General features: G+C 38.6%; 4 protein-coding genes across 4 annotated transcripts; all 4 read left to right on the forward strand.

The window, feature by feature from the left end:
• Window positions 1–8,656: 8,656 nt before the first annotated feature.
• On the forward strand, window positions 8,657–17,181 carry LOC108673799 (tubulin beta-1 chain). Its single transcript, XM_018161670.2, has 4 exons — window positions 8,657–8,797; window positions 14,220–14,342; window positions 15,120–15,228; window positions 15,916–17,181. Exons 1-4 carry the CDS (start codon window positions 8,741–8,743, stop codon window positions 16,980–16,982), a joined length of 1,356 nt encoding a protein of 451 aa, XP_018017159.1. The 5' UTR covers window positions 8,657–8,740; the 3' UTR covers window positions 16,983–17,181.
• A 1,276-nt stretch (window positions 17,182–18,457) lies between these two features.
• On the forward strand, window positions 18,458–51,584 carry LOC108673781 (synaptic functional regulator FMR1). The gene is made up of 13 exons (XM_018161651.2): window positions 18,458–18,583; window positions 27,129–27,200; window positions 28,184–28,330; window positions 29,741–29,922; window positions 30,719–30,821; window positions 31,474–31,619; window positions 32,136–32,277; window positions 32,722–32,911; window positions 34,062–34,171; window positions 34,757–34,884; window positions 36,320–36,513; window positions 46,899–47,078; window positions 47,551–51,584. The coding sequence occupies exons 1-13, from the start codon at window positions 18,533–18,535 to the stop codon at window positions 47,877–47,879; spliced, it is 1,974 nt and encodes a 657-aa protein (XP_018017140.1). The 5' UTR covers window positions 18,458–18,532; the 3' UTR covers window positions 47,880–51,584.
• Window positions 51,585–52,904: 1,320 nt separating this feature from the next.
• Window positions 52,905–56,445, forward strand: LOC108673804 (death-associated protein 1). The gene is made up of 3 exons (XM_018161674.2): window positions 52,905–53,119; window positions 55,078–55,192; window positions 56,174–56,445. Exons 1-3 carry the CDS (start codon window positions 53,068–53,070, stop codon window positions 56,334–56,336), a joined length of 330 nt encoding a protein of 109 aa, XP_018017163.1. The 5' UTR covers window positions 52,905–53,067; the 3' UTR covers window positions 56,337–56,445.
• Window positions 56,446–66,244: 9,799 nt separating this feature from the next.
• On the forward strand, window positions 66,245–70,424 carry LOC108673807 (flocculation protein FLO11-like). Its single transcript, XM_018161679.1, has 2 exons — window positions 66,245–66,386; window positions 66,575–70,424. Exon 2 carries the CDS (start codon window positions 66,813–66,815, stop codon window positions 70,005–70,007), a length of 3,195 nt encoding a protein of 1,064 aa, XP_018017168.1. The 5' UTR covers window positions 66,245–66,386; window positions 66,575–66,812; the 3' UTR covers window positions 70,008–70,424.
• The last annotated feature ends 1,665 nt before the right edge of the window (window positions 70,425–72,089 follow it).

Consider the following 72,089-nt stretch of genomic DNA (forward strand, 5'->3'; position numbering starts at 1 on the left):
CCTTGCATCACCAAGGAATTAGACTTTCAGTTAACGGAATACTGTAGTTAAATAGTGGTTATTTTTAAGGCTACGAATTCAGTTATTCATAATTAATTTGCCGACCTCAAACCACAGTTTGAAGCAATTTCATTAGAGAAAGAAACTAGATTTTTTTGCGTTGGAAAATCTTGGTGTGACGAGGAATTACCAAATCACTCTGCTAGGCGTTTGTTAAGGATAATTCCTCCCAGGGTGGGGGTTGAATGAAATCTGTACCATTGAATAATTGTTCATGATTGCTAAGATTAATTATGAACGGTTGAATACTATTAATAGGGTATCCTTCACGTGTGTTAGTTGGTTGAATTAATTCGGTATCAAATGCATATAGGTGAAATTGAAAACTAACGCCGAAGTGAAGAGTCTAGGACGTTAATGATGTCGATTGTTTCCATAGAATGATTTCGAGTTTACATTCTGGTCCTTACCAACGGTGATTATTTTGGCGCGATCTATTTACCTTGTAGTTATATGCACAAGATTAGACATGTTGAGCTGGCGTACGATTGTTGCAACCTATTGTATGGGCTTAAAAACCGCAGTCTCAGTAGCTGATCAATGTTTGCTCAATTATTTGTATGGGCTAATTAGTCAAACTTGTGTTAAGTTGTGTCTTTATTTTTCTGCAATTTGTGGTATGAAACTCATCGGCATAATCCAAGCTTTAGCGATTTTATATATTTTTTCGTATAGCCACTAAGCTACTTGCGTTCACGTTCCACACTATGCAACGTTTGCTCAAACATGTGATGGTCCAGCTTCAGCTCTGGGCTCACTTTAAATCATAATAACATCGCTGTTTGTGGATATTATCGTTAAAAGCAGCTGCACGGGAGTGCATGCTGCGTGTTAAGATCGAATGTCACTTTAAATAAATTTGTGATATAAATGCGCCAGCAAATCTGACATGAACTGAACTATTTTTGGGTAGCAGTTGCAAGGCTTGAAGACAGCAAGGCTGCGGATTAAAATAAACTGTTCCACTGTTGAGTCGTGGGTTGGTTCTCTAGTTAGGTTACCGCTAAACGCATAAGTTCGTTACGTAAATTCTGTGTATCAGACGCAAGGTTCAGGCGGCAGAAAGCAGAAGACTGTGCTGCTGATTTACGTACAATTTAGGCGCGGCAAAATACAGTGGTTCTCAGCACCGCACCAGTTAAGTGCGGCAGAATACAGTGCTATATGTACGCACTAGTTTACGCGCCAGAATTTGGCACTGCATACTGAGTTCGGAGTGTATGAAGTAATTGCTCAACTCCACGCCTCTTATTATTTTCATCTCTTGTACCTCATTAGACAGGCCTTGCTTTTAAGACTCTATTTATTTGTAGACGCGAGTCCACTTGCTTTCTTTGATCTATATTTTGTCTTATTTTTACTAATTTATGGTTTTCATTTTCTCAAATGGAAAGCTTACTCAAATCTTATTATTTATTATTTTCCTTTGAATTGTTCTTTGGAAGTATGTTCTCAAAACGACATCCCAGTGTAGCACCTGAGCCATGCATCTAATTTCTGGTGGGTGGGTATAATGTAAACATGTACTATATTATACATAATATAAATAATGAGTAACTAACTACATCATCCGTGAACGTTGCCGCAATCATCCAGATATTACAGTTAGTACCGCGTCGACAAGACACGCCAAGTTTCATATCTAAAAGCCACGGAAGTAGGACATTAAAAGTTATGATGATTTAAGACTTGATCAGGTTTACATGGAAAACATTTCTGATTTTTTAACCAGGAAAGCTAAACAAATCAGCTTGTTCGTAGATCATTAAATGATCAACTCATATTTTGTTTTCGCTAAAATCGCATGCATTTCTCCCTCTTAGGTAACGCTTTGCCATTATACGAGGCGTATTTGACGTAAGTACGTCTCGTCTTAAAATGTATGCAGCCGCTGTTAAACGCAAGTGGATCGTGTAGCTACAACTGTTTGAGAGCCACTGACGACCTTTCGGGACCATTTGAGTTAGTTTACCTCTGTTTACGTGATTTTACAATACCTCCACCTATTGAGAATCCCGCCGACTACGAAGTGCGTGCGTTTCTCTGCCCAAGCCAAGGCTTCACATCAGTTGATATCAATTGTCAAATCAATGAAGTGTGAGGTGAAAACATTATGTGTGAAGATCGTATTCATGATGAGGAACGAAGTGAGAGACCTTCAGCCATTACCAAGGATCTGATTGAAAAAGTGTGCTGTAAAGTGAAAGAGAACAGTGATTCGCAATTTCGTCCTTAGCTGAGAAGTTTCCTGCTGCCTGAAAAAGTGTTCTTTACGAAATTACCTAATCAGGCGGCAAGCTCCTTTGACGATAGCATACAAAAGCCGGTCCCAAGATACGATAAATGCCTCGATGTTGATGGGAATTACGTAGATAGGCTAAGTTATGCCTTTCAAGTGAATAAAGTATTTTTGGAAAAACTTATTTGTTGCTTTTATGGCAAAGCGGTCCTTACTGTAATTAAAACATGCCTCGTATTATTCCAAAACTGAGTGCGGATTTAATTAAGATTACGAATTACACACGTGCACATCATAGTTATTCGTTATGTTCTGTTTCTAAATTCAAATTTTAATTTTTCTTGCAAGAAAAGAATCAATGGCGTTCAAATGCAAGCAATTCTGCGGTGGTTAGTCGGCATTAGTAATGTCTCAGCCGTTTTGCTTCGGGAGAAGGAGAACAGCGTATACGCAAAAGCGAGAACTTGCATTCGATTATACCTCCGTGGTAATCACGAGACTGTGTTGAGTGACTCACGTAGCATGAGTCATGTGGCATGAGTGAAGTTTGTGCGATGAGTAATGCATGAATGATGAGGAAAACATCTGCGATCGATGATATATGTGTACCATGTAATGATTGAGTCGCATCACAAGCAGTAATCAATATAGAACTGTGTAGAAATTTACGGCTGGTGATTGTCTTTCCCAAAGTAAAGTATCGTGTATCGACTACAGCGTATTTTGTATTGAATAGCTTGTGCCCAAAAACGCCAACTGAATAAAAGACACTGTTAATATTGTGCGTGGGCGTCACCATGTCCTGAATATATTGTGTTGCAACAACATGGAGACTAGTTTACGTCGCGTGCTCTGTATGCTTAGTAATGCTTACTATGGGACTAGCCACCTGGCATTTGTAGGCTTAAGTACAATAGAACCGTAGTCTAGCCTAGTCTAGCCTAGCCTTCAGTCTATATGAAAGTACAACTCCATACGAATTGGCCGACTGTGCTTTGGTTATAAGATATGACGACTGTATACGACTATGAGCCTTGTGTAAAATTTATGGTATTAGCATAGACTTTACCGTTTCTGTGTAGCGATGTTAGTGAGATCCCACGTTTCAGATGCATAAGAGCAACTGAAAACGTTTAAATAGGAAACGTTTCAACAGCAGGAAACGTTTCATGAACCAAGAAACTTTGCGGCATAAACCAGAAAACGTTTCGTAGTGGAGTGAAGCATGCCACCTGTTCACTTGGGTTAATTATGAAGCATGAAACCCTATGTCTGATGGCGATTTCTATCGTTATATATGTTATATATGAATATAATTAACGATGGCTACTGTAACCGTAAACAGCAGGTTAATAGGCATGCAGTAATAACTCATGCATTTGTTTGAACGCAGCGCATTTGCGCTCAAAGAACAAATGACTATCGCGTTCCCTTCGCTTACACGACAGTCGCAGCCAGTCGCAGCATACCGGGCATGTTTATTTTCTAATTTTAGTACATAAAAACTCTACAAATATTTACATTGCTTACTCATTCTGATATCAGAATATTCAAAAATTCCATCAAAACTTGATTGTTAACCGACCGTTTAGTGAGCATGCGAGTTTTTTTTAAAGCGTCTATCGAAAACTCCCTAAGGTCAAATTAGATTTATATTGCTGATGAAAACTGATAGAATAGACTTAAAGCTTTTGGATGATAGTCAAATCTTAATAGTAATATTAATAAATTATTAAAGTATTGTGTGAAGCACATAATCTATATTGCTCATTGAGTATGCAATTTATTCGTATTAACTGAGCTAACTGTATTATATTAACCATATGATTAATGTCACACTGCATTAACTCGTCGTTCAAGCACCTCACAAGAAGAAGACTAGGTTTGCTGTACTCAATTAACATGCATTTATTCTTACGTAATTGCCATCTTGAGATAACATAACATTATTTAATTTAGCAAAGACTTTATCACATATCTAAAATATTTTTCAATAACTTGTGGAGAAAAGAACGTGATTTCTGGCCTATAATTATATCAATTATTGTATGATTCAAACTTCAGGCGAGGATTTGTATAGCGTATATACGGCTTCATTTTACATATTGTGAAGTCACCTGCAAGAATCCCAATAATAGTTAATAAATAAATTCCCTATAAAACATTATACTCCTCATAATATTTTACCTAATACTAAATACTTGGTTTCATGTAGTAAGCAGTCTGAAGATAATTGATGATTATTTTCATTTCGATCCATGAATTGTCATGCAAACAAGTTATAATCTGGTTTGTATTTCAGGCTCAATAAATATCCGCATTATTTATATATGAATGGAACAATACATATTTATGTGACAATTTTCATATCAATTAAACTGCAAACTTGCTGCAAAGCTTTATTTTTAATCATTGCCGTTTGTTGTTAAAGTTTCTATTTCTCATAAACGTTATTCCTACATTTTTAGCTATGTTGAATTAACTTTATTAATGATGATTTGTCAATTCTGCACGTGTGTTTTTTCCCGGTAAGAAAAATTATTCAAAAGGCAGTCGTTGATATATAATGAGGCTCAATACGACGCCGTTCTAATGAACAAGAATATGCTAAACAGCGGCGTTCTCATGCCCATATAACTTTAACTTCAGCACGAATTACTGTGGCTCATTGTGAATATTATACCTAGATAATGTACTGTTTTAGTATTAACTTCGTTCAATAAAGTTGTTTAAATATTGGTTTAGCGCTTTATTTTCCTTGACACACCCCGAGTTGCATTCGGAAAATACGTAGTTACGGTAGTTGAAAACAGAAACGATGTTTCTAGAGGTTTTGAATATAAAGGGTTTCTGTTTGAAGTAATTTAGAAGATTTCATGTTGTAACTTCAATTTAGTGCATAATTTCCATCTATATTATTTTCAGTTTCAAAATCTACACTTTGTACCATACCGGCAAAACAATGGATCGCTTCAATTATCCAACCCAGATGACTCCACTTGTAAATTTTTTCTATATTAAAAATTGTTAATAATTTACGCAAACTCTACGGAATTTTGCGTCACATGTTGTAGGTATATAACTCAATTTCTCATGCCGTGTACACATTCACGCGACAAATAAACTTTATACATGGTTTATAAAATCATTGAAGTTCATGTTATCCCAGAAGGAGGGTAGTGTGAAGGACTCTCCATGTAACTAGCTAGTGTGAATAACTATCACTCCAAAACTATTCGTCTCTCACCGAATCTGACAGATAAATTATGTTATAAGTGCTGAATACTCCTTCCTCTGAGGTGGATGGCAAGTATCTTGTGTATCTTAAGAAACAATTAAAGAACAGAAATTAGAAGTCGCTATATCGGCAGCAGACTGCGCCTGGCACTTACACGAAAAGCAATGACAGAGAGAAGTAAGGTGACCTAACACCGCACCACATGAGGTCATTAATTCTGAAAATATGGAAATCAATCATAAAAAAGTCACCCGGATGGGAGAAAAAAAGGTGCGTGTGGGCCTCTTAGGATCGTGCAAAATACCCAGTCAAATAAATTACTTAATTTGCCTGCAAATAATGACCATTCTCCGTTGTTGGATCGGGACAGTACTATCAAAACTCGTTGAAGTACACGTAGCGGCCTATGTATACATCGCATCCAAAGCACACGTACAGGCTCAAGTACACGAACCGGCCTAAGTACACGTTGCAGCCTAGTAGGTGCACGTAGCGGCCTAACTACACGTAGCGGCTTATGTACGCATAGCGTCCTACATGTACGTAGCGGCCTATGTACACGTAGCGGCTTAGGTACGCATAGCGTCCCACACGTACGTAGCGGCCTAAGTGCACTTTCCGGCCTTTGGACATGTAGCAGCCTAACTACACGTAGCGGCTTAAGGACGCATAGCGTCCTACATGTACGTCATAGCAGCCAGTTTCCCGTTTTTGATTCTTCGGTTTAGATTGAAAAGGCGTCAGCAATTGGCTGACGAAGTTGGCCCAGTGATTACAGTTCAGAGTACCAAGACTGGAGCAGAGAGGCGCGGGTTCGATCCCAGCTCTGTGCGCCTGTTTCTGGTCAGAATCGGCGAGGGAGGCCGCGGGCGGTTAAGCAAAGCAAATTTGAAGCAGTGAGTTGCGCGTTCGAGACCGCATCAAGCTGTGAATATTCTGCGATGTTAAGAATCGGCGACAGGCCGACGGTCTAATAAACACTGAAACCGCTATTATTATAATACATCGCAACTGAATATAATAGTGCGGCCCCTTGACTCGAGTCCTGGTGTTATCTTCCTCCTATGGCGAAGTCAGGCGAGGGTGAAATAAAAAATAGATAAATGGAATGAAATTTTTGAATAAAGATTACGTACAGAAACGATTGTCGAACACACCTATATATATATAAGCTAGGTGTGTGAATGGGGGACGTGAGACCTCATTGATGCTCATTTGGAACCCGTATGCTAATTGGGGTTCATCTGGAACCTGTGTGCTCATTATTGCTCATTTTCAAGCAGTGTGCTCATTTCATTGACGTTCATTTGGAACCCGTATATAGTTGTTCATCTGGAACTTGTGTGCCCATTGGTGCTCATTTTCAAGCAGTGTGCTCATTTTTAACATGCCGAGTTATTGAGAGATGCAAACAAAGCCATGGAAGATACGCTGGTGTGGAGTGTGGATATAAGACTCGCACGATATTGGCAATATTAAGGTTTCAACTATCTAATCCATTCACAAATTAATAAATCTATTCGTTACAATATAATAGATTAGAATAGAAATGTCGGCACTGAAGAAATAGGCCCATGGCCTGTTGCCGATTCTTGAATTTTTCGTGACTTGATTCACAAGGGATCCAGCCTTTGGAACCCGATTTTTCCATAACTGACGATTGATTGAGATAGCTGCTGGACTTATTGCCTGGTCCGTAATTTGCTAGGCATTTTTAGACCGAACAAATTTGCTAGGCAATTTAAGACTCCTGCATAGCTTCGTCTAGCCTGTTCATGAAGGCGTTTATACTCGGAGCGTCAACGATGCTAACAGGGAGGCTGTTCCACATGTCGGTGACTCGAAGCGAGAAGAAATGTTGTCGCATGGATGTGTTACAACGCAGTTTTTTAGTTTATAGCCGTGCCCCTGGTGTTGGTTCTTGTTTCAAATTCTATTAATCCTTCTGGGACCTTGTATAAGCCATGAGTATACTTGTATGCTTCAATGAGTTCCCCACGCAGTCGTCGATAACTGAGGCTTGGAAGCTTCATAATCTTGAATCTTTCCTCATAGGACTTGCCTTTCAAGCCCGGAATTATCCTTGTTGCACGTCTTTGAATACTCTTTATTAAATTTTTGTCCTTTTCAAGTTTCGGTGACCACACGACGTTTCCAAACTCCTAGGTTCGGGCGCACGACAGCAACGAACAACTGCTTCATCGCTTCTGCATCTAGGAACTCGAAAGAGCGTCTGAGCAGCGCAAGTTGTTTATTGGATTTATTAACTTGACCTTCAATATGTTTCGTAAATTTCAACTTATTGTCGATATTAACTCCTAAATCTTTTTTTCATTGTCGACTTCGACATCGTCACTCTGTCGTTGCAACCGTGTATTAAAACTTATAATATAAAGACTTTAAGTCAGAAGATAATGCCCGCAAGATATTAAAGCAGATTCAACATTTCAAATTTTTTACTTTATGTTCTAGGAGTATTTATGTACCTGTAATCACGAGAGTTATGTCACTTACTTCTATTCTGAGACATTGACTAACTCGGATCAAATTTTTATCCTTTGTCAAACGAAGACACGCCCAATGGACAGGGAGAAGGAGCTATTATATGAGACCGTGACATGACCGAAAATTGCGGTTGATAGCACCCTCCGAGAACTGGCGTAGAATATTCTTATATCGCAATTTTAAAATAAAAAACACGGAGACGAGATCGACCTGAGATGTGATCGCAATATTGTTGGAGAGGTTAGTGAGAAGAATCGCTTACAGCTGAATCGATTAGGAGATAATTTCCTGAAAATTAAATTGTTGTTCTTGACTTGCTTGGAATGAATGAAGTACGCTGTTTAATTTAGAGAAATAGAAATCAGTTGGAAGTACAAAAGTTAACCTGTATAACCATTGGGAATTGCATTCAGTGATTCGCACTAGTATCGAGTGAAAAGGTGTTTGTAAGAAGGGATTATTGTTTTTATACTAAAATGGAAAAAAAAAACTTATCAATAAACATGAGTATTGGTATCTATATCAAAGTTCAATGAAAAAATTTGCTGAAGTTTAGGGTATAAAAGTACTGTTGGGGTAGGTTTAGGCGCGTTGCAGATATTTCGAGATTGATCGCATCTTCACCGACGACCGCACCAGTAACCGTCAGATCTCTCTTTCAAGGCGTGGCAGTTGAGCAAGCACGACAATATTTCAAGATGAGAGAAATTGTTCACCTCCAGACCGGCCAGTGCGGCAACCAGATTGGAACAAAGGTAATTTTTAGCAATAATTTGTGAAAAATCTATCTAATTTCTGCTATTTGGCTGTTTTGAGTGTCGATTACTGCCGTCTAAAGCTCCTTGTCTGAACCGCGCCTCCATTGGCGTCTAGGATATGAGAGCGGGATTTTGGCGCGTTTTTTTGGCATGCGGTTTCCTAGTTCATCGTTATAATAATGACTGCTTTGGTATTGATAAAACAACTTTAGTTTGTAGCTTTGAAGATAATTTATTTATTTCGAATCATAATTCGCAATTTCTGTCGAGTCTAATGCGGGTTGCATGATCCTCGAGTTGATCGATAAAATGAGGCAGCGCCCGTCACTGCTGTGACTCATTTCCCGCCATTAGAAAAATCTACTTAGCTATTTTAATTATCTGAAAACTTGTCGCTTAATTATTTGCACTAGTCATTCTGGTTCCAGTAAATTTTCTGGTAGCTAATTGATTTTTTTGCAAAAATGTTAGATTTTTACAACTTTAGGTAGGTACCTAGGCTACATGAAACCAGGCATGGAATATATCTACTTGGCAAGCCATAGTGACAAACCAGAGATTTTTTAGAATCAGTTCATTTTTAATTTCCTCATTTACCTAAGGTATAAACCAATTTCTTATGTATGATAATGCTGGTATCCAGGATACTTTACTGGTCTACCTTTATGACTCAAAAATGAACTTGAGGGAGAGTCTAAAAAAACTCTCTGCTTTGCCACTATGTGGCAAGCCGCGACTGAATTTTTCGAGCCGTGGTTTTATTGATTTGCCAGCCATGATTATATTTCTTCAAGCTGTGATTCCATTTCACTGAGCCGTGAATTCCATATCTTGGCCATGAAAAGCCATTTACGAGGCGCAAATTTATTTACAAAGTCCATGCATGATGCACGTGTTACCCAAAATCTCTAATTTTACCCTAAAACAGTCAAATGGCAACAATAAAATTTGTCTTTACTGTAAAGTGTAAGTTGAGCACGTGTTAATGTTAATGCAGTCTGACCGCTTTGACATTACCGCAACTATGCCTGATCTTCATTCTTCAACAAAACGTTTAGTTGATTTGTTTACATTACGATGTTCATGTTTTTTCTGCAGGATATTTTGCCGGGAATGGTAAAGCAATGCGGATTGCGAAAGCTGAAAATTTTATGAAGTGATATGTTTGTAAAGTGCAAACCGCGATTTTTCAATCAAACAAAAATTTATGACATTCGAGCGGCGAGATTTCATACCTACTGAAATTATATGATATTAGAGCCGTGATATTTCAGACAGAAATGGGACTTTTCCAGCCCTGCATGAAACCACTCCATACTACCTAAATGATGGATTAGCTAGCTACTATCTACTTCCTGACCCATTGTGAAGTTATTCTCATTTCTGATAGCCATTAGCCATAGTGGTAAACTGGAGACTTTTTAGAATTGGATCATTATTAATAGGTGGCTATCTTCATTTACTCGCTAGGCTACTAGTAGCTAGCTAGCTGGTCTAATTTAAAATTTTTTTATGATATTGCTGATTTGCTAGTACTAGGTAGTTTACTTATAGGACTCAAAAAATGAACTTGAGAAGAGGCAAAAAAAGTAAAGGATTTCAGCTACATGAATTTTTCTGTCTTGATGATTGAGCAATTAAACTTTTGCTGTCAGGTGAACTGGTTGAAGTTTTTCGTAAATGTTGGTTCTTACTTCTCAGCCATGACTCATGAGATTTTAGTAAAATTTGGGGTATTATTGCAGATTAACTACATGCAAAAAAAAGGGTGTTTTTTTTTTAATTATATGTTTTTTGGGGTGTAGATTACGAATCTGAAATCCATTTTTGGTGGTCGGCATCGGAAAACAGATTTTTTTCGCGACTTACTAACATGGGGGTTACGTAACTTACGTTACCCACTCACCTTTATTTACTAACATGGGGGTTACGTAACTTACGTTACCCACTCACCTTTATTTACTAACATGGGGGTTACGTAACTTCTGTTACCCACTCACCTTTATATAAAGGGTCGGATTGTTCATCGAAATTTTACAAAAAGCTCTTAGGTTGGGTTAAGTCAGCCAAGTTCCTTTTTTTAGATAGCATTTTGATCTAAAAGGAACCTGGGCGAACGCGAACCAACCCAACCTGCGAGTTGGCGTTAGGTTGTGATCTCTCGATGTGGCAATGTATCTCCAGATTTATGGACAAAGACGAAAATGTTACCCGTTGCAGTGCAACGGGTAACATTTTCGTCTTCTTTACCCGTTGCAGTGCAACGGGTAAGTATCCGATTTTTCGCCGATTTCGCAGATTTTAGGCATTTTTAGCGCGATTTTTGGGTCGGAAAAAAATCGGTTTTCCGATGCCGACCGCCAAAAATGGATTTCAGATTCGTAATCTACACCCCAAAAAACATATAATTAAAAAAAAAAACACCCTGTTTTTTGGATGTAGTTAATCTGCAATAATACCAAATTTGGGATTTGTCAATCTTGCATACCTAGCCTAACCGTCATGAAATGGATAAAATTAGCCATGAGGCTGAGTAATGGACTGTATTTTTGTCTCATTGATACCTGATACCAGTCTGATTAGTGGATACCTAGACATTGTGAAAAATTTGCTTGGGATTGGAAAAGCCACTCCTGAATGCAATGAAAATGTCTGCTTGCAGTTGGTTGAAACTGTTTATATGAGGACCATTGCCTAATTTGTTAATTTCTTCTATAGAAAATAATACTTGTACCTATTAGTTGTATAGGCCTAAGATATATTGAAACTTTACTTAAAAGCAAGTTTTTTTATCCATACCAAACAGTTCAGTTGAGTACAGAAAATTTTGCCCAGTATTCCAGCTTGGATTCACAAGTGGCTTTTGTGCGATTTCCCTTTTGGTAATTGAATCTCTTCAATGTTGGAAGTATTTTATAAAATTGACAAGCACGGTTTAAAAAAAAAAAGGTTTTTGCTGGATTTTTTACTTTGGATTCAAATTTGTTGTGAATGCTCTACTGAAGGCTGGCAAACCTTGTACTGTGTTAATGAATTATTGAGGATTTAGTCACCATACAATGTAATGTAATTTCTGGTTAATTTTTTAGTGATAGACTGCTTTATTATGGACATCTTTATTATGGGTGTTTAGATATAATTAAAATTATTGTTGTCAGATAATATCTCTTCACTCATCAGCCTAATGGCATTCTATTTCATTTATCTATGGAAATGTGTATACCTCCTTTTGTGTAGTAGTTCTCTGAAATTCCGTTTGAATAATTCTTCACTCTTGCATAATTTACCTTGGAATTATCTTGGTATTGCAAGTCAATTTTAATGCAACTGGTTTGTAATGCACTGACGTTTCAAAGTTGCTAGATTATATCTTTTATTCTCACTGAGATATTGTTACTTTGAGTCTTGAGCAGCCATATCCAGGGCATTTGTTTGTGGCTCTCTCGGAGACTTGATAGATTCTTTACATGCTCAAGTCACTTTTGCCCCCTGCTGAGTCCTGTCAATTCAGACTTGCAATGAGCAGATTTCAAACATCTTCACTTGAAGACGTATTAAGCCCCGTCCACACGCTCGAACTTATCGTCACTTCGTCAGTCTTGCATGTCATGCCAGGTTTGACGACAAGACGGAGCGTGTGGACGCTCAAAGTTTGACGTCTTGCATGACGGGTGGGCGGAGTTTGAGGTTTGACAAACCTGGAAAAGACGGACGGGCGAGACCTTTTGGTTCATGCAAGACAGACGATAAGTTTGAGCGTGTGGACGGGCAACCGACTAATTAGTCGAACTTTTACTCTATCTCAGTCTATATTGATGATGAGAGAGCTGTGACATTGTTCCTCGCTAGCTCTAGTTTTTCATATCCCAGGATATCCGACACTGGTTTTACGATTTATTTTGGCGAGTTTATGGAGTTATATCGTAGTTTCCCATGTTTATGGTAAATTCGATCAAAAAGCAACAGTGACATGAACAAGAGAGCACTGGCCTATGCGGCATTGATCGCTAAGTGCAAAGAAGTTGATCATACAGCAAACAGAGACTTTGTAGCAAAGAAAAAAACTTTATCGAAAAGAATGTGCCAAAATGAAGTCGTCAATGCTGTCTGGTGCTGGTAGGGATGCTGTCTAGTCTATCAACCCTCATTGTATTTTTTAAATCTATTCTCGGAACCACCGCGTACGTTTGCATCGCTTTAACCTAATTATGCTGGCACAACCTGCGCCCACTAGCTACAACGAGCAGCAATGCCTCCTCCATTGTCGCGAACGCACTAAAAACTGAAGGAAAGTTTGAGCGTGTGGACGCTCTTCAGTCTTCCGTCAAAATCGCTCAAACCTGGCATGACATGCAAGACTGACGATAAGTTTGAACGTGTGGACGGGGCTTTACTTGTATTTATAAACAATTGCCCTGGAATATCCCCTTGATCCCATTTTTCAGATGTTCTGATTTCATTTTAACTGAGTTAAGATTTTATATAATTTTCTGCTTTTTCAGTTTTTTTTTACATTTTTATTTCTTGTTGACCTGAATGTGATGCATTGTTTTGAAATGATTCCGTTTTAGTGAGGATAAAGACAAAGTCAGACCATCGATGAACTAAAAATTACAATTATAGCCTTGTATAGTAAACCCATCTGAAATTTGTATGTGTATGCTAAGCAAAATGTTTCTTTTATCTTGAAAGAAAATGACATCTGCCACAACCATCTGGTATGGTTAGCAAAAACTACTGTTCAGATGAAAAATATTGGTGGTGAGTTTCTAAACGAAGCAAAGATCAAATGTTTTGAGTGCTAACTGAAGATATTCCATCAAGCTGGTTATGGTGTCTAACATTTGTTTCATTCATTCGAGTGTGGTGAATCATGGCTGTACCCTTTGTTACTCTGCCACTTATCATATCACGAGCACCAAATCTTATCTGTTTCACCATGGCATTCTTTATCAGCTTCTACAAACAAAATTAATGTGATGTATATTTTACTGCCTTTCTTGCATGCCTTCTCAGTTAACTAGTTGAAATTTGTTTCAAACATTACATCAAATAATTTGAATTCAGCCTAATGTCTTTGTGCATCCAGAATTTTTGCCCATGCTAAATGCCCCACCTCGATCAAAAATATTATTTGGTAATTGCAAGAAAAATATTAAGACTTCAAATAGTGGAAGCTTGATTCTTTAAGGGTTCAGACGAGATGGGTTTTTCTGTACTCTTTAGTATAGCGTTTAAATTTTTATATCTGGCAATTTTGAGAGCACTTGGGTTGCTTCTCCTGACTTGTCATCTGCATACCATACCAAAAACTAGTGTACTATAATCTGTGCCATAGCACCTAATTTTTTCAATTTTTAGTAACGAGTGATGTTGAAAAGTATAATCATTACATAAAATATCTAAACCCTTTGTGCAGTTCTGGGAGATCATCAGCGATGAGCATGGCATCCAGCCCACCGGGGAGTACTCGGGTACCAGCAAGGAGCTCATGGACCTGCAGCTCGAGCGCATCAACGTCTACTACAACGAGGGCAACCAGGTGAGCTTTTCTGCAGGAAGTTGTTAGGCGATTAGGTTAGCCTAACGTTAACCCTTCAGGTGTTTGGATATCGGGTATTACAAGCATAAGAAGTGCACACTTGGTGCAAAAAAATTATTGTAAGCAAAATATTTCCTCATAATTTCAAGGAAGGGCTGCCTTATAATTTCAGGTGCCTTTCTGTTGGCATGCAGTTGCGAGTTTATTAGCTCGATTCAGCCAACTTGATCATCACTGTAATTAAGATACTAAAGAGTTCTTGGATGCACAGTGTTTCAGATGATTTTTTATAGAGATTAACAACTCGGGTTTAAAGACTCAGATTGGGTGGGTCTTGAATCACTATAGTCATAACAGCGCTCGTTCGCCGTTAAATGTACGTAAGTTAATGGTCGAAACTAGCCAAATAATTTCACTTAATAGCTCGGTGCAACTACGTTCAATCGGGTTACATAACAACTACTTGGAAGAAGTAAGATCATATTCACGGGTAAAGTTGGATTTTATCTTTTCACTTTTACTTGTACTCTTTTGAAAAAAGCAGTTGCTCAGATGCACCTGACATTTTGACAGATGCACTCAGGTCCCTTGGGAGTTCCAACTGTTTTGGTGTCCTGCGTGCGTTGTTCTTTTCGTTTTCGGATTCATTATAATCGATAGATTCGTACATATGAGGCTGGTACTGGGATTAAAACGGGTGTTGAGAATTTTTAAAGTTTAAACCTGTTTATTGTTCATGTACAAGAACAATTGAACTGAGAGAACTTGTGTGTGCAGGGCAAGTATGTGCCCCGCGCCGTGCTGGTCGACCTGGAACCCGGCACCATGGACAGCGTCAGGGCGGGTCCTCATGGCCAGCTCTTTAAACCCGACAGCTTCGTGTTCGGTACGTCTCGTCTCTTATTCTATTTTTATCACGATTTATTTTGTGAATATTTGAAGCTCCTAATCCATGCTTACGGTCGGGTGGGGACTTAGCAGGACTTCGTCGTTGATGGTGTGAATCTATTGTGACTAAACCTTTCTCACCTGCAGAGAAGTTTGCAACAATTCAGCACCAGCTGAGGAGTAGTTCGCATTGGCCTATTTACAGATTTTGTTAGTTGGCCTAGGATCGTAAAACGCGTTTCCCCGAGTCCTTTGATTATATACCTTGGATACTAGTTGAGGCAAAACATAACGTGATCTTTGACTCGTGACTTGGTGCACTCTTCCAAGTGCACAGAAGATTAATCATTGTCACGCTGTTACTCTGGCTAATGCATTGGAATCGATGATGCATTTTCTCTTGCGTGTAAGTGGTGCTAAAGACCGACTTCATGCCATGGTGCACTGAACTCAAACTCTGAGATCCCTATCTATTGCTTTCGTATTGTTCAAAGTTAATAAGCTGCAGTAACTTAACTTAAAGGTAGAATACAGTTCATCCCTTTCTTCGTTGCTCCATTGCTGGCCTCCCGTTCCCTCTTTTATATTTTTTAAGTTGAAAAGTGTTGAGTAAGGTTTTCGCCTTGTCAGTTTTCCTTCACACTCAATGTTCGCTCTTGAATCTCACGGAAACTTTTATTTCCAGGCCAGAGCGGCGCTGGCAACAACTGGGCGAAGGGCCACTACACGGAGGGCGCCGAGCTGGTAGACTCAGTCATGGACGTCGTTCGTAAAGAGTCTGAGAAATGCGACTGCCTGCAGGGCTTCCAGTTGACACACTCACTCGGCGGCGGCACCGGGTCTGGCATGGGAACGTTGCTCGTCTCCAAGATCAGGGAAGAGTTCCCAGACAGAATTATGAACACCTTCTCCGTGGTGCCTTCCCCTAAAGTATCAGACACCGTCGTTGAGCCCTACAATGCAACTCTCTCAATCCATCAGCTTGTTGAAAACACAGACGAAACTTTCTGTATTGATAACGAAGCTCTCTACGATATTTGCTTCCGTACCCTTAAACTGCAGAACCCTACGTACGGTGACCTTAATCATCTGGTCTCCCTAACCATGTCTGGTGTGACGACGTGCCTGAGGTTCCCTGGTCAGCTCAACGCTGATCTCAGGAAGCTTGCCGTAAACATGGTGCCCTTCCCACGCCTGCACTTCTTCATGCCAGGCTTCGCTCCCCTCACTGCCCGTGGTTCTCAACAATATCGCGCCCTCACCGTGCCTGAGCTCACCCAGCAAATGTTCGACGCCAAAAACATGATGGCTGCGTGCGATCCTCGTCACGGTCGATACCTCACTGTCGCTGCCATCTTCCGTGGCCGTATGTCTATGAGAGAGGTCGACGATCAGATGTACACCATCCAAAACAAAAATTCCTCATTCTTCGTGGAATGGATCCCGAACAACGTGAAGACAGCAGTGTGCGATATTCCTCCACGCGGTCTTAAGATGTCAGCCACATTTATCGGCAACTCTACCGCCATCCAGGAGCTATTCAAGCGAGTGTCTGAGCAATTCACAGCTATGTTCAGGCGCAAGGCTTTCTTGCATTGGTATACTGGTGAAGGTATGGACGAGATGGAGTTCACCGAGGCCGAGTCTAATATGAACGACTTGGTGTCTGAGTATCAGCAATACCAGGAGGCGACCGCCGACGATGAAGGAGAGTTCGAGGAGGAGGGAGAGGTTGAGGGCGAGTATGCCTAAGCCTTCTAGTTCGACGCTACGGATTTATGATTATTATTACAGATCGATTACTTTATGCACATTCCAAATTTTTCGTGCGTTTTTATACTTTTCCTATCGAAATCTTAGTGGAATAATGTTGAACATTCCTTTTGCGACTTCTCTATTCTGTTCCTTTATTTCGGATTCGATGATTTTTCTATTAAAATATTAGATCATTGTCCATTTTTTTGTCCTTCAGCTATGTTTTAATGATTACCAAAAATCCTGTTGAATATGTAATCACATCAACTTGCTGGGGAACGATTGTAGATTATCGCTTTCAATACCTTAGTAGCAACGCAATTAAGAAGCACTAGTATTCACCTGTGGTGAAACGTGGACTCGTGAATTAGAATTGATCAGTCTGCACAGCTCTACATTGATAACGTCTGCGGTGTTAAGAAGGTACCTGAACCTGGAGCATCGAAGAAACTAATCGCGTAAGAAGTATGTAGAAGTACATTCTGAGTTACCGTTGCCAAATCGATCAAACTGAAAAACTATCTCGATGGAAGCGGTGAATTTAAAAACCGCGGGTACCTGTTAAGGAACAATCCGAAGTTGAAGTTACCTTAGAGCACTTAGCGGTTCATTAGGCTTTATACAATATTAGAGCTGTTGGCCCCAAAATGCGGCTCGTTCCACTTGTGACATTTACAGCTTCAGGTTTCACGTGAATGCTCTCTAGATCATAGACACGGTTTATTTATCACTTCTTGGATATGTTTACTGCCTAACGCTAGATAAAATGGTCAAGATTTACTGCTCCTACCGCGTGCCAGGCGCAGGTCTCAGTGGCCGACCTACCGTCAAATTCAATCAGCACTACCATTATAACGTTGCTTATTATATAGTTTAGCAGTATATTATGCAAATAGTAATATCTTGTGACGACAAATACGGTGAAATACCAAACATTAGTGTTGCAATGCGGTACAGGACGGCAGTGGTTGGGCAGGGTGGCCCAGTGGTTACAGTTCAGAGTACCAAGATTGGAGCAGAGAGGCGCGGGTTCGATCCCAGCTCTGTGCGCCAGTTTCTGGTCAGAATCGGCGAGGAGGACGGGCGGTTGAGCAAAGCAAAAATTGAAGCAGCGAATTGCGAGTTCGAGACTCGCACCAAGCTGTGGATGTTAAGAATCGGCTACAGGCCTTCGGCCTAATAAACGCTGAAACCGCTATTATTATTATTATTATAATGTTCCTTCTTCAAACGGCACTATATCACAAAAATCGATCATGGGTTTTTTTGGCTGGAAATTCACTATTTATATTTTAGGGCCGCTGCAATAAAATATTTTGAGGATTAATATTGCGCATTTGATTTAGGAAATTAAATACAAAAAGCATGTATGACCATTTTTCTTTGGATCTCGTACATGAATACATTTTTATTCTTTTGTTGCTTCTACTAACCACTGTACACCACAGATGTGTTTTTCGCTAAACGTTTGATTACCTTGAAGGTTTAGTGTGCTCCTGTACTGTTGTGGCAATAGAATTACCCAGCATGCACTGCCGGTAGTCAAGATGGACGAGTTGTTTGTGGAAGCTTTAGGCCCTGGCGGTGCCTATTATAAGGTAAATACTGAATGAAAATATAATAAAATTAGGATTAACTCGTCATCCGTGTATATATTCGTCGTTCAACCTTGTTTTATTAAATTTTTCATCTAGACGGAAGTGCGTCATGTGTATTCTCACCTAGCCTTAAAGCGGCCGCGTGTCCCGTAGATTTTTGGGTTTAATTGTTGATAAAAAAGTTCACTTTTTTAAAAATTATGTAGGTATATAATTAAAAGAATTATGGCTAATTAAATTTGAGTCCTCTCCAGTATCGGTCCTAAATCTCTTAATGGTTGGGAAATTGGGAATCTTGTCCAGATTTGAATGCTCGTCCTGCGTACCTAGCCTACCTACCTAAGTAACCTAATTCTGAATTCATCACGTGAATTTGTGTCAAATGTCAATTAGGCTACCTACCTACATAGGTCCTAGGTATTTGTAAATTCGGTAGTATGCTGCAGCATACTTCACTCAATTAGCATTGATCTTTGCTCAATATATTTCTTTGAATTCTTTCTAGCCTACTTAAAAATTTCTTGAGTCTTTCCTTAGCTTAAAACATTTTTTTAAATTGTGTAGCCTAATAGACTTGACCATTTCCTTTCCACAACTGATAATCCTGATGTTCATGCTTCCAAATTTCCAATCCAAACTTCCACGCATCTAAATCATCACTATCAGTAGGTAAATGACAACTTCCAATTGGTAATTCTGTTGTTATTTGATTTAATTTGAATTAGGTTATTACATTGAGACAAGACTGTTATGTGGAATTCTGTATAGGTAATATATTCTAATGTCAATATAAGAAAACGTATAAAAAAAAAACCCTACCAGGCTACCACCGCATCACACCACCTTCCACTGCAATGAAAATTGATAAACTGAGCACATTAGAAACTGCCGCAGCAGCCACACTTCCGAAATCGCGCGTGGTTCGACATCCAATCCTGTGTTGGCAACGCCTCAATCAAGTTAACTAGTCGTCTATCTCTAGGGTAGTAGACAAATTTTTGCAATGAATACGTTCTAAAATAAAAAAAAAACACGTCCACATTTGTAAAAAATTCTCACGATTGGAAAGACCAACAAAGTTTTTGATTTCACACAAAATTATGAGATGAACTTCTACTTTTTCACTGCGTACATTCACATCATACTTCCTATGTTTATGTAATTACAGGACGCCATCACACACTCTTTTGTTTGGTTGTGTCTTGTTTGATTTCACAATAAATAGATTTGATTCACATTCCATTCTGAGATTTAAATGATTGAAAGTTTTTTTGAATTATAAAAACCCATTTATACATTCCAGATTTGAATTTTTTCCATTTTTACCCTATTATGTTGAATTTATCTTGATAAATTCATTTCAAATTCTGACTGATTTCGTCTGCCATCACGCGTTTTCGAACGTTTTGTGTCTTTTAGAAAATGTTGTTTAACATGGGAAACTATTTCATTATATAAAACATAGAACACATACCATATAGTGCATTAATAATACAATTTAATTTAGTAAATATTAATTTTTAATTTAAAAAATATAATCAGATTTTTAATTCAACATTTTTCTAATAGAATTTAATTCTACAGCATGTACCATCTAGTGTATTAAATAATAAAATTTGATTTAGTAAAATTTAATTTTAATTAATTTTTTAATTTAATTTAATTCTACAGCTTCAATTGGTAAAAATGAGCACCATAGGAATGAAAGTAAAACTGTCTTTCATACATCACACATTGAATGGCATTGGATGGATTTGATAGGTATTTTATTAATCCTGTTTATATATAAGAACGGAAATGACTCTTCTATTTCAGAATGATAATGGAAATGTTCCTACTATTTCAGAAAATGCTAAATTAATGATCCATATTAGAATTAAATAGACATTACGAGTTCTGAATTATCTTCAAAAGTTTGTTTTCGTTTGTTTGATCAGAAGTTTTTGTTCGTTTGATCAGAAGTTTTCATTCATTTGATCAGAAGTTTTCTTTCGTTTGATCAGAAGTTTAGTTTTGTTTGATCAGAAGTTTTTGTTTGTTTGATTAGAAGTTTTTGTTCGTTTGATCAGAAGTTTTCGTTCGTTTGATCAGAAACAGAAAAGGTTTCGTTTGTTTGATTAAAAACAACATAATTATTCATTCTCTTGCACTAAGTATAAGAGTGATTAGTTGGACTCGGTTACCGTCTGCATTGATTATCCCGCTAGATTAGCGGGATGTGGTATTCAATTCAGTAGCACGTTAGCTCACGTGTTATGTAGTTCTGCTCGTCTGAACTCTGAATTGCGTGTTTAGTGTGCATGATGAAAAACTCTGCCTAATGATTACTTAATGAAGTTTAGTTAATTGCGGTCAACTTAAGAGACAAATTTTCAACTAACTAATACTTTTTATAAGTCTAATTTTAATTGTTGAGTGAAAGGTGCAGGCATACAACTTCCAAGTGATTAGGTACTTTATAGAAACTGAGCAAGTTAGCATACATATTTTAAGCCTTTAAAAAGTTCATTTTTTGCCTCAAATAACGATGTTGGGTAGAAAAAGTGGTCTTAGTGGATCGAAATAATATATGAACCTTTGAAATTAGAATTCCATCCTGACAAGACATGAATATATCTGTTTGTTCTCCAAGTTCTAGGCTCTAATTCTGAAACAAATTTTGAGGCCATTTCTTTTGGAAATATTTTTTCAACTCATCCCTGGCATGTTGTAAAATTACTTGGGCCCAAGTGGAAATTTCACTTCCCTGACACTGACAGACGTACTAAAATTTTGTACATGTGCAGAATTAGCCTATGGCAGTTTTGACAGATGAGTGCAGATTTGGGATGTGGGAGGAATATCTATATTTAACCATGGAATTGGGTAATTCTCTTGAAATATCATGAATCACTTTCACAGAACTGAAAATGTTGTTAAACAATGTCATACCAGTACCAGCATTATCATACATAAGAAATTGGTTTAAATATTGAGTAAATGAGAAAATTAAAAATGAACTGATTCTGAAAAATCTCTGGTTTGCCACTATGTGTAACTATGATGCGAGGCTGACATACACAGGTTTTGTAGTGAACTCACAACCTTTGTTGCTCTGGATCTCGTGAATCATACTTCAGGAAATGTTTACAATTTCTCAGGCATGGATGGCAATGCTTAAATGTAATAAATTACACATTTATACAAGACACAGAAAAATAAAGACCAGAAATATTATTTAGCATTTTATTGATCCTTTAATGATTTGTTAAAATTTGTACAGTAAAATGAAATAATGCTAACCAAATATATGTTAGTCATATATGGTAGGTAGTTATGATGCTATCAATTAATTGATCAATTTATAAATCAATGATCAACAGTTCTGCTTTAATTATTTTAATTTATATTCAAATTCAGAGATGAAATATTAAATCGTGGGATCTATGCTGGTGTAATTAGCGTCATAAATTGTTTCATATTCGTTGACTGCAAAGTGAAATATAATTGGAATATATGGTTATTTATAGAATGCCAACTATAAGGCAGAGAAAAATTACAAGGTCCCATTTACCCTCGATGCAATAAAACCTCTTCATTGGTGCAGCTCAGGCACTTTTACCTACATTCACAATTTGTAGGACATGAATAGCATTTGCAAATGTGCATGCAATGTGCATGTTGACTTCATGCACTGAACTGGTTGGACAAAAGCCCTGAACCTGCCCTTCACCTGATCTCCCTTTAGCCACATTTTAGTCCCTCAATTTGAAACCCATAATTATGAAATTAATTACATGGTTTCTCATGCTTATTGCGCAGTGGTGAGATTTTTTACAATTTTGCCTCCTCTCCTTTGCAAATAAAATGGTAAAACTGGTACAAACCGGCAAATTCAGTCCCGTAGCTATGTTTTATTCCCTCAATTCGAAACCAATAATTATGAAATTAAATACATATCATCAGTATTGTCAGTTGTGTAGCTTTTCAATTAAAGCTAATTTATAACCTAATTTATTTTGCAATATGAAACATTGAACAGTTAGTGACTGGAAAGACACTCATAATCTAAATTCTTTCTCCCAGGAAAAATTGAACACCATTGGCTAACAAAGCAACTATTGATCTTATTATCACAAGTAATTTACCTAATAGTAATGTCGACAGTATTTTTCAAATGAATTTCACTAGAAAGCAGATGTGTTGACCAATGAGTGAAATTAATATGAAGTAATTTAGTATGCTTTGGTAAAATTAGTTCATGCTACTATTTTCACAAAGTTGTACAGGCATGTCGATGTGTAGTAATACACTCCAACTACAGAGCCAACTGAGTTATTATGGTGCCAATAATGATGGCAATAACAGACTTGATGAGAACCATTTAGGAACAGAAAATGTTAACTTTCATGTACAGTTTTCCAAAATAAGGCAACTGAAATTTGAAATATTTTACTGTGAGATGAACTCTCTAGTATTTATGAGCAAAATTATACTGTGAAAAATCATTGCTTAACAGTTGCTATGAAGAAACAATTAAGGAAGTTTCTCTGATGGCAAACTATAGTATCATCCATTCCATCAGAGAGCCACACCTATGACTATCACTGTCCTTATTCAATAAAAAATTGCCAGTTAATGTTGTATAACTAGTTACAAATGATTACTTTATCAGTATTGCTTGATAAAATTTCAGGAAGAAATTTTAAGACTTCTCATTAAAATCTAAGATGCATTGGCAAAATCACATGCTGCAAGAAATCCAAATCATGAAATACGTTTGAGTATGTTTATACAGCAATCCCTTGATTAGCACGGTTTTGAATACTGCGGTTTTGATTAACGCGGAAAAAAAATTTGCGACCTACCCTTAATCTACGCGGTGACAGTTTTGATTAGCGCGACTTTTTTTTCACAACGCATCATTTTCCCGCCTCTAGCCAGAGGTGTTACATTCGTAACAAAAGTGTTACTTTTTGCTTATTAGATCTTATGTTGTTAATTTTGTTACGACTTTTGGAAAAATTCGCCAAATGTTGTTACTTTATGAATTTCAGTCGATAATTCTTTAAATAAGGTCCCATTCCGTAGGCACTTGTGCTGACTACAGAGTCGGTTTAACTGCGCCTTGTCTTGTTCATAACTCGAATGGTCGAGCTCGGCAACGTTTGCCGGTAAGTGCGCCATGCCGGTGCTCTAGTTACTCGTTAGCCTTCAACTGGTCAAGATCGCTGCCATATCTACTGCTCACTTTTATCAAACTACATAATTTTCCTTGATAAATTACTGTCATAATTATGGACAAAAAAGGGATTGCTTGAACCTAAAAATATCACTTTAGAGACTAAGCTTGAATGATGAATTTAACTAAGCAAAATATGATGAATTTTAGTGGAAAAAAAATTATTATGTAACTTTGCTATTTTTGAGGATTCATTATAATTATTCCCATATATTCTTAAGTTTGATTAGCGCGGTTTTGCTTAACACGGTAAAACTCGGGGATTTATTAACCGCGTTAATCAAGGGATTGCTGTACTTCATTATCAGGGCATAGCATGTGTTGCAAAGGAAAAGTGACAGAAAAAGCATGTTGGAGCAAACATAATCAATTTATTTAACTAGTAGAAATAAACTTAGTTCATTATGAAATACTTTGAAAACTCAGTGTTCCTTAAAAATTGTGAAAATATCAGTTATATCTTGTAGCCACATGAACAGCAGGAAATAAAGGCATCCTCGCCTCTTGGTAGATTAAAGTTCAAGTGCAAAGTTGCCAAGTAGTATTTTTGCTGTGGTGAGCACAGCCAATCATTCACACATTGGTTGTGTTCACATAAGATATTTTTCTCGAGCTCTACGACAAGCATGAACATCGTGCCAGGTCTAGTAGTTGCTGCACCAGCTGCGGTTTGCAGTGCGCATCTGGTATTCAGCTGAGCTGACGCTTGTCACTTGTTCCTTCTTCCTTGTAACTTTCTGTGGATTTGGTTTCCCGGATTGCGTGACGGAGTTGAGTTAGAATTATATTAATACTTTGAGCTTCCTGTGGAATTAGTGACAATTTTAACAGCCTAAACATCCTGCGGAGTTCATTAACAGATGTACTAGTTGGTCTGATATCTCGGTTTTTCCAATCGGGTCCATGGGTAATACTAAATACCTAAAATGCTGAATCTTCTGGTCTGTATTTAAAGTGATGTATTTGTTATATTTTTGAAATTTTGTAGCTTGATTGTGCCCTTTTTAGTTTACAAGTACACAAGAGAAATTTATCTAGTGGGAATAATGTGAATCTAAAATAAAATGTGCTAGAAAGCATGAGTCACAGCTCAGAAAGTAGAAATATTTTACCATTCACGCTGGAACTGGGGTTAGAATTGCTAAGTGATAACAATGGCAGAGGGCCAGAGCTAGCACCCAATAATGTATAATAAGTATTCAAATTAGATTAACTCCAAATAGGAGAATAATATCAGACAGATACCTAGGGTAGAGCTATTATAGAATAGTTACAAGAAAGCTCTGTGAAGTTTATTTCTCATTCTCCAGGAAGAATGTCAAAAATGACATAAGAATGTAAAAATTGTGTCATGATTGCAGTATATAATCACAAAAAAGAGTGTGATATAAAAGATATGCTTGGTGGTCAGTTTATTTCATGTCATTGTGATTAGTCCTGAATGTTTGTAGAGCAAGTTAGACAACCGTTTGATATTTATTAAGGGGACCGTCTACCCTCCGGAAAAACTTCTACAGGTAATATCCGATCATCATGAAACTTCACATACATACGTAAAATGTAAAAAAAATAACATTTTGCTCATATGAATTTTTCAAAAAAATTGATAGAAAACGTGAAATTCATAGAAAACTGCTAAAAAAGGGGTACCCACTTTAGAAAATCTATCTCCTCCTGCAAATATCATCCTACAACATCGAGACACATATCATTCTATTCGTAAAGACCATACCTATAGACTCTGTGATCACTTTTCTCATTTTCCCCTTAGTTTTTTTTATGCGCATTTTCCCCATTTTTCTCATTTTTCACCCCCTCCCCCCCTTCTCCCCCATATAAAAAACGAACCAGAATGAAATTAAAAAAAGTGATCACAGAGTCTATAGGTATGGTCTTTACGAATCGAATGGTATATGTCTCATTGCTGTAGCTTGAAAACTGTAGGAGGAGATAGGTTTGCTGTGAGACCAATCGGAGGTTTTCACCACGCGCGAAAAACTGCCGGGCGGCACGTAAAATGACGAAAAAGAGTCGTAACGTGGCCAACATACCAAAACTAAGCCTTAAAACTAAGTGAGGAAGGCATAGAGCGAGTGGCTGCACACCTTTCACCTCGCTGTCATGATGGGCACTGAAAGATCTGGGTGCATCTGGCAGTATATGAAGTCACGCCCCGTAATTACTGCCTTAGGAATTAGTTAAGGCTGCCCCCCGCCATCCCCCCGTTCCATGGGGCGTGGTGAACGTAAAAATGGAGGTAGAAAGATGATTCTGCCACCAATGGAAGCGTCAGAAAGTAAGCTTTAAGATGAGTATAAGCACCGGCTAATGCCATAATTGGCCGCTTTACGTCAGACATACCTTTTTAGTGTGTCCAGCCTTCTAATTAATCCCATAGGCTTTTGTGAAGGGAACTAAAAACTCCCTCCCTTCAGGGGGCTGTTACGAAATCATTTTTCGACGTAGAGGGATGATTCTGGTACCGTTAGATGCGTCAAAAAGTAAGCTTTTAGATGAGCACAAAAACCAGAAAACGCCAAAATTGAAAATTTTAGGGTAGGCGGTCCCCTTAAACTGAACAATGGGCAGTGTGGTCAGTTACTGCTTATTAAACTGTACAATGGGTGGGGCAGTTTCTTGTTACAAAAAGCAATGTGTTTTTCAAGGCTTGCACTCGATATTCAATGGCCTGTGTTGCCATAAGTATGAATCAGACATGAAGCTGTCATCTGATTTCATTGCAGTTATTTATGTGTGGTTGGAATTCTAGGAAAATTTGTTCATTGGCATGGGGGAGCTGGGGGAGTGGGCTGTGACATGGGGTGAGGGTGAAGTTAGCTGTGACATGGGGCAAGGGTGAAATTGGTCATATGCTGGGTCATTTGGTCTCATTCATTTGACATCTTCTGTCTATAATTATCATGTTCTTCTGGGCTTTCATGGTAATCTCTGGCATTCAGGGCTTTGAGTAAATATCTTATTCAAGTTACCAATAATATTTTGGATTTACTTTTATTGTAGTTTTATTAACTATTAACTCTTGGCATATGGTATTTATTGATTATATTAATGAGATGAATTCTTGAAATCATCTTTCATCACAGTATGCATGTAATTTCTATTTTCTAGATAAGATGAATGCTAAGATTAAAAAATTTAATGATTGATGCATAGTATGATGTTAATAAGAGTAATGAATAAATTACATATGTACTCCACTACTAAGCTGTATTTGAACCCAGAATTGGGCACTTTGAAATTGTTGATTTTATAAATTATTGCTTCACCTGAGTTTATTATTATATTCATTACTTTTTCTTTCAGGCAAACATCGTTGATGTTGGAGACAGCACACTTTCTATTAAATTTGTAGGTGAATGGGCAGCATCTGAAGAGGTATGTAGTTTAAGCAAGTTTCCATGTGTAAACATTTACAGTAAATTGTTGCTTGTCTCATATTCTCGTGTTGAGAACACATAATTTAGTTGATCAGATTTTTTTTGAGCCAATCTAGTTGTTGCTATATGCTGTCATCCAAAATTGCCCCCCTACCACTGAGCTTAAATAAGCTAGTCCTGAATATTTCTTGTGGTTGAGCCTATTTTGGAAAGTTTGCAATCCAATTTATTTCTTTATCAGAAACCTATAATATTCATCAGTACCTTCTTTCTTGCATATCTTGCTCTGCTGTTAAGATGTTTTGACTTGAATGATTGGTTTATCTTCATTAATATCTATACAAGTCATTATGTGGAAATATTTTCTGTAATAGAGCCTGCCAAATGGTAGATCACTTAGATATTTTTAAATAGAAAAATTGTGTTTATAGAAATATTGTGCCTAATCTGTCTGTGAAGTTTGGAGGAATGCACTTGTTTCATTAATTCATCACGTCATCACTTGTTATGCTATGCTGCCATGGTAGTTTTTTTGTGGCTTTTGGCTTATCCCTGATACCTGATGTGCAATGTGAAAAAAATTAGATCAGTACTCACTGCAGTGAGTGACGGAGCACACATTTTCTCGTCCGTCCGCCCATGAAGTCATGGACGGACCTGATGAGCACAATAGCACCTTTTTTCCATAAATGAGAAAATGCACTAAAAATGCCATGAAACAGTCTGACTGTCATTTTAGTACCTGGCCAGCTTATAAAATTGAACACTGCAAGTTTTTTTCCAATGTAACACAAGAAACTGAATGCCTATATATGGAATAAGCTGAAAAAAGGTTAATTTTCATGGGTAGGCTTGCCACTAGATTGATGGTCAGACTGATTTTCCATAATTATTTTGAACTGTGTGATGTGCAAGTGGCCAGACTAACCTGTGCGTGCAAAGCTACTTCAGAATTTTGCTAACCCATCACATGATGTGCAGGTCGCAAGACTGCCCATGAGTAATGTCAGGCTGCCGAGCGTGCCCTCATCTCAGCCTGTACCCGAGTTTTCACCCGGCTCAGAGGTGGAGGTTTATGATCAGCTCCTTGATGCCCCTGGTCCTTGTTACTGGAAGGCTGTAGTTAAGGTAAGTCTTTATTTGTTGCAGTGTCTCTCAAACTGAGGTGAATGATCCTTTATATCTATTCATTTTTTAGGGGTTGTAATGTAGGATGTTACTGGAAGGCTGTAGTTAAGGTAAGTCTTTAGTTGTTGCAGTGCCTTTTAAACTGAGGTGAACGATCCTTTATATCTATTGATTTTTTAAGGGTTGTAATGTAGGATGTTACTGGAAGGCTGTAGTTAAGGTAAGTCTTTATTTCTTGCAGTGCCTCTCAAACTGAGGTGAATGATCCTTTATATCTATTGATTTTTTTAGGTGTTGTAATGTAGGAGTGAGCAATATTGTTGGCCTTTCAATTCAGTCATCTGTATCAATAGTGTTGAACTTATTGTGACTGACAAGTTTCAAAAGCTTGTGCATCTGTTGATTAATGCTTGCACTGTTCTAATTTATGGTGGGGTTATTTGATGAATGCTGTGTCTTCTGTTCTAATTAAAACTCAACAATTCAACCATTTTCACTTATTCAGTAATTTTAAGTGCAAATAATTTTTTGATTCATAACCTATTAGCAGTACTATAGACTTAGGAGCTGCTAGGACTTAGGGAGAGACCTAAATAACTGAGGAGACTGTTTTCCCTCATGCCACATGATAATTCCATACACGATTTCCCCCATGCCTCACAATATTTCCCTACATGATTTCCCCCATGCTACACAATATTTCCATACACGATTTCCCCCATGCTACACAATATTTCCGTACATGATTTCCCCCATGCCACACAAAATTTCCATACACGATTTCCCCCATGCCTCACAATATTTCCCTACATGATTTCCCCCATGATGCACAATATTTCCATACATGATTTCCCCCGTGCCACACAATATTTCCATACACAATTTCCCCCATGTCAAATGATATCGCCATTCCTGGTCTCCTAACACTTGAGTGGGATTGAGTTTAGACTAAGACATGCTAGCCTCTCCTTGTATATGTAATGCTCTCCTTGTATATGTGATGCTCTCTTTGTATGTGTGATGCTCTCTTTGTATATGTGATGCTCTTTGTATTTGTGATGCTCTCTTTGTATTTGTGACGCTCTCCTTGCATGTGTGACACTCTCCTTGTATATGTGACGCTCTCCTTGTATATGTGACGCTCTCCTTGTATATGTGACGCTTTCCTTGTATATGACACTCTCCTTGCATGTGTGACACTCTCCTTGCATGTGTGACACTCTCCTTGTATATGTGACGCTCTCCTTGTATATGTGACGCTCTCCTTGTATATGTGAGGCTTTCCTTGTATATGACACTCTCCTTGTATATGTGACGCTCTCCTTGTATATGTGACGCTTTCCTTGTATATGACGCTCTCCTTGTATATGTGACGCTCTCCTTGTATATATGTTTATTATTCCCCTGCAGGAAGTCAAAGGAGGCTTCAGCGTGGTGGAGATTTATAGACGCACGGCGGAAGGCGTCACGGGGCCTGGAGTAGAAAAAGTTACATCCACCGAGAAACTCTTCCCCCTGAACACTAACCCCCCTATCACCCCCTCCACATTTCACAAGTTCGATATACCCGTACCCGATGACCTCCGCGACAGGTGGGCCTTCACAACATCTATGAATAGCGCCCTTTAAATCTTTCATACCCTTTAGAGCCCTTTATATCTTCTTTAAATTTTAGAAATGATTGTTAATATATTCAAAATTGATCCTGCCTGGTAACCTAATCACTACCATATAATACCTAGGTATAAAAGCAAAATATAGTTTCAGATTTTTAGATTCAATACAACAAATGCACTGGTTCATGTAGTATTACCCCTCCGATATTCCACCCTGTGCATGGATAGAGCCGTGAATCCTCCATGGATGAAAAGCTTGGCTACCACCAAGATACAGTTGGCAACACACACGCACTTAATGCACAGCTAACATTTGGAATTATATAGCTCTGGATGCAATGTTTAGCTGGTGTTGAGTTATGAGAAACTTTACGAGTTACTTGGTAACCAAGGTATACCAATTTGGGAGCAAATACTTGTCAAACTTTCTAACCTTGTTACTCGATTTGTCGTGAATGGAAATGTTATTTACCTCTTCATCTAATGTTCTATTTATTAATATGTGTAGGAAAAATAAAATGTTGAAATGCAGAAATGGCAACCACTATGTTGCCCTTGGCAAATTGATCAATTACTTCTAAATGGGTAATTGGTTTAAGAGAGATTAGAAGTGTGCGTAGTGTCTTGAGCAGCATTTTTTCAGGAATTCGCTATTAGTGACACATTCAGATAGGTAACTTAACCTAAGTGTTAAGGAACTGCGGTCAGGATTTAAATTGACGTTACTCCCTCATGTCCTACTATTAAATAACGATACTAATTAATGTTTCAGAAATGCCCGTGCCACGCTCGAATCTTCACATAAAGCTTTCAAGAAATCGTGCGGCGCTCTCAGCTGTTCATACAATCACGAAAAACATTGCCTCGTTTTGTTTGTGAGTACCCCAGTCTTGCTGCACCACACACCAGCATTGCCTCGTGTTGTAAGTACCCCAGTGTTGCTGCATCACACACCAGCATTGCCTCGTGTTGTGAGTACCCCAGTGTTGCTGCACCACACACCAGCATTGCCTCGTGTTGTGAGTACCCCAGTGTTGCTGCACCACACACCAGCATTGCCTCCTGTTTTGAGTATCCAAGTGTTGCTGCACCACACACAAGCATTGCCTCGTCTTGAGTGAAAGGCCTCTATTGGGAAGAGAAAAAAAGAAAGCTGTTAGAGTACCGTGGTTCCGAGACCTTTAGAGAGAATGTAGCCACGTGGCGCCGGTGGGCCTCTGCCGCTTGGCCCGTTCTCTGGCGCCCTCCAGAAATCCAGACCGCAGCCCAGGTCAGGGAGATGCGGGTCTGTGATCCAGACCATACGATGATAGTCAGGATGGCCCACAACGAAAACGCGGCAGAGATTCTGGCACTGATGTTGGCACCATCTATTCATGTTTATGTGCTTTACTTTCCCCTCAGAACAATTATCGACTTGATATGTTAACTTTTTTTCACTGGCAATAATTCCTTGGATCATGAGAGCCGCGAGCTCAATGTTAATACTGTCGTATCATCATAATTAACATGGTTTGTTGTTTGCAGGGCAGTGACGTAAGTGTTCAGAAGAAGGCGGAAATGCTAGCAGATATGCACTTCCGCAGCATGAAGCAGAAGCTAGTCCTGCTAAGCAGAACAGAGGAGGCAGCCAAGCAGCTACATTCTTCCAGCCTCCCTCACAGTCAATCCGGGTATGACATTCCTCCTGTCTTAGTTCATCGTGACCCGGATGCCTCATTCCTAATCCATTGCTCAGATTATATGGACTAAGTGACGATTTCTGCAAGTTAGGCAGTGGCAGTGGCACCTAGAATAGTGGAGCTAGTTGTTGGTTTGAGTCCTGGAAATTTATTGCATTTTTCGTTGTCACTTGTGAGTGGTGCTTGGTAGTTAGTCTGGATCAGGATATTGGATTGCCATCATCTTTCCCAAACCTTACCATCCTCCCAGAATGTTGATATACTTTCAGGCAGGCCACGTGTTGGAAAAAGGTATTTGATCTGCTGGAAATACCTTCAAAAGAAACGTGAACAAGGGAAAAGTTTGAAGGATGTAGATTTGCGCACCCCAGAACTTGTGATTCTCCGACTATGGAAGCGGTCATCTTTGTGGTCTAGAGATCTTATGGTCTTGTGGTCTAGAGATCTTGTGGTCTTCAGATCTTGCGGTCTAGAGATCTTAATTTGACAATGCATGTTCCCCCGTAGGCACGTGGCAGAGTTCTGCGTGCCGATGGATCTCATGGGTTTGGCCATCGGCTGTCATGGCGCCAACATTCAGCAGGCACGCAAAGTTCCCGGGATTTTCTCCATAGATGTCGAGGAGAACTACTTTAAAATCCAGGGAGAGGTCAGGCACAGTATTTTTTTTTTGTTTTTACTTATAATTAATTTAGTTGAATTACTATAAAATTGATGAATCCGTAAAGTATCACTTGCCAGGTTAATGAATGCCATTCAGCGATTTGACGAAGTTTCATTTTATGGTTCAATGAATGACGCTCTATTACTTTCACTAAATCGCGTTTGGTTGCCACTTCGAATTGAGTTTAATAAAACATTCAATGAATGTTCAGTGCACGTTTGTTGGCCATTTTTCTGAGCTACTGTCTGCGGATTTTAATAGAACTTTCCATGAATGTTCCATGCACTTTTACTAGCCATTTTTCTGAACTACTGTCCGCGGATTTTAATATAACTTTCAATGAATGTTCAGTGCGCATTTACTAGCCACTTTTCTGAACTACTGTCCTGAACTACTGTAGGCACTGTCTGAACTACTGTCTGCCTACAGTCGTCGGCGGCGGTAAGCAAGGCCCGAGAGCTGCTGGAATACAACGAGCGGTCAGTGCAGGTGCCACGCGCCGTCGTCGGGAAAGTTATTGGCAAGAATGGCCGCATTATCCAGGAGATGGTGGACAAGAGTGGCGTCGTGAGAGTCAAGATAGAGGGCGATAGTGAGCCTGGTGAGCAGCAACACTACGGTGAGAACAGCGTCTTCTCGCCTCGTTAATGTAAAGCTTAAAGCTGGAAGTGTGGCGATGAGAATGGTGGGGGGTTGTGTATGGCAGCGTCTTCTCGCCTCATTAATGTAAAGCTTAATACTGCAAGTGTGGCGATGAGAATGGTCGGGGGTTGAATATGGCAGCGTCTTCTCGCCTCATTACTGTAAAACTTAATACTGGAAGTGTGGCGATGAGAATGGTCGGGGGTTGAGTATGGCAGCGTCTTCTCGCCTCATTAAAGTTATACTTAATACTGGAATTGTGTCGATGAGAATGTTATGGGGTCTAGTAGGGCAGTGCATTGGGAGAACTATTGTGTGAGCCCGGAAGTGAGGTGGGCAATGGTGATATAGCCAAATCGTGTCGGTCAATTGCTTCCAACACATCTGAACCTCCCGTACAGGAAAACCTTAATGACATCCGGAGAAATTAAAGATAGCAGCTGGTCTGCACGCTTGAGATATCAGATTAATTTCAGATTTCATATTTTGGTACGTTTTGAATCGTTGAATATATTTACTACTAAGCCATCGTTTTGGCTCTTTGAAGTGTTGGTTGACTTTTGGTCGTAGTTGAACTTTCTGTTTGAAACACTATTTTCTGAAAACGCTTCGTTTGACTTGTGCTGTTACCGCAGTATGGGTTTAGTGGTAAATTATAGACTAGTTTTTTTGCCACCTGAATTCGAGATGACAATATTTTGAAGTGAAAAGTGTGAAATGTCTTGGTTATTTGATTATTCTACGTTTTTGATGGAAATTAATTTGACAATCTCGAGTGGATTCAAGGCCTTATCATACAAATAGCATTAACAACAGTCAACGTATGTGTAGCCAGCCAGATATTTTATTGCCAATCAATAAGCAAGAGCCTTTATATTACGTCACCGTGGTGTAAGATTATGAGTCTTATTTATGTATAATTTGGCGTGGTCTTACTGTTTACATATATGCATTCATTTCGGAGGGAAAAGTTTTCTGTTGTGGCGTCATTGGCTCCACCATCTAGAACATAGAATGTAATATTTCTATTAGTTATTTTCTTAAGCTTGATAATTTCTACTTTATTATAATTGTTCTTCTGTAAGTTAGTCTTATGGCCATTGTTAAACGAGATGTCCACCCTGCAGAGCCGAGCAGCCGCCGCGAGGAGGGGCAGGTGCCCTTTGTGTTCGTCGGAACCATGGAGGCCATCAACAACGCCTGCCTCCTGCTCGACTATCATCTCAATCATCTGGAGGTGGGTGCCTCATGCTCACCAATCTGCTACTGTCACTTTAAACTTCGAGCTGATTGCAGGACTCCAAATCCTATGAGCCGAATGATTTAGGATGTGTTGGTGTGCTGATAGTCTGTTGATATTAGCTGGTGTAATTCAAAGCTAATGGCTTCCACTAGGAGTGCTTATTTCTTCATCACTTATTAGTGCTTATGTTTGTTGTTTACACATTTAGAGAAGTGTTGGTGCTGATTTTGAAATGTGTGAATACAGATTTTTGGCATGTGTTGGTGTTGTGGATGTTGACGCGGTTTGTGCCGACGTTGATCTGATGTTGGTGCTGATGTTTGACGTGTGTTCGTGGTTATGTTGAAGTGTGTGGGTGTTGATGTTAACCCAGTGTTGGTGCTGACAATTGTTGGTGTTGATGTTTACCCCCCATGTTGGTGCTGATGTTGAAATGTGTGAATGCAGATTTTGACGTGTGTCGGTGTTGGTGTGGATGTTGACGTGCTGTTTGTGCTGATGTTGACCTGGTGTTGATGTTGATGTCAACCTAGTGTTGGTGCTGCACTTTGTTAGTGTTGACCCATTTTTGCTGTGCAGGAAGTCGAGCAGCTGCGGCAGGAGAAGCTTGAGATCGACAACAAGCTACGCAGTCACAACACAATGGGCGGTCCCGGCCCCAGCATGGGGGGCAACCCCTTCTATGGCGGTCCTCGACGTAACGACAGGTGACTTGACGCACTCAATTTCTCTTTATCCGCAAGTAATTACCGAAATTTAATTTAGTTGGAGAATTCATATAGAATTTGGCACTGAAGAAATAGGCCCGTGGCCTGTTGCCGATTCCTATACTTTTCGTGATTTGATTCCACAAGTGATCCGGCCTTTTAAAATCAATATTCCCATAACTGACGATATATATAGCTAAAAGTCTCCGAACAAAATATAGCTAAAAAAATGAATGGAGAATTCATATAGTTAAAAAAATTTAAGGAATATCTTCTGCTTTCATTGGTCACGAGTTAGCGGATAATTTCGTAATTTTTTGAGACATTCAAAATTAACGAATAAACTGGTTATTAAGGCACAACCATTCCGCAGGTTGCAGAGGGTTTCTGTTAATGCTTCATTTTTATCAATTTAACACGAATACGTCATGGCGTTTTATTTAATCTGCTATCAGTACGCTAATGTCCCTGATAAGGATGCGTTTTATAGGAAGCATCCAAGTATCATTACTGTGTCAAAGAAATTAAAAAATATAACTTAGTAGGTACTCACTGCAGTGAGTGACTTAAAGCACATTTTCTCGTCGACGAAAACGCGAAGTCACGGACGGACATACGGACGTATGGACGGACATGGCGAGCACAATGGCGCCTTTTTTTCCATAAATAAGAAAATGTGCTAAAAATACGGACACATCTTCTATCAATCCTATTACAGGGACGAGACAATCGTGAAAGAACCGCCAACTTTCCTAAGAAAAGTGTGGCTTACAGACTCATTTTCTTTATTTTATCTGCTTAAAGAGTTGAATTATGAAGCTAATTGTGAGAACGCTTACACTTAAGAGCGCCAACTGTACTGCGTTTTCTGGGTCTTAATTTATTGAATCATGGGATACAGTAAAGATACATAGTTATTACAATAGTAGCCATTATTCTGCATTGTACCTGCAAAAAGAAGGAACTTAGCACTCAGTTGCACCAAAAAATTATTCTTGTCAAAAAAAAAAAAAAACAGCTGCGCTGTATTTTTATCGATAACGACATAGCCACTGCTCTTTAGAACTACTGATTTATTACATGTTTTCTCATATTCTCTGTTGGATATTTGTATATATTGTTATTACTGCAGTAAATTGTACGCATTGACTTGAAGCTGTTAAGTGCTACCTAACCTGACCGGAGAAAAGTAATACATGCATTGTGAATGCTAAAAATGTTGATGAATGTGTAAAAATGAATTCTGATGAGCAATGAGCAACGACTTCACATTCCTTGCATTCCTTCGTCTTAAAGTTAGTAGGATGATTAGGATACTGAACCGATGATGACTGGCGGTTTGTTATTGGCAAGCAGAGAAAATCAGTATAAATGGTATAATTAAAATAGTGCAATAAATGTTAGACATATTTATCATGAAAATTTTGAATTGCAGAGGATACGCGAGCGACTACGACGGCAGCGGCGGTCGTGGTGGCGGGGGAAGAGGCCGTGGGCGAGGAAGGGGGGGTAGTCGAGGACGAGGAGGGGGTGATGGTGGGGGATCAGGTCCTCCTGGGGGATCAGGCCCTCCGTATCGGGGACCCCACGACTACAACCACCACATGGACCAGCGACCTCAACGCGGGGGTAACCACCTGCACCACATGGAGGAAGGGGATGGTGGCAGGCGTGGTGGTAGGGGTGGTAGAGGGAGAGGAGGAAGCAGCAGCGGCAGGGTAGACAACAACTTAGTTCAACACAACGGGCATGGATCATTTCCTGCTCCTCCCCTCGCCGGATCAGCGGCTAAAATTCAATCTAATAAAGTCCCCCCCAGTAAGACCTCCCACCCTCCCCGACGTGAACCCAATGACTCGTCGAGCGCCGCTAAAGCCTAAGCTTGTGTCCCTGCCAAGCTTTTGTTGACGTTGTGTTAGTGGTGCTCCTTGTTTACGTTGTCTTGCATTTCTTTCTAAAGTGTTGTTCAAATCCCAAAATTCTCATTAGCTTTGTGTGAAAAAGTTTCACTCGTTATGAAGCGGCATTAGAACGTTGCGGTTCTTTTATTATTTGCCCGTTTTTGATTTAGTTCTATTATTTCAACATAACTTCTTGGACTTCTGTGTAAACAGTACAGATGTTTAAGCTTTAGCGTCGTCTCATGATTTATAATTACATTGCATATATGATTCGCAGTTTTTGTTGGAGCGCCCGCAAGTTATTCTTAATGTGTCGCATCGGCGATGAGACGAGTGAATATAACGTCAACAAAAGCTCTCACCAGACTGGCGATAATGACAACTACTGATGATGGCCATGAACATTGTACGAGAATGCTACTCTATAACTTGTATCGGTAGTGCCACTTCGAACAAATTGGCCTCTTGAACGGATCTCTGTCATTTTGTACTGAGCAGAGCTTGTATTGATTAATTATTGAAGCGACCTGCCGCCGTGCACGTGGATAAAACCTGAACGAAATTAGTAGAAAGACCCAACTGCGATGGGCGTCTTGACCTCAGCCGACGATCATCTTGAGATATTCGTCTCCTGATCAGATCTCTGTCAATATGTTACGATCTTGTCAGTGATTGAATCAGCGTTCTCTACTTGTATTGCTACGCAACGTGCTGCAGTGCATGCTGTCGGGTAGCGGAAGTAATTTGAGCTAACATTGTCACTGCGTTAAGCGGATGCCCGACGAATCATTGTTACCAACTATTGACGGTTGATGAGCTTACGTCCACTCATCTTATTCATTAGGAACTAAAGTTTATTACTGTAATTCCTCTGGATATGATCATGTTTCATATATTGATCATTTTAGACTTTGTCCCGACCATCGGAATAACATCTTATCATCATCGATCGTGGATGGTCGATGGTGGTTGCCGTTAAGATCATTGTGTATTGTATTTTCATAATTGATGGAAGGGCCTTCAGCTCGTTGAGATCGTGCTTACTGTTGCCCATATGCATTGATGAACCTATTAACGATTGCTAATAATCTATCTGGATGAACTCTTGTCCAGCTAATGAGCTTATAACTGTTTTAGCTTCAGTTCGTAAAGGCAATTTGTTCTTCAAACCTTTGAATTTCGTGTTGGGATTTACTATATCTTACCGTCAGCAAGTTCTTACAAAATTTGCGTGATGGTGTCTCAGTGTATCATTGGTCTTCATTTTTACGCTGTGCCAGTGGTATTATTTACCGTCTACAGCTTCTCTCGTTGAGACCAAAATCATTTAAAAGTGACAAAAATAAATCTTATTTTCTAAATAAATTAGTGACTTTGGAAAATACGAGTCGATTACAAGGAGAAATATTTACTATATCTGGCAGCAATGTTGTCGCTTCTTAGTTTGTTCAGCGTTAGCTCGTTCTATTGGCTTAAATAAAGTTTCTAACTCCTTATCACTAATTGTGACTTCATTGTGAGGTTTGATTTTTTCGAACAAGTCCATCACTAACGTTCATTTAACTTGATTGTTTCTACGATGATGTTTGCGTTCATATCCCTTTGATTCAGATAGGAAATTTTGTGGCTTCGTTGCCTCCACTATCTGGGAAATAGGAAATAAAATTGCCGTTTGTGATTTTCTTTTGGTGATGTTTATATTATCCAATTTCATGATTCGTTAACTTTGTATTAACCCGAGGGGCTTAGAATAGTGATAACAAGTATACGTGTTCCATATACTTTTCCCTACTTCTACGGTGTTAACTTGTAGCATCGTTTCTGGCGGAACATCAAACATGATGTGAATAACCCTCGCTTCTTGCTGTGTTCTGGTGCGTGTTTTCTCTTTTAGTGGAGGAATAAGATAATAAGGTAGGAGCTGCGCAATGCTTCTACAAGGATAACGTGTCTCGAGGGAGAACCATTTTAAGTGGACATGGCACTATGTTGGATTTGTGGTGAACTTAAATTATAAAATATAATGGGTAGTTCAGCGCTGATCCTTGTCATGGTGAGTTAGTTTTGAGCTGGATTTGCTAATCGACTTGATTTCATTGTTTTGATCACTGGGCAGAGGGGCCCTGTGGGTACAGTTCAGAGTAATAAGAATGGAGCAGAGAGGTGCGGGCTCGATCCCAGCTACCTGCGACAGTTTCAGGTTAGAATCGGCTAGGAGGTCGGGCGGTTAAATAAAGCAAAATTGGAGCAGTGAGGCAACAGGCCTACGGCCTAATGAACGCTGAAACCGCTGTTATTAATTCTGATGCCGTGCTGTGGAGAGTTGTCGAGTATGGCAGTGATATTGATTTATTGGGGCATTTGGTCAAGATTTTCGGTAAACATCTTGGCTTCAAAACGGGCTTTTGAATGAAGATTCAGTTAGATACAAGAGGACTTGATAAGGTAGCGAATTTGATATGAGATTTATGTCGCTTCTTGGTTAGACTATTAATTGATCAGTGCTGAAAAATAGGGAAGTGTGTTGAAAAGTATTAGGATTTATTGAGAAGTAGATTGGTGTGTTGACATTCAGATGTTCAGCTTTCTCCCTGAAAATACAGCTTTAGCCCGCCGGTTAAGAAGATGCATTCTTTTGTCTCGAAGGTGCTTATTTATCTGTTCTTTATTTATTTGAATCTTCGCATTTAGAGAAGATCTTTCAGTTTCCATTTTGAGCTTTTGTTTGTAATTGCGGATTAGATAATTATCAAGGCTATGCTAATGAGAGGTTTGGTGAGGCATGTACATTGATTCTGTTGCACAAATAAGTCTCCTAATTTTGGATCAGCTATTGGTGCAATGAAGTAGGCAATGCTGGATCCTGCGGAGTTACTGAAATTGAAGGATTATCTCATTGGTTGCAGTCTATACTGGCCTACGTCGGGAGAGCTTTGAGTCAACTCATTGTTGAGAATATGAGGATCTTCATACCGTAAATCGAATTGCAGTCGTCTAATTCGAGATCGAATTGCAGTCGTCTGGTTCGAGTCACTGTGACAATGCCAACATTGTCTCCTAATATTTTGTCGAGTAAAACTTCTGTTAAGATCTGGTGATATGGCCGATGCAAGTGTTATTTGCTTGAATTATTCTCCTGATTTTTGTCGTTGACTGCAGTTATTGCGATGTAACTAGTAGATTAATTAAGTTTTTTTCTCGCGATTCAGGGTTGATGTTAAGACCGATGAAGCTAATTTGTGTTTGCAGTTAATTTGTCATGCCTCGCTTAGCTTTGAGTTAAGGCGTACGAGTTGAGAGTTACTTGCTGCTACGTAGTGGTTCCCAAACAGAGGATATGCCATTTGCATTTATTTAAATTGTGAAATTAAATCCACTGATCCATTCATTATTATATCACCGCCTGCGTTATATCCCAATAAATGTATTAATTACCCCGAAGGTGGTAATTAACGCTCATTTTGGGAATCACTGCTTTACCAGCTACCACTGATGAGCGAGTATCGCGAGATACGGTGAAATCTTTCGATGTTATCGTATCGCGAGATACGGTGAAATCTTTCGATGTTATCGTATCGCGAGATACGGTGAAATCTTTCGATGTTATCGTATCGCGGGATACGGTGCAAGATACGATGTTATCGTATCGCGAGATACGGTGCAAGATACGATGTTATCGTATCTTACAAAAAATACTGTCCCGGAGACTGTGCTTCGGTCGTGGTCACTATATATTCCACGAGGACTTGTTCTGCTAGTAATATCACTACTGTAACTAGACTAACTCATTATTAGCTTATTTAATAATAATCACTACTACGATTGTGAGCGTGGCCTGGGGCGCATAATCTTGGTAGCAATCGTTCAGTCGCTTCGCATTTATTATCATCAACAATTGAAACCTCTTCTAATTTAATGCCTCAGTATGCTTCTACTTCTCAGTACCGTCAAGTGGGGTGACTTTGCTACCACTACAATAGAAACAAATGTCAGCAATACAAAATAAACGTTGGCCAAAGTGACTGCCAGGTGACTTTGACCACCGGGGTGACTTTGGCCAACGTTTATTATTTTATTTTGCTGCCATTTGTTTCTGTTGTAGGTGTGGCCGAAGTCACTCCCGGTAGCCGAAGTCACCCCACTTGACGGTATCCACCATGTCTGATGAAATCTTTTATCCTGTTCATGGCATTGCTTTTGGATAGGTTAGGTTTGACCTAACTTATCTATATAACTTTTTTCTGAAGGTTTTATAAGCAAGGCAAGTAAACAATTGTATACCGAGATTACCTGCGGTTGCTGCGCTGCTCCTGTGCTGCCTTCACACTCAACGCTGGTAAACTTTCATTTTAAATTTTCACTAAAAAGTCCCATGCGAACTCATTGTAATTAGTTATTGGTTTCAAAAACTGGTGATATTCAAGTTCAGTTGATTGCATTGAAGAAGTAGCAACTTAGGAGCAGTAGCAGCAGCAGTACATTCACAGAAATGAATGAAATTTTGTCCAAGTAGCAATGCACTCTTTGACCCAGTTTCGCACTGAGAAAAAGGGTGTATCAGGGGTACGGACAGAAAATGTCTTAATTTGGACAATATAAGCCATTCATGTTTGTGAGTGTAGCCACGAGGCTCTTTATTAAGACAGCAGCGCCAACGATCATTAACTGTACATGCTGACCTTTGTGGACGAATTACGACAGCGAGACGAGCCTCATTAATAAGCACACGCGTTAAAGCCTCATTAACAAGCACACGCGTCAAATTAACCTTGTCATGTTTTATTCGTAGTAATGCCTTGGAAAATTCTTTTATAAATATTCGCTTTGGGTTTTATTTCGTGAAAAAAATTGTAAATTTTACATTCTCATTCGTATATATGATGGAAGAAATATTTATCCAAGCTCATGCACATTCGGAAATAATTTTGAAACGCTATAAGTTATTATATCATTGTTGTGCTAAGGTTCAAGTCTCGTTTGGTCGCAATCGTTTGTGTGGACATCAGCTTCAGGTCACACTTTCTGTGGTGTGACACGGGACGTTTCAGGACCACATTCGCCACGTTTTAGCGTCACATTCGCCACGTTTCAGTACCACATTCGCCACGTTTCAGGACCACATTCACCACTTTTCAGTGATTCAGGTGCCGCGGTGTACTTACGAGACAGGTTCCTTGGTACCACATTCGTGTAGCCCTGCTACCTCCAGTTCGTGTTGCAGTGCAGGGATGCTTATGTTATGATTATATTCATTTATGTTGAGTTGCTGGAGGGGAAGTGGTGCATAGCTGCTGGAAGTCTCCACCCAAACAATTTGATGGAGCCATTGTATTTTATTTATGGTATATGCTGGTATTACGCTCCTCCATATTGATCATGTCAAGGGAAATGTTTTTTTCCGTAGTTCCTCCGGAATGTATATTGCCGGTACCATCATAAAAAAGTTCTCTATCACGGTAGTGGAACGTTCAGCGAGATCCTCGATTCTCATTTACATTGTTTGCATGGTTTCTTGAAGCTTTATAAATTGAGAAATTATTACCTACGTGTGTGTCACGTGTTGAGTTTTCTGCTGCACTAACGTTAACTTGCATGCATCTAACCTATCTTTGTACTAACAACCTCCGGCAGCTTCGTGTTACTGCGTTACTATCATAGCAAGTAATTACACTGTGGGGTATTGAGCTGTATTACTGTGAAGTATTACTTGAAGGGGATCATTACTTCCACGCTGTAAGTTGCTTTACTTCATATTTTTTTATGACTAAAGTCTCGTAAGTACCTGCAGGCTCTCATGTGTACAGTACTAGTTTATCCAATGGTCGTGGTTGCACTGGACGCTATACAAGTTGGCCAATGTGGTGATGAAACTCCTGTGAACTGATGAGGCTTAAACGAAGCTTATGGCTGGGCCCTGTTCAGTCTAATATTTTTCAATGAATATCCATAGAAGCATTCACATCAGCAGTGCAAGGCATCTGCCATACCCGTGGTGTGAATGCTTCTATGAGAAATGCATAAAAGAATATTAGACTATACAGTGACAGGCATATGCCCGGTAGTATGGTGTGAACGTGGCCTATAGCTGCTTTAGCCTCTGATCACCGGCAGCTAGTGCAGCTCTATACATTGTTTGTGATGGCATGGAAGCTGCTGGTGACACCAACACTCAGGTCAGCATCAGACGTGTCGATCGCGCTCGCATCACTATCACTTAACTCCCTAAGCGGATAATTGTTCTTAAGCTTCTGAACCTGGTAGTGGACAACTATAACCGTGAGCAAAAGCTCCCAGTTAATCTTAAATGCCAGTTTAATGTCAGCGATTGTTTACCCTCGTGTGAGATGGGGGCAGCGGCAAGAGAAATCGTCGTTACCGGCATCAAGCTCCATCTTCTGCTAAGCGCCCCTATTTTTCTCCGTACAACTACTCTAACTTGTACCTTGATAGTTCATCGTGGTTCTCAAGTGGAACCAGTAATTTCACTTGAGAACCTTGCTGAGGATCGATGTGCCGGCGCTTGAGTAAGAGGGCAGGAGATTCTCGTGTGAGGTGTGACCGGGGACGTGACTAAAGATGCCCTAAAATGTGGAGACAAAAGTCTGCCCTCTCTATTATGACTCGCATACCGTCACTACACCTGCAGTAGCTACCATGTACATTATTGACGTTGCTACCATTAACGTTACTGACGTCTTGACGTGTGTCGCGCTGGCATGGTCCGCATGGATGAATACTTCGCCCATGTACATGCAAGACGTAGCTATGAGAAGCTGTTGGTGCTCAATGACAATCACGGGCTAACTAAACAAATGTTCAGTGAGAATTCTTTGATGAATTTGTATATTTTCCACTGATCGTAAGATTCGTTGGCAAATTGGTACCTTTTGTCCTTAATAATAAGCTTCTCTCTGGTTAATTGAGTGTCGCAAGCGGATGAGGTGCATTTCCCGTATCTTTAACCCTTGTCGGACGTGGATAATTGTAAGATCATAACTCGGTACGATCATAGCGTTATTAAATTATCCTGTCCGACGAGGGTTAAAGTGAGGAAACTTCACAATCCCGGCTATTATTAATCTCTGTAGCGCCATTATATTACTTCGCATAGCACCCTAAGACAGGACGATGGGAACGAAGTCCAGGAAGTTGCTGCGGTCTGGAGTCGTATTCAAGACCTACGTTGCCATGGTAACAGAAATGCGTCACAGTTGCTGCAGGTGTAGCGGCGGCAGCTCCTTGATCGCTACTATTTCTAGACCAGTAAAATGATAAACTAGCGTGTGTGTTATTATTCATCCTCTGTCCTCGCCTAACTAATAAGCTAACGGCCTCTCAGTAATCTCGTATCGCACTCATCGAACATCTCGCTTGCTCCTTCGTTCTGTATTTATCTTAGTATCTTTATTGTTTGTTTCCAAGTACACTTCTTGTGTAGCCTTTGTTATTCCTTGTTTTCACTTGAGCTTCTTCGTTGCTTTGTAAATATCTTATAGACTTTGTTATTCCTTTTTCTCGTACACCTTTTCGTTGTGTAAATATTTTATAGCTTTTGTTATTCTTTGTTTTCACGTAGACTTCTTCGTTTTTGTGTAAATATCATATAGCCTTTGTTATTGCCCGTTTTCACGTAAACCTTTTCGTTGCTTTGTAATTTTGTTAGCGTCTTCGTTCATCCACGTTTGCGAGTGCGCAAGTATTGATATCTGCGACTCGAGTTCTTGGCATGCAACTCTTCAACTAAACTCGCGTGTGTTGAAAGGTTGAGCTTACGTGCATGTCAGCATTATCCTTCCTGTTTAAAAAACTGCGTTCTTTATTTATTATATTTCTTGCAATTACCTGGCCATGTCAGATGTGAATTTTATCGCCAATTTTCATTGTTTCGCGTGAGCATCGAAATTCAATTCATTGCTTAGCACTTTATTTCATTTCATTACTCAGCATTTTTTTCTTAGTTGAGTTGTCTCACGAAGCGTTTTTCACTCGTGCTAATTGCCTTGTAAACAATCTATTTTTCCGACTCCGTGCATTGATGTCTTTCTACTTCTCTCTTATCCACTGATAGGTTGAACGTTTAGCTGTTTAATGGACCATTGTCTTGGAGCCAACAAACTCTGGAAGCGATAACTTGTGTTGCAAGATAAGGTTCTTGATAACCTCGAAAAAATTTTCACGTCTGGGATAGTTTTTCATTATTTTCGTTTCGAAATTGTTTTCTTACCTACAAAATTTTCTGAAGCTTTTTCGGGTTTATTTAGCGCTCTCATGTTGAACGTGGCTCGCTCCCATCTGAAGGCCACATCAGGCCTACACTTCAGAGCCGACATCACTATGTTAATAGCGCCATGCGTCGAAGTTGAGAGGCCTGTAGAAGGACTTTAAACTTGTTTTTATTAACTTTGAATGTATAAAATAGGCACACGTGTGATCTCAACGATGCATTATTCAATTTTGACATAACTTGAACCTAATAACAAACATTTGATCTGCAACCTGCATTTTAAAACTATTTGAACTGCAAATGTATAAACATTACACTCAGTCGGGAGTTGTGGTATTCATTTAGATGAATTTCTCTTATTTCCATTGTACCTCATTCATGATTAGGTAAAAACTGGGCAAATAAAGGCTTTGAGCCTGACACATTGCTAACGGCCGTTCATACACGTAGAAAAATCAATTGGTTATATTGACCAATTAGTTACACTCGTTACCCACAGCACCAGCAGATAGCTGCTTAACGCAGATGCACCTTATGCCGGGCCAAGTTGGGTCAAAATGACTAACCCCAGAAAAGAGTGCATCTTTATTTGGACAACGTCTCACTTATATCTCTGAGTGTGACATTTTAGAGGGGGTGATCGAACTCTTATAAATATGACGTACGATGAAGTTTTGGGTGCCTTTCAACTATAACATCTGTCTCGAATTTTGTCTGTAGCACCACCTGGATTTATAGCATCTGATATTTTATTGAGGTTTGTTAGATGAGGTAAATACGCGTGACTGATTTTTATTTGTGAGGAAATTTGAAAATATAAAAAACAGCTGTTTAGACCTGTTTGGACTTGGATACATGTGTACTTTTTGAAAATTTCACATTATATTTGTTGTACTTAGTTTATTTGTGATCACAATGAATCGTATTTAGCCTACATGGGCTCAAGAACCATGAATTCTTCGGTCATTACCTGGATCGCCTGAAGGCAGTAAATTCAGTGCGATTTTTCTGAAAAAGGAAAAGGAGTGAAGTATGTAAAGACGAAGTTCATTTATCGTAATGGCCGCCACTCCCTGCAATTAGCTATTTAATATTGTGATTATATACGGTAACTGTATATACAGTTACCTTTCATACGGTAACTTCTGTTACCAGACGTTTGGGGTACGAATAGCATTGATGATTAGTATGTATCAGTACACAGAGTGGAAGATAATAATAGATAAGGGGGAAAATGAAATTACAGGTACGATGATGCACGATCATCCGGGAGTGTTAGCGTAAAGCGAGTTTGTTTAGCAAATTGAGGACATTTAACGGACCTAATTTTTGGGGGTTAAAAATTGGCATTTTTTATGACGTCTCGATGACTGAGTTGAGAGAAAAAATGATGGAAAAAGGCTGAAACAGTGGTTTTATTTTAATAATTATTTAGCAAAAATATTCGGCCAAAATATTCATCTATTAATTATGTCTATTATTATTCATCAGTGACATTTCAGTGCATTTTGTAGAATATTTTTTCAATATCGATGTATTTTACCAGAAGTCAAAGAATTGTAATGGAATGATCATAGTTATGCAATTTAATTGCAGTCAAATATACAGGAATATTCATAATCTATGTATTTTACTGGAATAATCATAAATTTAATTAATTTTCTGGTATTTCACTGAACGTCAAGGAATTTGCTGGTATAATCGTAGTCGGTTGTATTCTAATAGAAGCCTGTCAAACGGCCCCTGTTCCGATGCATCACTAAATACGTGTAAATACGGTCAAATGTATGTATAAATACGGCTAAATACGGTGAATTGTACATGTAAATACGGCTAAATACGGTGAATTGTACATGTAAATACGGCTAAATACGTTGAATTCGTTGCAGACTCACGGGGGGCGACACCCCTGCAGTGGTCGGAGGGGGGTGGGGGGTACAACACGCTGCCTCCGCGGCTCCGGGGTCCGCGGTCCGCCAGGCCGTCAGAGCGGCGGCGGACGGCGGACGAGGAGGACGTCGCGCACGACGACGTCCACGACTCCGCCAGCGTCGGCAGTGTCGACCGCGGTCAGATTTTGTTGGATGTAAAATTTTGTTATCCGTTATTGACATTTTGTGTATTAATAATGGTATTTACTAGTAATGTGGTGTTTATTAGTAATATGCTATGTTTTAGTACGTAATTTGTATTTATTATCAACTTACGATTTTTTCGTAATTCGGTTATTTATCTGGAATTCTTTTTGTAACGATATTCTTTATCTAATTTTGACTCTCGATTATATTTTATTCAATTAATTTTCTACGCTAGGATTTTAGTTATTCTACAAACTGGTAATTTTTATACAACTTCAATTATATCAGTCTTTGTATGCAATTTTTATACATTTGTTTTGGCTCCGCTATTTCCACTCACAGCTTCGAGTTTAAACCAATCGCTAACAATTAAAATACACTTATAAAATCTGGCAAGCGACCCCGCCACACTTGTGCCCCGCAGACCCCATCCCGATCCCGCCATAGCTTTCCTTCCCCGCAGAGTCCACCGCCAGCGATGTCGGGAGTCGCGGTCGCCGCCGCCCGCGTCGGGGCCGGCGGGGACGTCGGGGTGGCGGGACTGGCGGCGGAATTGGTGGCCAATCCGACCAAAAACCGCCATTTTTCGACGACAAACAGCCTTCTGAAGCTCCACAAGTGACCTCCGATGATCGGCAACAGAAAACCGAAAATTTTGTTAAGCAGAAGCAGGAGGAAGTGGGGCCTAAGACAAAGGTTAGCCGAGGGCCCCCTAAGGAGACCCAGCTCGGCCCCGAGACATTCAAGGACTCTGCCAAGGCCCAGCCTAAGGCTACCACTAACGGAAACTAGAACCCATCAGAACGCGTCACTTCTGTTTGGTTCTAATACCGTAACTTTTACCCTCGCTTGTTGTCGTGGCAGTACAAGTTAGGGTTTTTCTGCCGCAATAACATCATGGCATTACATGTCAAATGAATGGCGATAAAGCCTGGATTGAGAGTGACGACTAGTCTGGATTAAGATGAAGACAAAGTCTGGCTTGAATGTGACAACTAAGTCTGGCTTGAATGTAACAACTAAGTCTGGCTTGAATGTAACAACTAAGTCTGGCTTGAATGTAACAACTAAGTCTGTCTTGCATGCGACTATCAAGTCTATGTTGAATGTGACAATTAAGCCTGGCTTGAATGTGACAACTAAGTCTGGCTTGAAGATGACAACCAAATCTTTTGGCGAAATGGCGAAGTTACATTTGAGAATGCCAACCGAGAGTTGCTTTGAATAACATCCGTTACTCCTGGTATAACGTGCTATATATGCCGCCTATAACTGACAATATAATAATTTTGCTTTTGTCACAGTGAAGTCCACGTTTCGCTCAGAGTGCGATGCACCAGTAAGCTCAAGCTTTCTCCAACTTCGGTGGTTTTTCCTAGTGATTTTGCAGCTTCGTGTCTAGAAATGTTAATGAAACAAGAAGAGATTTAAAATAATGCTTGTATTGAGAATAACGACAGGCTTTCTCTCAGAATTTCATGAATACTTTCGTAAAGTGACCATCTTGGAATACAATACTAAATTTCTCACCTCGCTGATGGAAGAAAGAGCAGGTTCGCTGATAATATTTATCGTATCGCTGTCCTTGTTAACGTTCTAGCCCATAACTATGATGTTAGAAGTGAAGCCTGCCCACTCGTCGGCGCCATGTCCTCTAACGCGTCTTGTATGTTGATGAATGATGGTAAATGCTCTTTAGAATTGTTCATCTTCGTTAACCGCGGAAGCTTGTATTCATCTGTGTTAACCAATTAAGCTTGCCTCTTGCCCTCAATATTGAACATCGCACTGTGCACGACGGTTTGTAAACGCAATTTTACGCTGTCACTGTCAGTATTTTTGAAGTATCGGAGTAATTTTTAAATTTCCAGAATCATTTATTACTGCGAGGAAGGTCTTTCCGAGTTCAAGTTCTTCGCCGAGTTCAATTCCGATGTCATGTTGCTCCAAACTCTGGTCTCTGATGTAGACTTTTTCTAGTATATGCAGCAAGTCTTAGTTTTGAGCTTAGATTTGCTTGTATTTTAGTCCGGTTCCTCATAAGGAACTTGGCTACAGTTCCTGAATCACATGGTCGTTTGGAGGTTTACTTCATCGATAATATTACTGTTGATTCTTTGATGTTCTTCTAAAATTATGGGTTCAAGTTATAATCATTTTTCAAGACCGAGTTCAGTCTTCTTCTGAATCGCAATGAAATTCATGAGCTCATCGATCAGTTTAAACACGATCTTCAATTGCCGTATTCATGAACTTCGGAGGGAGACTTGAGCCAGTAATTAAGCCACGGGAACGACCATCGCGAAGCTGCTTCAACCGACGTTCTGACGTTGCTTGCCTACGTTGACGTCCGACAAAGCTACCAGGCGTAATAAAAGCATACTATTATTGTGACGTTAAACGTTCGACTCTTTTCGTTCACGTTGTCCAGTTATCATGTTGCTTGTTTTTGTTTGTTTATTTGGAGACATGTTGCATCTTTTGTACTGAGTATCGTATCGATGTCAACAAACTCTCGTGTGGAAAAAGGAATCGATTTAAAACGTCAATGCTATTTCATTTCTTTTGAAAAAAAAATTTTTTTTTGAGGAGTACCATTAAATTTATACTACCAGCTTCTGGTAGCAACCAGTCAGGATTTACACTGTCATAAAATCGTTCAGCGTTGTTAAAATGTTTTCGTTTTGCACAGTAGCCTTTCCGTAGAAGGAAAATTATTATTTCCTGATTATTTCTCACTGTGCGTCTATTTTTTGAATGAAGGTTCGAGTTTGTTTACTTGAGCTAACCCTTTTTCCTGTATTAGAACATTTGTTGCTCAGAGAGTCTCTTAATCTCTCGAAACTTCTGTGTTGTCAATCTTTGTAAATGTAGGATGCAAGTCATGGCAAGCGGGTCTGCATTTCATATTACCTATGAATTTAACCTATTGGCCAGGATCAACCATTTACACTTAGTTTGAAGATAAGGAAACGAATTTTTCTGCCGGCGATTTCATGTTCTTTTTCGGGGACTTTAGACCAAAGACCAGTCCGCCACACCAGAATTTTCACGAACCTGGCCTTGTGTGACTATACTAACCTCGGCTAGTGTTAGTATAGACACTAACTATACTAACTACATTCGTCAATTTGCACGAAGAATGAGTCGTCAAATGCTTGGATAAACGATTATATTAACCTTAATCACTTCAGGTGCTAGCGTGTGTTCCTCAAATGCATCGGTTGTGGCACGGTTTAAGGTCACCTGAAATGATTAGGGTTAATTACAAAGACTGGAAACAAATGTATACTTTCGCGTTTCCATGAACACAGAAAACTTTTTGAATGAATTGAATTTTGGTTGTGGCTTTATTATAGTTTTTCACCTATGGAACATTTGTATCAGGCCCTAAATGACTATACATGCTTATCAAAGAAACTATGCACGAAATCGCGGCATAGTTCTTGGTTTTTTTAGGCATTTCTTTGTACTGCACTTAGTATATTAGTTACTCAATAAAGCCCTACTTGATGAGATGTAATAGTTATAATAGATACGCAGATCTTGTCTTATAATGAGACGGAATCTACGTTCTCATTGCAACATTTCATGGTTACGGTTAGGTTAATGAAGCCTTTCAAAGCGAACACTATCTAGTCTGTTCATCATGCATTGTTTGAGCTTTGAGTTGATGTTGATGTCGAACCTTGGGTTTTACATCGAATAAAATGTGCCATTATTCGATGCCTTTGACATAGGAATAATGCGCCACTGATTACGACTCGATTTTTTTTGGTGTATGTGAATGCTAATTACACTTGTTCACTTTGGGTTCTCTGAACAGGATTATTAATTTTCTTCGACTATCAATGCTACTATTGCGATAAAAACGAAATGAATGAATGTCAGAATCGCGCTTTCGGGCTGGTAGCTTCTGTTTTCCTCCTATACGTTTATTTGTGTGCCAGGGACTTTACATCATATTAAAGGTGTGCTCCCGAGTATTTTCACAAGATTCTCCAAAGTACGTCACGGAAGGCCTGTAAACGCTGAAATTTGGTTTCGTAAGCCACTTTCTTATTAGTGAATGACGAATATTCAGTCGTGAGCGAACCACGTTCGTGTTTGTGAATGACGAATATTCAGTCGTGAGCGAACTACGTTCGTGTTAGTACATGACGGATCTTTAATCGTGAGCGAATCACGTTCGTCATGGTGAATGACGAATATTCAGCCGTGAGCGAACCACGTTCGTATTAGTGGATTATAATTATTCAATCTTGAGTTTATCACGTTCGTGTTGGTGCATGACGAATATTCAGTCGTGAGCGAACCACGTTCGTATTAGTGGATTATGAAAATACAGTCGTGAGCGAGGTTCGTATTCAATTTTTCATGTGATGCAAGGTAGCTCAGTGTCGCCTCTCGCTCGATTAGCTGCGTCACTGCGGTTGCATCGAGCTGTTCTTTTGATCGTTTTAAAGGATTGAACAATAAAGAATCTCAAGTTGCGTTCATACTTCTTTTTCTTTCTTTGGAAAATTTAACACTAAGTTAGGCTTTTCGTTAAACTGTGTTGGGTTTAGAGGAAATCGCAACACTCGAATTTTGAAGAAACTCCGAATATTTTTGATCCATGTGATAAAGTTTCCGTACGGATGTCATGTCATCATTTCTACGATCGACATGATGACTTTTGGACTTTCTAAACAACTTCCTGAACTATTGATTTTTTTAGACATGTGTTTATCACTTACTAGAAAAACTTTTTTAGTCAGCTACTCGATATAATCTACTGTTCGATGAATCTCCGACTTGCGACCGAACAGCGGCGTTCACAGTATAATTTTTGCAATCGGATTCGACGGGCATGTTCTCTCGTAAGCCAGATGATAAAAACAAGCAACTGATGAAAAATCTATTTAGACCGAGTGAAGATAAATAGTCCAGTTAGTATATGACATTACTTATTAACGATATAAATCTTAGTCAAAAACAACCACAAAAGTAAAAATTTTCGTCTTTATCGATACGCTAGAAAAGTTTTTCCTTGAATCTCAAAGCGACAGAGAAGAGAATCAACACCTGAGAGGCTAGACGGCTGGAGGGTGATTCCCATGGTTGAATATAGTTCAACCATGGTGATTCCTCCTCTAAGCAATAATTCCTCTTTCCCCTTCTTACCCCTCCCCCCCAACCACTCCTAATCACGCCCTCACAATAATCATATTATAGTCAAAACAGTGTTTTCTTATGTTTACTAAATGTTCTATATTTAAATGCTTTCATTAGTGCTTCTATTTCTATTTAGCTCTCATTTTTAACTATTATTATATAAGAAATATACCTATATAGCCTGTATCTTTCGTATGTTATCGAGTCAAGAAGCCAATTATATACATTTCCATTGCTTCTTATGGGAGGAATTACGGTATTTCGGTTACAAAGTCGAACTTAATGGAACGGATTATTGTCGTTCAGCGAGGTTGTACTGTAATCCATTTGAATATTTACTAATTAATTAGATTAATAAGCAGGCAGCATGCGTATCAGAACTTATCAACCCTTTGATTTATAAATAATATGGCTATATTCTTAGAGCATCAACGCCACCTGTCATTCAAATGAAATTTCAAGGCAATAATTCTGAATGCGCAAGAACATTAAACTCGAGATGATACAACGTATATCTAGAAAACCACAATATTCATTTACCCTCTTATAAAAATTGATATAGCTGCGTGGAAATAATTTCGATACCTACCTCGACATATTCTGATGATTTTCCAGTTTGTTTCGTAAATCGGCAAATTTACAGGCACTTACGTGAACGCATATGTGGCACATATGTTCCGCGTTGCAATGAGTTAGCTAGTTAGCGTGAACGAAGTAACGTGCAGCGAGAGTCGAAACAAGACAACTGCGCAACAGGAGAGAAACCTCAGCGATCTATTCGGTCTCCACATTCGCTGAAACTTGTAACTGCAATCGTTTGGAGATGGCTGACGTGCCCGAAGATGTTGAATCAAAAGCAGGACATCCTGCTGCAAGTGAGAAATATTATCATAGTTTGTATTCATGCAGAAATTGATGAAATAAATATAGTTTAACTGAGTTGCTTCTCGGAAAGTGTTACTATTACTATTAGGTATTTGAATTCTTCGCACGTTTCGGTGTGGAATAACCGCGATGAATTAGGATTAAAATATTGAATTAAATACCATGGCAATGTCTATGTCACTAGGTCATAATATATATTTATATATATATAAAGAATAAAATTAATCTTGACGATCTTTCAGAACTAGGGTGTCATAAACATTCCTATTTATTTCAAATTTATAATGAAATGTCAAATGAGGAATCTGAACACAGTCCTGAGTTAATTGTTCTTTGATCTCGTTCCCAGACCGCAGACGTCTTGCCTCCAAGCCTTAAGATTTCATCTTTTTAAGCCTAAAATTTAAGGACACCAAAAGGCAAAATAGTATTATTGAAGCCGTAATATTTCTAATTTACTCAAAATCTATTATTCTGAAGCTGCAAATGACAGATCTTAGTAAAATAGTTCAATTTTCAATCTTGTGCATGGCAGCTTGGGTAGCTACCTAGCTGTACCGGTAGCTCTTCTACTAATTAACTATTACAATTTCTCAGTACCTATTTTTTTTTGGAAAGTCTGCAAGCTGATGCCTGCAAATCATGATATTGATATTATTGCCTTACTTAAACTATTACAAACGATATTATAGCTCCTATATGTACCAATATCATGAGCATGAGGCATGAGTTCATGAATTTTCCAACCTTGCATTAGGCTAGTGAAATTTGTTCTAACTCCTAAGTTGCATACCTAATTGCATTGTTGATATATAGATTGATATAACTAGCCAGAAATCTTATTTTTACAGCCTTAAAACAATTTTGCCCAAGCCATGATATTGAATCATGACAAATTGACAATTGAGTATTAGTCTACTTACTCTACTATCAGTATCAGGAATGTTTCTTTACTCAAGTTAAGGTGTTTTATGTTTATCCTATGATATCAATGATAGGTAAACCTAAAATAATTCTTTTTATGGGGCATTTGTGCAGTGTGCACAATAATTAAGGACTTAAGTACATGAATTTTTGACTGTGTGCAATGGTATACCTATTCTAAGAATTTCTTGCTCCTGAAGTCCAGCTGAACTGACTTAACAAAGAGTCACAAGGCAGGACAGCATCATTATCATTCCTCCTATTTCAATTTCCTTCAATGAATGATTGTTCAATAGTGACAAAAAAATTAATAAATTAAGTTGCCAAATATACTTGATCTGCAATGTCTTTTCTTAGTACTCTTCTCATGGCAAAGAAAATTAAAATAATTAACTTCATGCTTAGTTAGCTCAGAACATTTTCTATGGTCTATATGAATGATTCAGATTTCAGAGGGCATTGGCCCTGGGCACAGGTTTATGTGTCTACAAGTAGTTATTGCCATAAAATTTGGAAACTGTAAGAATTTCACTTATAATTTATAAACTTTTCAATTAAATTTACCTATTTTTTATTAAATTTTTAGAATTTTCAGTTTCAAATCCAGTTCAATTGAAATTTTTTCCATGTGCTTTTAAAAAAGTTTCAATCAGAAAATTATAGCATAAGAATTGGTTAGCAATAATTCAAGAGATTGAAATAAATTATTCCAATGCTTGTTTAGGACTTTTTTGATGTCTTTTAATGAATCAATATTTGTCTACATTTTCTTTGTGATTATTATCATTTAAAAGCCTGAAAATTTTTCTAATAAAAACTTGTTTAATCCCTCTTATGTAAATGTAAGACATTTTTACACAATTTATGTCCAGTGAAAAATTAAATGACAAGTCTGTCACAGACGATCATAGAATGATCAAATTATAAAACTTCTGTAAATCACATTTTTTGAACTCCCACCAGGCACACTTTGAAATCCTTTAAGATATCTATGAAATGCTTATGTTTTTAATTCCCTCTTCAGTGAAAGTTGGTGGTGTGCGAATCCCCCACCGCATGCGTAAGAATTCCGAAGAGGTGGCAGCTAAGGAAACGGTTGCTGTTGAGGAGGACGAGACTGAGGAAGTGGTAGCTAAGAGGTAACATTCCCTTCCTTTAGTTTAAACAATAAATTTGTTATGTTGAGTTGTAATTTTTGTCCTTGTTTTGGTTTTTATGTACATTGTTTCCTGTCATGACCTTCAGAACTTTTAATTTATCTTTAGTAGGTATAATGATTAATAGATATAACCTAATTTTTTTATCACATGGCTTTGCCAAGCCAAACTTGGAGTAGAGCTGCTCTCTCTAAGAGGTTTTATTACCAATAACATGAGGTACAGTATATATATATGGATTCTTGGTATGGTATGCATAAAGCTAATGTGACAATGGTTGGAGTGTTATAGAACTTTATCACAGATATTTTTGTATGTGGCATGTTCATGTAGTTCTCTCATCTTGCTGATGAATTTCAGAATTTTGTGATGTGGTTTTAAATTATCTACACCGAGAAGTTGTTGTATGCTAACTTTTTTGATTATGACACCTTTTTTGGTTAATATTTTTTACATGCATCAAATTGTCCAAAGTTATACAACAAGCTGCAGTCTGCCTTATGTAATAGTTTATGCATTTATTGTGTTTGTTTGTAACTGAATCCAATTTAGCAAGGGTCTTGTGAATTCATGCATGTTTTAATTTATACAATCTTAAAAAAAAGTTGTAATCCTGAATGTATATAATCTTCTGCTGTTCCATTCAGTAACAATTGTTAAAAGCCAAATATTCAACATGGATATTAATTATATAATAAATAGGCATAAGTTTTATGAAATTTATTGTTGCTGGTAAAAGCTAATTATTTTACATGAATATAAACTAAATACACAATAGGCAATAGTTCAATGAAATTTATTGTTGCTGTTGAAAGCTATTTATTTTGCATGACTATAAACCAAATACTCTATAGGCAATAGTTCAATGAAATTTATTGTTGCTGTTAATAGCTAATTATTTTACATGACTCTAAACCAAATACTCTATAGGCAATAGTTTGATGAATTCTATTGTTGCTGCAGCAAGGCGCCTCAAGTTGTGATGTGGGGACAAGTCCGTGACCCTCAGAAGGACTACCCATCACAAGCAGTCCAGCACATGCAGCAGAAGCCCACGCCAACCAACGAACCCCACAACAAACCTGCTTCTGCCAAGCCTAACGTCATCCAGCAGCCCAGGAAGTGAGCTGCTATGCCTCAACCCATTCACAGCCTGGCCTTTCAGTTGCAGGCCTCCCGTTAGGAATAATTGAAGTCAGGTGTTGGTTTATATTTGATATTAAATTTCTGCAATACTTGAAAGTTTGCCAAATCCTATTGTAAAAAATAAGCCGATATTTGTCAACAGGAAATGTGGCTCGTTAGTTCAATGCTGTTAAGGTAGCTTAACATCGCTTGATGTCTGCACTGTTATACAAGCATGCAATGCCTTATATTCAATGACAATGTAACAGCTGTCAGCAAATAATTAACACGTTTTTCTTAGCTTAGCTTCGCGTTTGTTTGTTTGTTTATTTGTTTGTTTGTTTGTTTGTTGTTAACATTGACAACAAAAATTAGCCCACTTCTGATTGTTCTAGAGACCTGAAATTCGACATGCAGGCTATTTTCGCCTAACAATTTCAGATACAATCATAAAAACTAGTAATTAGAGACCGAAATTAGTTTAATTGAGTAAAGTATATATATAGTATATATATAGTATGACGTGCGGGCGCTCACGTTATAGACGAGCAGGCGCTGACGCTGCGTATCATCGATACGTACGTCAAGTCATACTTAATCATGTCTTAATCGTTTTTCTTGTTGACTAAAAAGTAAAAAATAAAATACTTAAAAAAAATTTTTTAAAAAACCACGTTTTTCATGTGGACTAAAAAGTAGAAAATAAATTATGGTTCGCCCCAAAAAAACGTGGGTCGGGCTGTACGTTCACCATCAAATTTCCAAAATTTAAGTGTTGTGTGCTTTTCGCTTTAATCATAAATCTGCCCGACACACGTTTTTTTGGGGCGAACCATAATTTATTTTCTACTTTTTAGTCCACATGAAAAACGTGGTTTTTTAAAAAATTTTTTTTAAGTATTTTATTTATTTACCTCTGGATGTCTGATACTGGGATCCAAATTGCCTATTAACTTTTTTCTTAGCCATGTCTCTGGTGAAGAATCAACATTCCTAAGTTTGATCTTAAAATCAGCAAGTATTGCACAAGTGTATCCTTAGTCACTTTCGCTAAATTATTTCAGTATATTTTTAGTGACAGTTATTCAACCGGAATGCATTGAATTATGATAGAGAACCTTCCATTTAATGGTGCTCCTTCCGTAAGGTCATGGGTACTTATTTTCTATTATTCTAGCTCTACCGACGGGAAGTTGTAGATGGCAAAGTTGTGGAGAGTACACCTTTCTTTATTGAGTTGAATTACTTTTATCGTTGCTTTGGTTTTTAGTGTTAAGGCATTGTTGGGGCTGTGCGACTTTGGCGTTCCTCACATTCCATGTATATTCCCTGGAAGTGTCTTACTTGTGTGTTCTTCATTTATCAGTTAGCAGAAATGTTGCTTGATCTTTCATATACTTGGGTTTATTTTGTGTAAAATCATTTTGGTATTTTGCATACAGTTCTTCAATTTATAGCGACGTTCCTTGAATAAACGCTGGCTTTTGGAGACACACTCTGATTAAATTTGTAACCAAGAAGATTTTCATTTCGTTTTTTGATCACTTCAAGAGGATAAAGTTACTCTTAATGGGTGAACAAAGCCCATAAACTTCATATTTTGACAGTTGGAATTTTTTTTCTCTGCAAATTTTTTTTGCATTAGGTTCTCCAACTTTATGATAACAATCAAACAATTTTAAATTCAGTAACTTAGGTTGAGGATTATTTTCTTTCGTTTACCAAGACTAAGCCTGTAATTTTTACTTGTCATTGGCATGTGACCACGGTGAATTTACATCTCTGCCCGTTATGTTAATTCAACTACTTCATTTTTCTTGTCGAATTATTGATTAGATTCAAATCCTATAACATTTAGTACATTTATATTCAAATTATCGAAGTAACGTCGAATACCGCAGCTTTAGGAGACAAAATTCCAAGCATTTATTACCTACATACAGCTCAATAAGTGAAACGGCCACAACCATCTCCATTGCTTAATACTAGTGCAAACTTGGTATGGCGAATCATAGATGTTTACGCGTTCCTTTGAATCTGATGTCAAGAGTGCAGAGCTAATCTACTGTTACACACTATGATCTGTGCAATTTTATTTCTTTGAAGCTTCACCAACGCAAGTGATTGATACGTTTCTGGTTCAAGAGTCTTTATAAATTGAGTAAATATACTTATGCATGACTATTCTATTGCGTGCAATGTTGGACATTATTAATCAAAGTTTTATTTCTTAACTTCCTTTTTATGACGTCTAGTTTTCTCCGCAATTAAAAGCTATTTTTGTTACGAGAGCGGAGACTAATCTCTTTATTCTTAGTTATTTTGATATAATTCTTTCAAAGGCGGTTTTGTGTTAAGTAATTTGATATCTGTGACTTATTTCTACATCTACCCAGAGTTTGTATTGGAGAATTTATTTAAGTGGCTGCACAAGCCTTAATGTGCTTATCCACACTGTCTCCTCCTCGATTCTTAAGAAGAATATGAGCTCAGGACGTTTTTGATGTTTTATTACTGATAAGAAGTTGGTAAATTTTGAATGTTTACTGGAAAAAACAGTCTTTTATTTATGAAAGTCCTTGCCTTTCGTTATTTAAACTCCGTGAATTGCGTCAGCTTAGATGGCTTCAGGATATAGATTTAAGCGTGTTTCTCCATTGATCTTGCTGGTGCAAGTTTATTTTAAATGTAAATTAGGAAGTACGATTGGAGTGAATGAATATACGGATATCCCTGAATTTCGTCAAATTGCTGTTATGTGCGAGGGCTTTAGGGGTCAAAATTCAAGGTGCTGACAGACTGAGCAACATGGGTGGGCAGGGTGGCCCAGTGTTAACAGTACAGAGTGCCATGATTGGCGCAGAGAGGTGCGGGTTCGATCGAAGCTCTATGCTCCAGTTTCTGGTCAGAATCGGCGAAGAGGCCGGGCGGGTAGCACTGTAGAATTGTAGCAGTGAGTTGCGAGTTCGAGACCGCAAAATACTGTGAATATTCTGCGATGTTAAGAATCGGCGACAGACCTACTAAACGCTGAAACCGCTATTATTATGTATGGAAGGGGCTGTTGGCATTTACAACAATTAGACAAGCTATTCGTCTCCACTTTCAATATCAAGCGCGGTAAGCTTTCATGTGCACAAGTTTCGAGTATATAAATTGCGTCTCGGAGTTACTGCGTCCACACTGCTTCGTCATGTCTGCGAACCTTAGTAGCAGGTCAGCCTCGGTCTTCTAATGTTAAGACAAGTCTTCTAATTAAAGCACTGTCATTTTTAACTCTAAAGCATCTCACAAACTCCATTATAGTTTTTCTGGTAGAAGATAATGGATCTGTGGGCTGTTGCACGAGACGTTACATCTTGTTATGCTGCATGATTGTACAACTTGACAATCGAATCTCGTGTGTGCACTGTTTTACTTATGTAGCCTAACAATTGGTTTAACAAAAGTGACTCCAGTATTCAGTAACTTGAAGAAGTATGGTCAACACCTGGTTCACTAGAATTTACGAGTAATTTTTTATTTCCTCGCTGTTTTTAGTACTGGCATATGTTTCAGAGAACACTACCGATCTTATTTTCATCTTGCCTTGTGCCAGAGATTGATGACTCTGCACAAGTCCTAACCAAATAAGTAATCCTTGCTGAGCTGGTGAATAAAGTTGATACTTTAAACTTGAGATTGCAGATAAAAGCATTAAGTATTAATCAGTGAAGTCTTTCCCCAGAAAAAAAAAATTAGAATCGTGCATGTTTCCTATGACAAGTGAAGAAAAAAAAGTTTACAATACCTAATTTTTCTCCGAGTAAAATAAAAGGAATACAAGGTTGTAAATGAAGAGGCATGCATAAACTTGTCTAAGCAACACAATAAAAAACTTCGATTATTAAGTTTACACTATTAGTGCTTCATCGATTGGAATTAACATAAACGAAATAATGCTAATCAGTTCCAGACAGTTCAAACATGAATGCTAATTCTTTCACACTTGTGACTTGTCCCGAGTTCCGACAGTCCCGTTTTTGCTTCTCTGCGGACATCTCTTGCTTCTACATTTTGCCGTAGCATGGAGAGTTTGAAAATGACGCGCTGATTGAGAATTTGAGATTGTGAGAGAAGGAAGTTCTATGCTCGCGCTCGGAATTTCGGAAATATTTTAATTTTATTACTCTTTCTAATAAGCCTTGTGTTACTTTAGTGACTGTAATAAATAGAATTTTCTACTATTCACTAAATCACTATTATTCTCTTTATCAGTTTATCTAGGTTTGCTCATTCAAAAATTGTGTTAGCTTACAGTCTTGAGTCTTGCACAGAAGCCATGGTTAGCCACCCTCACCGGGGGGCGGGCTCACCCAGACTGGGTGAGCCCAAACAAACCAAGGTAGTGTGGTGAGCCCAAACAAACCAAAAAATAGTGACAAACCAAGGATTTTTTAGAATCAGTTCATTTTTAATTTCCTCATTTACTTATAATTTCAACCAATTTTTTATGTGTATTGTGTGATAATGCAGGTATCCAGGATACTTTACTGGTCTACATATAATGATATAGGACTCTAAAATGAACTTGAGGGAGAGTCTAAAAAACTCTCTGCTTTGCCACTATGGCCCTATGGGTGACCCAGTCACCCATGGGCCATGGCCAATGGCCATGACCCTGGACAGGCTGGTTAGCTACTATATTACATAGTACCTATGATAGTGGCAAAGCTGCCAAAGCAGAGTGTTTTTTAGATTCTCTCCTCAAGTTCATTTCTGAGTCCCATAAGTAGACCAGTCACCAGTTGAGTCCCATACCTAACAACATTATCAACATGAGTCATGAGTTGAGCCGGATGTTGTTATTCTGCTCAAAAAACAGCAAGGCTGCAAGGCATCATCTAACATGATCTAAGCGGATGGTGGATGACAATATACCGTCAATCGGGGTAAAAAGAGACGGTTTTGAGCGTTTTTTGTTAATAACTTCTTACCATGAAGTATTTCAGAAACAAGTTTAGGCTCATTTCATAGCTCTTTGCAAGGGCTATTGAATGGCCTCTTTAAAAAAATTCCATATGCTATTTGTAAGGTGCCAGACACAAAATAGAACCAAGATGGAATTCTAATTTCGGAGGGTCATATATTATTTCGATCCACCAAGACCACTTCTTCTATCCAACATTGTTATTTGAGGCAAAAAATAAACTTCTTAAAGGCTTAAAACACGCACGCTAACTTGCTCAGTTTCTATAAAGTACCTAATTACTTGGAAGTTGTAAACCTGCATCTATCACTCAACAATTAAAATTAAACTTATAAAAAGTATTAGTTAGTTGAAAATTTGTCTCTTAAGTTGACCGCAATGAACTAAACTTCATTAAGTAATTATAGCTACGCTGCAAAGCAGAGTTTCACACACACGCACACTAAACATTATGCACACTAATTGACTAAACACGCAATTCAGAGTTCAGACAAACAGAACTATATATCACGTGGGCCAGCAGCCGCCAGCTTGCAACTGAATTAAATAGGTACCTACTAACTTATTTCCCGCTCCCGGTGCATTTCTAGCGGGTTGATCAATCGTATACTTAATTCATATACGATTGTATATGAATTACGAATTAACTAATCATTCGTGTACTTAGTGCAAGAGAATGAATAATTATGTTGTTTCTGATCAAACAAGCGAAAACTTTTTCTGTTTCTGATCAAACGAACGAAAACTTCTGATCAAACGAACGAAAACTTCTGATCAAACGAACGAAAACTTCTGATCAAACGAACGAAAACTTCTGATCAAACGAACAAAAACTTCTGATCAAACGAACGACAACAAACTTTTTCAAGATAATTCTGAAATTGTAAGCCGTAACGTCTATTGAATTCTATGAATTCTAATACGGATACGATTTCGGAAGTACAGCCGTTTCAAATGTGCTCAGTTCATCAATTTTCATTGCAGTGGAAGGTGGTGTAACGCGGTGGTAGGGTTGGTATTTCGATACGTTTTCTTATATTGACATGAGAATATATTACCTATACAGAATTCCACACTGAATAGAACTGTCCCAAATTACTCCTGGCCCTGGGAGCAGGGTAATCCTCTTTCCTTGTAGTCAGTTGTAGATGATATAGATGTTAAATTTTACTTGTTTTTCCTTTATTGATGATATAACCTGATAACCATATTCATTAATTACTGTATTATTGATGTGATATTAGCTACCGACCTACCGTATCCATGACCATGAACATGCCATTGAGCATTTACAACAACCTTGTCCACTGCAAGCTTCATATCAGCAGCCATCTGAGCCATGTAGCATTTCTTCTGTATCTGTAAGCTTACAGGATGGCTTGTAATTTCACACCATTTTAATTAGGTTAAGTGAACTCACTATAAAAGAAAAATCATAAAAAGCATATCTAAAACGGAAAAGAATGTTTTAGGTAGTGACAACCATCATATGTTTTGGAGAAATAAATCATAGTTTAGGTCAATTACTTTTCATTCTAAGATGCCCAGTGCACAATTCTATATATAGCATTCTAATGATTATATGTACAATTTTGTGACAACCGATGATGCACTAATTTTTTGATAAGTGAATTTTTTTGCTAAGCAAGGTAAATGTACTCAAAATTATTTGTTGTTAATCAATTTTCTTGTTAACTGGAGCCTTTGCTAACTGAGGTTCTGCTGTGAATGCATTTTTAAGGGTGTCCCTCATTAGCCGCCACTTCGAGGGGGGGGGGTTGTACCTTTTTACCCTGTTGTGCGGAAATGGTTGCCATTTTTTTTAATGAGATAGGCAAATTCAAGCGTTTTCAAGCAGACACCTGGGTGCAACTTTCATGTAATTACAATTTTTTAATACGGCAAATATTTTTTTGGCTCCAGACCTTACCAGAGGTACTTTTCCAAAATCGCACTTTTCACATTTTTTTTCAGCGATTTGTTAGAGATAGTAAATGATTGATTTCTTGACTAGCTTTATACATAATAGGTAATAAAAATATTGAAGTTTACGCCACTATTTTTAGTTTTGCAATATTTTGATTAGTTAAGCTGCTACGACATTTCTACGAAATGTGGGATGTGCGTCCCAATTTACCCCACCCGTCTTTTTTTACCCTGTTTGACGGTATGCAGCGAGTGGATGGCAATGTCATCAAGTATGCCAAAATTGATTGCACATTGTCTGGAAGGTGCAGTGTGTGCTCCGGAGGTTTATTTTGGGATGTACTCAAGTATGCCAAAGAAGAAAGTTGCCGATATTCTTGCTACAAAAACGAAAGTGTAACTTTGACCGATGCCTGATGATTGAAATGGACTCGCACGCTTTACATTTGATATTGTCAATGCTCAATGATAGACACAATGTACGTGCATACTGCATAATGATTGATTTGGCCAACACCCGATTATTGACACTGACGCACGCTCTGACATCCATGCGGCTGATGCTCAATTAACAACACAGATGCATGCACTTTATGATCAATGTGTCCTATGCCCCCAGGAAAAATACAGATGCATGCACTTTACAATCAATTTGTCCAATGCCCAAAGATCGACACAGAAGTATGCGTCTTACAATTGGTGTGGCCAATGCCCGATGATCAACAATGATGCATGTGCTTAATGATCAATTTCAATTTGGCCAATTTCTGTTAAGTGACACCGATGAACATGTTTTATGAAAGATGTGGCTGATGCCTGATGATCTACATCAGGAGCATTGATCGCAAGGAATGTGTGTTGGTTTTGATCATTGGGCATTGGTCCAATTGCTTGTAAAGCAAGTGTGTCTGTGTGTTCATCATTGAGCATCGGCCACATTGATCGTAAAGCGCCTGCATCTGTGTCGATCATCAGGCACAGTCAGAGTTGCGATTTTGTTTTTTAGCAGCCTACTGGCAACTTTATTCCCTGGAGTACTGGCCTACATTACAAAATAAACCTCAGCACACATGCCGCACCTTCCAGACCATGGCAATCAGGACGCCAATGTAAGGTCATGATGGCTGATGAAGATCCTCAAAAGAAGCCTATGTAAGGTTGAAGTGATGATGAAGATCTTCAAAAGGTACCAAAATCTTGAGCTAGAAAGCCCTACTCTACCACCTGGGGCATTAACTATCAATCTCTTTGATTGATGTATTAATGAACTGGATTGAATGTTGTGGTGTTAAAGCATTTAATATACTGCATATTAAGTTCACGTTAATTAACATTTGTTTTATTTCTGATGAAGGTTTAAAATATATTTGGACCTTTATGCAAAGAAACAAATTTTTTATTACAACTCTTTCAATCTACTCACTCCTCTAAATATTTTAAATCTAAGTATTTTGTTGTTTCAAAGACTCCATTGACTATAGAACTTTAGTTTTCTCAAGTTTATTAAAGAACAGATTCTGAAATAGTAGGGGGACATTTCCATTCCTATATATAAATGGGATTCATAAAATACTTACCAAATCCATTAAGCATCCTTCAATTTGGGATGTATGGATGACAATTTTATCTTTGTTCCCATGATGCTCATTTTTAACAGCTGCGGATGTAGAAACACATGCCTAAGCTGTTGAACTGATTGATCCCAATGAAACTAAGCCGTTGCATTGGGTAGCTGCACAAGTGTTGCATTGTTCTGCCACTGATTGGTCAAAATAACCTTAGCAAATGTTGAGCATTAAAATCACAAATACCTCTTGCTTAGTTGTTCAGTTGCTGGTCCTATAAATTGTGAAACCATTTCAAATAATGATTATTATATTATTAACCTATCATTAATTTTTGCATCATATTTATCCATCTAGAAAATTATTTATCTAATCTATTTTATTCCTGTATTAAATTATGAATTATTCATTGCAATACTTGCAAAATCATTTTCAGCTCATTCATCCTAGGACAGATAAATATGATATGAACAAATGTTAAGCCGGATTTTTGATAATAAGCTTTATGTTTACATTTTTTATGAAATTCATTACCTTTATTGATCAGTTTTGTTTGTAGTACAATGTGGGCACTGCAGTACAATGTGGGCACTGCAGTACAATGTACACAGTTGGGCACTGCAGTAGACTGTGGGCACTGTTTGTTGTACAATGTGGGCCCTGCAGTGCAATGTGGGCCCTGCAGTGCAATGTGGGCACTGCAGTACAATGTGGGCACTGTAGTACAATGTGGGCACTGCAGTAGAATGTGGGCACTGCAGTACAATGTACACATCAATATGGGCAATGTAGTACAATGTGGGCACTGCAGTACAATGTGGGCGCTGCAGTACAATGTGGGCACTGCAGTACAATATGGGCAATGTAGTACAATGTAGGCACTGTAGTACAATGTAGGCACTGTCAAGCATGTAACACCAGTAGCATGCTAACATGAGCATGCTAAGACCATTCCACTTTTGTTTTGTGCTGCTCAACAGCCTCTGTGCTGTCACCGATTGTGATCCATGACTGACCCAAGCTCTCTGCTTGTTCTCTATTAAACAGTGCAGGAAATAGCATTTATTCAACTCTTATCAGAAAATGCTAATCAAATAAAGATTCCTTCTACAAAAATGTTAATTTGAGCTAATAGTAACCAGAGAAAAACATTGAATTCATTTAATATATTCTAATTCATGCTCATGCTGACTTGTTACGTTGAATAATTTTTCAATAATCAGCATATGAATTCTAAGCTTATTTAAAATAAATAAATTGATAAAGGCCATCCAAATCACACTTGTTATGTTTGTTGGAGATTTTTTCTGTCATGATGCAGAGTACAATTTCATTTTTCTCTCCATCCATTTGATGCAGTTTATCTGTCAATGGATACATTTTAAATTTTATTCATATTCATTGAGTTTTTTTCCCCATTTGAGATTTTTTTCTAATTTCTCTGTTTTACAGGTTCTTCCTTAAATTGCCACTTCAAATTTTCAAAAGGTGACAAATAATATGTCACTTCCTCCAGTAGGCTTGCATTTTTTCAGCTGAACTGATTGATTATTAAGTTCAAGACTTGTTGCAATGGCAGTTCACAATCCATGTGAGTATATTTCAAGTTAATATAATATCAGAAGTTATGAAAACTGATTAAGACTGTGTTTGACTTGAGAAAGTTATTTTTCAAATTTCACCTAGGAAATATGTTTTTTTTTTTAATTCTGTAAAACTAAAAAAGGATTGCTATTAACTTAGCTTAGCTTCATTTACTGAAATTTTATTATCTTTCAGGTTAGCAGCTGAAGTGGGGAAGATATTGGCCTCTGCTGCATCCTTCCCTTTGGACATCTTTGTTGGTTTAAGGATCCTGACCAGAAATTTATCAACAGTGCATTGCACATCTACAAGCCAACATGTGTAGCTTGAAGGATTCACTGCGTTTTTGCATTATTTGACTCGTTTATTTCTATTGAAAGTTAAGCTTAAAAGTTTCACGTTTAAATTCTTGATTAAAACAGTTCTGGTGAAGATGGACATGGAAATGGACTGCAGCTCAGAGGATGGGATAGATCTTTGTGAGGTTCGACGTTCAAGAGCTTGTAAATCTTCCGTCTCAAGTTGCCCTGGTGCTTCATTGCCCAAGAAGAAGAAAGTGGATAAAAATGAGGACTTGAATGTAGAAGAAATCTACAGGCAGCTAAAAGAAGTCAAGACCCGATGCACCTCCCTGGAGACCATCTATGAGTATCCCAAGAATTCCAAAGATCCCAGAAAGTGTTTGATGAGCGCCATGAGGACAAGGAGGTCATGTATGCTCTCTGATTACTATAATCCCAGCAAAGTGAAGATAAAAGCTCGCAAGGAGCGTGCCAAGAGGCTCAAGAGGCGCGGTGTCAAGGTGCCCACTGGAGCTGAGGTTACCACTGAGCAGCTAGAGGCCATCTTAAATAAAATCTCAGATGATGAGGAGAATATTAGCAACAACAGTGAAGTGGTTGGTAATAATGCCAGTTTCAATTTCTTTACCAACAAAGAGGTTAAACTGACTGCCATTAAGCATGTACCATTAGTTCAGGGTTCCTTTAGCATGCCTGAACTTTGTTTTGAAGATAACAGCCCTGCCCCTACTCTTCCCATGCAAGATGAAATTCATGAGGCCAGTCTAGGTATAACTGACGAATCTGAAGAAATAATTGAGAAGCCTCGTCGTAGGAAAGGCCGGCGGTCTGGATGTGGGAAGGATTTATTTCCTCCTTCTTACTGCACGTCTAAAGTTTTTTCAGAGTTAGTAGATTTGAAGGAAGAAAATATGCAGGAAATTGTGGACAAACCGATTACCAATAACTTAGCTATGGTCGAGGAGCGGTCTGAAGAGTTGGATGTATTAGAAGCTTGCAGCCCGGAAAACAAAATCCCCTTTTGTGTTCAGAGTGACGGTATTGAGGTTTCTATTCATAAAAAAAGTTACTGCTCAACCCGCACTGGCACAGTTGAACTCAGTATGGATTTACCAGCTGCCAAGAAAGATTCCTGTCATGGCTTGTTGGCTTCAAGTGGCGTTGGCACCAGAAGATCAAAAAGAAGAGCATCTGGTGTGTGCAAATCTCTTTATGGTTTACTGTCAAGCTGCTCATTGGATTCAATGAATGATAATAATCACTCAGATGACTCTGGCAAATCCCCAAGCAGTTCTCTGGAGGCGAGTTCGTCAACGTGCAGCGAGGCCTCAAAAGGAGTTGAGAACCCCACACCAGTCTTGCCTAGTGCTGTCAAGCCAAAAAACCGCAAACGCAAGTTTGATAGCCACGAAACCACCGTGCTGCTCTCTGGTCAACTGCAGACACTCACTGTGTTTGATGATGTTGGTCAAGTGCCTGTTGGTGAAGTCAACAATGAGCTAGGCCAAGTATTTAAAGATAGGGATGGCAACACGGACAACATCAACCAATCAGAAGTGGTAACTGGAGGAGAATCTAGGAAGAAAATCCAGTCAAGGCGTCGGAGATCGCTTCGCCTTATGCAAACAGGACGGGTGATTTATCATGATACAGATTTATCCCCTTGTGATGTGCTCTCTACCAGTTTTCAACCCTCTGCAGAGACAACCAGTCAAGTTAGCTCTACTGGAGTCTTAAGTAATTCAGATATTCTTGAAGAAATCGGTATAAATGATTCCTGTCAAAATTTAAATCAGCAAAAATTGTCAAATATTCCGAAAATCAGCACGAAACGCGGAAAAACATCAAAATTAAACAAAAAACGCCTCTTGGATAAGTGCAAACCTGACGGTAAGCCAGCGCCTGTCGCACTTGAAGGCAGAAAGAGATCATGTCAACAGCCTTCTCCACAGCACGTTGGCCAGCCTCCTGTGAACTGTAACCTGGCCGATACAAGTGTGCTTCCTGATAATAATCCTGATCTATCCCAGCTTACTGTTCCTGTTTCATCCACACTCAATCATAATCCCGAACCGTCTAAGGTTTCTAACCAGGATTCAACAAGACATAATCATAATGTTTCTTCTAGACCAAAGAGGCGCAGAAGTGTGGCTAAATTGAGCGCCGCTTTGGGTCACTTGACTGTGGGCAGGAATGAGAGCAGTGAAGTCGTCCTTTCCAGCAGTTTATCTGGCCTTCAATTGGACCCTGAAGTTCAGTTGTCAAAAACTCGGCATCCAAAACGTTTCTTCAACAACAGCAATGACGTCGGCCTTGTTGTACCTCCAGCTGAGGTCATCCCAGCACACGTTTTTCACGAGGACTTGAATAGTGATTCTAATGACAGTCCTCGTGATAGAGCAATGGCCATGAAAAAAAGTCCTGATGTGTCGGAGCTTGATTTGGGCTCTAGCAAGGAGCCGCATTCATCTCCAAAGAAAGAAGACTGGCACATTTCACTGACTGGTACAGAATCTAATGCTTTGGGGTCAAGTGGAAAATGCGTATCAACTACAGAACAGTCGTCACCACCCACTAAATCATTGTCAAGGCACCTTGAACCATCTTCACGGCACAAAAAATATTTGCTATTGCAATCAAAGTCTTCAGTACCGATCGCTGAATCATCGGTACAACATGCAGAATCTTCTCTGCCCATCAAAGCTTCGCCATCTCTCCCTCAATCGTCACAATCACTCCGACAATCGTCACCATCTCTCGCTCAATCGTCACTATCTCTCGCTCAACCATCACAGGCTCTCCCTCAATCGTCACCACCTTTCCAACAATTATCACCATCTCTCCAACAATCGTCACCATCTCTCCAACAATCGTCACCACCTCTTCCACAATCGTCACCATCTCTCCCTCAATCGTCACAATCTATCCCTCTATCGGCACAATCTCTCCCTCAACCATCACAATCTCTCCCTCTATTGGCACAATCTCTCCCTCAATCGTCGCAATCTCTCCCTCAACCACAATCTCTCCCTCAACCATCACAATCTCTCCCTCTATCGGCACAATCTCTCCCTCAACCATCACAATCTCTCCCTCTATCGTCACAATCTCTCCCTCAATCGTCACAATCTCTCCTGCAATTGTCACCTTTTCGCTCAGGCGACAAGCCACTCAACTTGAACGCTGACTCGCCTCTGGTGAGTGCAATGTTCAGTAACTCATTGGCTGTTCATGCGGGCAAAGTTTTCCCAAATCGCAAACTGAGCAAGTCTGCAAAAACATCGCAAAAGAAGCTGCTTGCCAAATTTAAAGTTCTTCCACACTAAACTTGTCGTCTTACTTGTCATTTTTGTCGTACAATAAAATTTGAGGCAGCAATTAGCTCGTTATTTTGGTCGTATAATAAAATATGAGTCAGCAATTAACTCGTTATTTTAATCGTACGATAAAATTTGAGGATCTGAAGCGCTAGTAAATCTTTTACTACTACTACTACTACTACTTGAGGAAAAATTGTAATCGTTTCATTTTTTTAACTAATGGATGTTAAAGGCGCGATGTTCTGATAATCGATGCGTTACCAATTGTTATATTTATTTGTGTTTCATTTCTTTATTGTCGGCTGATCTTTTTGACAGCTGTGTCAATCTTTTTTACAGAGGTTGACAATCTACTTCTTGCTTTTATATTTGGATATAATAGGATAAGCCGGTTTCTAAGAATAAATAAAGGCATCGTTTGTAGTTTGTTGTTTTAATAGGTAGTCCTTTGATGTTAAGAGTTGTAATAAATTTCAGATATCCCTGATAATATAATGTTATAAGACCTTAAGTTATAATATTAATAAGTTATACTCTAATGAGTTATATACGCTAGAATTCTAGCAGTTCATTCGTTTAGAAACCAAATTTTACGCTAATATTATGCCCAACGTTGCTCCTCCGATTTAAAAATTTTTCTATACATTGTTGCGTACTATAAACGATACTTGTATAGAAAGAACTGCAGTGTAATTGATGATTTTGTTGATGGGCACGAGTTACGAAACAATAGAAATGGATACTGACGGCGAGACATTTATGGTTCTCACGTATTGAGGTGATACACTCACAACTCAATTTTACCCAGGCTTCCGACTGATCAACTACACAAGTTTCATCCACAACGAAGCCGGTATCAAAATTTGTTATTATTTTCTGCCTGAACCTTGCTCAGTTCAAACTACTGTAGGGAAGGGATCGTAATGTGAAAGAGCAGCACGCGCTGCAATATGAAGGAAAATATGAGCAGACAATTCGACTGGCCTGGATTTAAATTTACTTCACCTATATATAAATCACTTTGATCAATGGGAGCCGCATATTTTGGACTATGTCACAATCGCAAAGGTGTCATCAGAACTTTGGCTTGTACGAAAACAATTTTGCATATAATCAAAATTATTAGCTGATAAAAAAGGTTATGGAGATTCAACCGTATATTCGTTAAAATGTTCGCTGCTAGTTATTTCTCTCATGAAATGTGTTTAATTTTGTGATTTAGTTATCTGTAATAGAATTTTTATAACAGAATTCGTAAATTAAAAATGTAATATCTCCAAAATTCACATGCTAAGACGTGACCATTGGCACCTCAGTAAACAGTCGAGGACTCTAGGTTTATCGCGCGTGGATATTCAAGGTTAAACGTGCAGATTACGTTTACATCAGAAGTTATTGCAAACGTATGGGTATGACGTATGGTATTATCAAAGTATGTATATTTAAAATTGAATTATTCGCTTCTCTCTGTAAAGCACACAGCGGCACGGATTGTCTATTTACCTATTTCTTAATATTAAAATTATTGCAAAGCAGAGAGTCAGAGACTTTATCAGACTTCCTTTTTGTTTTTGAGTCCTACCAGGCTACCTATAATACTCCTATATGCTATATCATTATCATTATGTGAGGAGTCAAGTAAACTGAGTAAAGTATCATGGATACTAGATTACTAGCATTAGGGTATTGAATAGATTACTAGCATTAGGGTATTGAATACATATTATTGAATACATATTGAATACATATTAGGGTATTGAATACATATTGAACCAGATTAGTCATTTAGTGCCATTGGAGAACAAAAAATAAACAGGTTTCTATTGAACCAGATTAGTGCCATAACTGCCATTAGAGAACAAAAAATAAACAGGTTTCTAAAAAAAAACTTGTTTGCACTTTGACACATAGTGACAAAGCAGAGAATTTTTTAGACTCTCCCTCAAGTTCATTTTTGAGTCCTATAAGTTAATAAGTAGAAGTTAGAACAGTAAAGTATCATGGATACTAGCATTATCAATATCATACTTAAGAAATTGTTTAAATCTTGAGTTATTGAGGATATTAAAAATGAACTGATTCCAAAAA

The sequence above is a fragment of the Hyalella azteca genome, unplaced genomic scaffold (assembly GCF_000764305.2).
Source record: "Hyalella azteca isolate HAZT.00-mixed unplaced genomic scaffold, Hazt_2.0.2 contig4675, whole genome shotgun sequence".
NCBI classification, from domain to species: Eukaryota; Metazoa; Arthropoda; class Malacostraca; order Amphipoda; family Hyalellidae; genus Hyalella; species Hyalella azteca.

Coding starts and splice junctions, on each gene's coding strand:
- LOC108673799 (XM_018161670.2), top strand. CDS start 8,741: ATGAGAGAAATTGTTCACCTCCAGACCGGCCAGTGCGGCAACCAGATT. Junction 8,798..14,219: donor GCAACCAGATTGGAACAAAG/GTAATTTTTAGC, acceptor CCCTTTGTGCAG/TTCTGGGAGATCATCAGCGA. Junction 15,229..15,915: donor ACCCGACAGCTTCGTGTTCG/GTACGTCTCGTC, acceptor TTTTATTTCCAG/GCCAGAGCGGCGCTGGCAAC.
- LOC108673807 (XM_018161679.1), top strand. CDS start 66,813: ATGGACATGGAAATGGACTGCAGCTCAGAGGATGGGATAGATCTTTGT.
- LOC108673804 (XM_018161674.2), top strand. CDS start 53,068: ATGGCTGACGTGCCCGAAGATGTTGAATCAAAAGCAGGACATCCTGCT. Junction 53,120..55,077: donor AGCAGGACATCCTGCTGCAA/GTGAGAAATATT, acceptor TTCCCTCTTCAG/TGAAAGTTGGTGGTGTGCGA. Junction 55,193..56,173: donor GAGGAAGTGGTAGCTAAGAG/GTAACATTCCCT, acceptor TTGTTGCTGCAG/CAAGGCGCCTCAAGTTGTGA.
- LOC108673781 (XM_018161651.2), top strand. CDS start 18,533: ATGGACGAGTTGTTTGTGGAAGCTTTAGGCCCTGGCGGTGCCTATTAT. Junction 18,584..27,128: donor CTGGCGGTGCCTATTATAAG/GTAAATACTGAA, acceptor TTTTTCTTTCAG/GCAAACATCGTTGATGTTGG. Junction 36,514..46,898: donor CCAGCGACCTCAACGCGGGG/GTAACCACCTGC, acceptor AATTCGTTGCAG/ACTCACGGGGGGCGACACCC.